We start from the raw sequence: 68,711 nt of genomic DNA, 5'->3' as shown, positions 1-68,711 counted from the left end.
TCTGGTGCTTATTCTTGTCCCAGTATTGTTTGCAGCCCACCCACGTCTTCAGCCTGCCTCCAGTCTTACCTGCTCCAAGTAGACAGATGGGGCAGTTGTGGGGAGCATGTAGTGCCCAGGAGAAGAAAAAGTGTCCTCAATACTGCCTTCTTACCAAAGAGGCAGTATAGGTAAAAATTCACATTACAGAAGCGTGTCATGTAGGAAGTGATGGTCCCCATGTCTCCACCTGCTGGGGAAATGCTAACACCTGATAGGTGTTGAGCAGTCATCGTATTGGGCTCTGTTTGAAGGCCTTTATGTGGATAAATTCATTTAATCCTCACAGCAGCCTTGGACCTTTGCTCCATTGTTATCTCTAACCTGCGGAGGAAAACCGAGGTGGAGAAAGGGGAAGTGATTTGCCCAAGGTCACACAGCAAGTGGCGGAGCTGAGGTTGAAATGCATTTGGTTCCCGAGGCCACCTTCACTCCTGCTCCCATTATTCTGCCTCTGTTGGCTCTTTGGCACAGTTCCTTCTCTGCACATGACATTTAACGTATACCTCGTGCCCTCCCGTGGAAGACACTGTTCCCCGTAAGATCCACTGTTGATCACATAACCACTTTTCTGAAAAGGATGCTGCAGATGAAGTTTATACGTGGTTTGTGAGATGCACGGCAATCTCAGTATTGTCAGCCTGTGAAAAAATAAGCATATCAGAATTGAGGCGATGTGGTGCATACACGTTTGTGCTTCAGAAAGGGATCAGGTCGATGTCCTCTTGTGCCATGAGCACACTGAACGCTGACAGGCAGTGTCAGCATGTCATGTTGAGGTTGGTTCTTGTGCATGGCATGCCTGCATCATGTTCTGTTTGGTGGGTGGACCTTCACCGAGGGTTGGGTGCTTTGCTGGGCTCTTCCCACACATGAGCCTGCAATGGAGGCACTGCTGTCATCCCCGTTGCATTGCAGAGAAAACTGAGACTTGGGGAGGCTATAAAGTTGACGGGCAGGGACGTGAATCCAGGTGTGCCTTAACTCCACAGGCCACTTGGGCCCGTGTGGTCCCAGCCCAGCTCCATACTTCCTGATCAGGTGATGGGGCAAGTTATTTCACCCCTGTGACTTAGTTTCTTCATAAAAATGGAGATGATAATAAGAGTGCCTTGGGAATTCCCTGGCAGTCCAGTGGTTAGGACTCTGCGCTTTCACTGCCTGGGGCCTTGGTTCAATCCCTGGTCGGGGAACCAAGATCCTGCAATCTGTGTGGCGCAGCCAAAAAAAAAAGAAAAAGAAAAAGTTTAAATATAATTATAGAAGGAGATTAAAAAAAAAAACAACTCTCAGCTAAAGAGTGCCTGCCGCATAGGGTTTCTGTGAGAGTTGAGTTCTCCTGTACAAAGCTCTTAGGTATGCCTGGCGTGTGCCAGGTGCTGCATAGGCATTGACACTTTCATACTGGCATCATATTAACCGTTGTGACAATACCAGACCCTTGTTGTGGGCATTTAAGTTGCTTCCTGTGTTTCACTATTCCAGCAACGGTATTCTCAGAACAGTGGTTCTCACCAAGGGAATGGCTTTGCCCCCAAGGGACATTTGGTCATGGCGGAAGACATTTTTGATGGTCAGAACTCCGAGGGAGGTTGAGCTGTTGGTTTTAGCAAGTAGAGACCAGGAATGCTGCTAAAACCTTTTACAGTTGGCAGAACAGCCCCATGACCAGAATTATCTAAATGTCACTAGTACCGAGGTTGAGCAACCCTGCCCGAGAACCTGTGTGCACCTGCATAAGCGTTTTCTGCAAGGGAAATTGCTCCAAGGACATGTGCGTTTTCCACGTTATCAGTTTTGCTAAAGTGCCCGCACAAAACGCGGGTCCAGTTCACAGAGCTGCAGGTGGCGAATGAGGGAGTCGTTTCGCTTGCCCTGTGCGCCTTTCCTCCCACATTCCCACGGGCAGATGCTGCCTGTCGAACCACAGGTTCCTATTGTCTTTGAATTTCTCTCCTGAGCAAGTCCCCCTGGGACTTGTAGATGCTGTGCAGATTACAGAGCAGGTGACAGAGGCTCCTGGAGGGTCAGGGTGTCAGGACGGAGCCCCACCCCATTGTCTGCAGCCCCAGGAGATGCAGAGCCTCTGTCTCCCCCTCCTGCCTCCTTATCCCATCTGTGCTGTCTGGCATGGAAAGCAGGTCAGGGAGAGGGGGCGAGTGAAAAAGGACTTGACAAGGGGCAAGGAAAGGAATTTAACTTACTTCGAACGTGCTCTGGGCACAGAGCTTCACTCTTACCCACGTTCATTCCACAGATAGTTATTAAGTGCCCGCTGTGGACCTAGCACCGCGCAAGGTTCTGAGGACCTGAACGTGAGGATCGGGTTCTGCAGTGCCGAGCAGGCCAGAGCCCCTGCCCTTACCTTGCTGGCATCACAGTGCAGAGAGGTCGAGAGTCAGCTTGTAAACAAGTAAATACGCACAGTCGCACTGGTGATGATGAGCGCTTTACTTTCATAAAGGATAACGGGAGGTCCTCTTGACCACGGAGGGTATGGAGGCTTCGCGAAGAAAGAGACATGTGAGCTGAGGCTGAAGAACGTGGGGCGGGGCCCCACGGATACTTGGAGAAGACACTTCTGACTGAGGGGGCAGCATGTGCAAGGGCCCCAAGGTAGGGGGGTCCAGGTGTGTTAGAGGCACCGGTGCCATGGAGGGTTCGGAGAGGTGAAGCGGGGGATGTTGCAGAATAGGGTCCTGGGCTCCTGAAAGGACTTTGGCTTCTTTTACTCTGGGTGAGATGGGGACTTGGGAGGGTTTGAGCAGAGGAGGGGGTTTCCTCTGACTCAGGTGGTCACAGGGTCCCAGATTGTAGGAGGGGCGAGGACAGGAGCACTAGAGCTCGCTCATCTAGGCCACACAATCCCTCTAGTGGCAGGAACCACAGTGACCTCAATTTTACAGATGAGAAAAGAGGTTTGGAAGGACCCTTTCCAGGACCCAGTCCCTTCCCAAGGCTGCCAGCTAGGACGAGGCAGTCACCTGAGGGCCTGTCTCCCCGCGGCCCTGTGTCATCCTGTAAATCACCTCTAATGGACGTGATCCAGCAAGGTGAGATGAAGCTTCTGAGGGAGCTACAGTTTGGAAACCATTGAGAAATAAGACCTCCGAGGCAGACAGAAATAAAAAGTCCTAAAATTAGGGACTTCCCTGTCGGTCTAGTGGTGAAGACTCTGTGCTTCCGATGCAGGGGGGACAGGTTCGATCCATGGTTGGGGAACTAAGATCCCGCATGCTGCGCGGCACGGCCAAAATAAAAGTCTTAAAATTAAAAAAAAAAATTTACTAGAGTGTTTAAGACATACACTAGAATGAGTCAGTGATATCCATGTACTTAGCAGATGTTTAAAACATCAAACTGTGCCCTTGACCCTAGGGACCCGTCTCCAGTTACCTCTCCTTTCCCTGCTCAGAGCTGACCACTGTGGATGGTGATTTTCATTCCCTTTCAGCTTTCTTCTGTGTTAAACATACTCACCAACCCTCCAGCCCTGCCCCTCCGGGGTGCACGTCCCTCCTCCGGCCGGATCATTGTACAGATGGGAGCACTAAGGCCAATGAGGGTGTCGCTTGCAGCCGCACAGCCAAGAAGCAGCAAAGCCTGGGGCTGAAATCCAGAGCCTGCGGACCCCAGATTCCTCTTCCTTATTCATTGGTGACTGACCTTGAGGTGAAAATCCAGGCAAGCCAGCCTTGGGATTGGGGGGAGCCCCAGAAGCCAGGAGGCCCGATTTTAGCTCCCCTATATGTCCTGGGCTCCCAAACCCAGGTTCTTTTTTATTGTGACTTCATCATAAAATACAGAAAAATATGTTCAACGTATTTTATACAGTACAGTATAACAAATAACTGTAAAGCTGTGATTCTCTGTAATCACAGTAGAACATTGTCAGCTCCCAGAAACCTCCCTCCTCTGTTACTCCCAAATGTAACAACTCTCCTGACTTTTGGATATTTGCTTCCTTGATCTTCTGCACAGTTTTACAAGTGAGAAACAAATGGTGTCATGTTGCCTGTTCTGAACTTGCTGTCCATGGACTCATACTTGATGTGTCATTTGGCGTCTGGCTTCTTTCACTCCGTATAAAGTTGTTCCGCTTCATCCCTGTTGTAGGTATCAGTAGTTCGGTCCCTGTGTGGTGGTGTGCTCTATGAATTTATCTTAGTTTGTTTATCCATTCTCCTGTGGGTGGATACCTGGTCTGTTTCTAGTTTTGAGGTTACTGTGAATGTTGCTGCTGTGAACATTCTAGTACGTGTCATTTGGTAAACAAAGGCACTCATTTCTGTTAGAGGGCTGTGGAATTGCTGGGTCATGGGGTATTTTTTAATTGAGTTTTAATTGTTATTGCCAGACAATTTTCCATAGTGGTTGAACCATCTTATACTCCCAGCAGTACCGATTCCTTTACATTTTTTTTTTTTTTTTTTTTTTTTTGTGGTACGCGGGCCTCTCACTGTTGTGGCCTCTCCCGTTGCGGAGCACAGGCTCCGGATGCGCAGGCTCAGCAGCCATGGCTCACGGGCCCAGCCGCTCCGCGGCATATGGGATCCTCCCAGACCGGGGCACGAACCCGTATCCCCTGCATCGGCAGGCGGACTCTCAACCACTGCGCCACCAGGGAGGCCCTCCTTTACATTTTTGACAACGCTTGGAGTTGTCAGTTTTTAAAATTTTAGCCATCCTGGTGGGTGGTTTCAATTTGCATTTCCCCATAACTAATGAAATTGTGTGCGTTCCTTCATTGTGTGAGTGTCCTCTCCTTTGAGGTGCCCTTGCTCTTTTCACCTTGCCTCCCAGGTGGCTCACCTCTAACTGACAGCTGTAGCTCCTGCCCAGACCCTCAGCGATTGAAGCCCAGACACCCTACGGAGCAGTGGGTGGGGTGGGGCCATGCAGACACTCCCCTGCTGTGCTGATGCCTGGCTTCCAGAGGCAGGTCTGGGTGTCCTCCATCGGGAGCTCCCCAGGGAGCAGGCCATCTTCTTGGCTGCGGTGATGGTGTTTCGTCACTGCAGGACTGCGTCACAGATACCTCAGCAGAGGTGCCACCCTCAGTGGGAGGATGGGCAGGATCCAGGCAGGATGCAGGGGACCTTTCAGTTCCTCTCCCGTCCTCGCCCGAGCTGCTGCTTGCTGGCTTTTTAGTCGCTGAAGTGAGAATGTAAAAAGTGGCTCTGGTGTGCTGAGCAGCAGCCAGGGCCTCCACCACTCCTCAGCTGGGAGACCCAAGGTAAACAATTCCCTCTCTCAGCCTCTGCCCTGCCCTGGGCATGGTCATGGCCCTCTGGTGGGGTGGTTGGGAGTGATCAGGAGAGGTTCTGGAGGAGCGCCCTCACGCTCAAGGCCACCCAGCTGGCATTGGCTCCTGGACTCTGCAACCCTGACCACTCGCGGCCACACCCGGCTGCCTTCACCTCTCTCTGATCTTGGCAGCCACATGTTTGGGTGTTCACTGGGGGCCAGGCAGTGGGCCGAACCTCTGCACACAGTGGGTGCTTTCATGCTGCTGACAGCCCTGGTGCTGCTGAATCACAGAGGCTCCGAGAGGTGAAGTTGCTGGGCTGGGGAGGGTGGGGAGGGGAGGGGAGAGCTGAGATTGGACACGAGGCCCCTGTCCTTTACTTCCACATCCACCCTTCCTTTGGACTCTGGGTTCTCCATCCCAGCCCAATTTGGGAACCCAGCCCTATTCTGAACTGAGCTCGTACCAGGGGAAGGTGTAGTGTTGGCCCGCGTGTTGGAGAGGAATTCCCTAATTCCCTAACTCCCCACCACGCCTGCCTCCAGGCCCCAAGTGTGCTCCCTGCCCCGGCTCCTTGCCCTGTGCCAGCCACAGTCCCCAAGCTCCTTCCCAAGCTTCCTCAGGGGCTTTGCACTTGCTCTTCCCCTGCCTGAAATTTGCTCCCTCCACGTTGGCTCACCTGTCCCTCATACAGCATGGCTAACACAGCACCCATTCCCTGCCCTCCTTTCCCCTGTTCATTTTTCTTTGCTGCCACCTGACGTTGTGACCTGTGTACTGTCTGCCTCCCCCACTGGAATGTGAGCTTCCTGAAGGCAGGGCTGTGTCTTAGTGACTCTCTGTCTCTGGAACCCAGGACAGAGTCTGGAGCTTAGGACATGCTCAGAAAAAGATTAGTGGCGTGAATAGATTCTGGAATTGTTTCTGAGGCTGTGTCTGGTCCTGGGCTGGGAATCTTTTGGGGAGACTTGGGTTCGTTCATTGTGCATTCAACAGAGAGCCAGACACCCGGCTGGTGCACTGAATTAGTGTTTAGAGGTGTGGGGAGAGTTGACCAGGAGGTGCATGGAGAGGACCCAATCCAGCCTCTGAGGTCAGGAAGGCTTCCTGGAGGAGGCATTGGTTCAGCTGAGACCTTAAGGAAGAGGGGGAACTCACAGAAGGTGTTGGGGATGGAGGCCAGAGGGAAGGGCCTGAGTGCCAGAAGCCTGGCAGAGAGTGAGGGTCGGGGAGGAGGGCCTGGGGAGGTGGATAGTGGCTAGTGTGGTAATCATTGTCACGGTCATTAGCCTTTCTTGAGGGCTTTCTAGGTGCCTTTCTGCTTATGCCGGGCCTTCTTGTGGTGGAAAGGACCTTGTTCTGTGTTCTGAGCACACTGGGGAGCCATGGAAGGGTTTTGAACAGAGAGGGACAGGGTCAGATTTAGGATGGAGTACAGGGGTTGAGAGCACAGGCTGGGAAACCAGGGAGAAAGCCAGGGTGGGAGGGGAGGTGGGGAGGGGAGGCGGGGCGGGAGAGGATCAGGAAGCCGGTGGATGGGCAGAGAGGACTGCCGGTGGAGCAGGGGTGGGGAGCAGCAGAGGCCAGGGCCTGAGGGGCCTGGAATCCCAAGCTAAGGAGCCTGGCTCTTTCCTGAGGCCCGGGGGAAGCCACGGGTCAGATTTGAGGGTCCCTCTAGGTGCTGAGGGAGACAGATGGGAGGATGGGAGGCCGGGGAACAGGTGGGGTGCGTCCTCGTGGGAGAGGACAGCACTGGACCTGAGCCGCGTTGTAGCGAGGCTGGGGTGGAAACCCTGGTCCCATTAAGACTGAAGCACAGATTGGTGGATGTTTGGGAGCGAAGATCTGGCGGTCCTGGGTGTGTTCAGTCTGTGGGTGTGAGCCCCAGAGGCGCCAGCCGTACCTGCTGGGGGACGGAGCCCCTGCTGGACCCTGTCTTTGCAGCTCAGAGTCCAGAACGTGATTTCTCCCCCGCTGTTTACTTCCCTGTCACTGTCCATCTTGTCTTCCTCTGGCTTCCTCCCACTTACCTCCCTTCCCTCTGCCTGGGGCCCGGGCAGCCTGCCACCATCACATGCCAGGCAGTAATGTGTCCAACCCACCAGCTCCCCTGGGGCACGAGAGAAAGCTGATGCCCACGGTGTCCCCAGAGCCAGCTGCCACTTCTCTGGGGGCCACCGTAGCTCCTGACCTGCTGTCCGCAAATAACCCCAGGCCAGGAAAGGCGAAAGGCGCCTTGAGCTCCATGGCCCCTGTCCAGGCCTGTGGCTCCAGGTAGGGGCCCAGCTGGTGGCTGCCTTCCCCCCTTTCTCCCCTCTGCCCCGGGAACCTGAGACGAAGCAGCGGCCTCGGCGTCTGTCAGTCTGTTGGCTCCTGGTCCCTGAGGACGGAAGCAGAGGTCTCTGGGAGGGGACCAGGGCCTCGGTCAAGCCCCCAGGACTGGCTCCTGGGCCCCAGATAAGTGTACACGCAGTAGGTTCCTTTCTTGTTGAAGATCCGGAGCACTGAGGGCTTTCTTTCCTCTGTCATCTGGTGGGGACAAGGAGGGAACTGAGGCTGAGGGAGTGATATGAGGTGGCCTGGTGCTGGGGTTGGGGGGGTACTCGGTTTGCTAAAGGTGGCAGGTTGGTGGCTCCTTGGTTTGGAAAGGAGAGAGTGAGTGAGTGAGAGAGAGGGAGGGAGTGTGTGTGTGTCTGTGTGTCTGTGTGTGTCTGTGTGTGTGTGTCTGTGTGTGTGTGTTTGGGGCTGGCAGGCAGATACTGGTGGCTTTGAGCACTCCCTCAGGTGCCCAGGGCTGTCTGATTCAGCCCAGGTGACCTCAGCGCTGGGGCATGGGAGTGACGCAGGGGGCGGAGCCTCAGCTCCTCGCCTGCCTCCTGCCCCGCCCCGCCCAGCCAGGAGTGACGGTGGGTGGAGGGGCTGCCTGTGCTGAGCACGGGTGTCCTGAGTGTCCGGGCACAGGCCAGGGAGCTCTGCTCCTTCCAGAGTGGGCTCTGAGGGCAAGCTCGTGTCCTTTCCCCCAAAGACTGGGCTCCCTGGGGACATGGCCACCTCTTCCCCCTCAGCCTGGGCCCCAGGGCAGGTCTCGCCCCACCCGCCCTGGCTCCACCCTGTCAGAGCAGCCCGAGGGGCCTCAGAGGCGGGCTGTCCCGAGGGAAGGCGCTGAGGCCCAATCCCCCTCCCACTCTGACAGGCTCCTCTCTTGTCTTGCAGGCTGTGCTCTGTCCACCGCACCTCCTGCATGTCCTGCTGCCCTGAGCTGTCCCGAGCTAGGTGACAGCCTGTCACGCTGCCACCATGAACGAGGTGTCTGTCATCAAAGAAGGCTGGCTCCACAAGCGCGGTAAGGGGCTGCTTTAGCCCACGGGATTGCATGTCTCCCCTTTCCGCCCTGGCTCTCCTGGCAGCTGTGCCCTGAGAGGCAGAGGTACAGGGTCTTTACCACCTGAGGAGCCAGCATTCCAAGCCCTGCCTGCCTCCCTCCCTGCCCCTGGCCAGTAGCTCCTTACCAGCCCATTTCATGGGATCTTTGAAAGTAGTCTGGACAGAGGGACTGTGGCTGGGCCTGGGCCTGAGCCTCCAGGCCTAGCTGGACCTCCTGCATGAGCCTCCAGGCCAGGCCTCAAGTTCTGCCTCTGCATTAGTTGATCCTGTTTGTAGCCCCATTTTATAGATGAAGAAACTGAGGCTCAGAGAGGGTCAGTCACTTAACTGAAGTAACACAGTGAGGTGATATTCGGCATTTATTCATTCAGCAAATACTCACGGAGTGTGTGGTATGCCGGGCTGGCCACCCCAGGCTCTGGGGACACTGTGGTGCCCTCATGGAGTTTGCGATCCATTGGGGGGTGGGGACAAACAATAAACAGATGAACAGACATGATGTCAGGTGGTGGTAAGTGCTGCTGTGAAAAATAGGAGCTGTGAGGGGGAACGGGCTGGAGAAAGATGGGGTTCAGTGGAAGCGGCTCTGAGGAGGGGACAGTGAACAGAGGCCTGGAGGAGGTGAGGGAGCGAGCCACACGGATAGACAGGCAAGGCTGTTGCAGGGAACGAGACAGCAAGGACAAAGGTGGGACTGTGCCTGGACCGGAGAGTTGACCAGTGTGGCTGGCGCAGAGCGAGCGAGGGCGAGCCGGAGGAGGTGGGCAGAGCGGCGATGCAGCATCAGACTCCACGGAAAGGGCTTTAACTCTCCAGGCGTTCAGAAGCCCAGGATGTTGTGAGCTGGCGCGTGACCCGGTCTGCTTGTGCTGGTGGGCAGCTGAGAAATGCAGCCCCTGCCCCAGAACCAGCGCACTTAACGCCCGCGCTGCCGTGTGCAGGGGCAGCTAGGAAGAGGCACGTGCTGAGAGTCAGCTTGTCCAGGAGCAAAGGAGGCAGACTGTCCTGGCTTCCGCGGACTTTCCCCTGCGGAGGGGGACGCCAGGCCTCGGGGTAGCCACTCTGTGCGCTTTCGTTCACTCAGCAGACATGTGTTGAGCAGCTCCCGTGTTCCAGGCACTGTTCTAGGCGCTGGAGACACAGCAGTAAACCAGATGAGCCAGAAGTCCCCATCCTTTTGTTGATGTCTTACTTTGGCGGGGAGAGCCCATGGCACCTGAGTAGACAGGTGTGTGCAGTGGGTGGTGAGTGCCACGGAGGAAAGCCAAGCAATGTGAGGAGGAGGAGGGGTGTGAGGGGGAGCTGTCCCAAACGGGGTGGTCAGCAAGGGCCTCACTGAGAAGGGGGGGTTTGAATAAAGATCTGAAGGGACGCGAGGGAGTGAGCCCCACAGTTAACTGGGGCAAGGGCGAAGGGGACAGCCCATGAGTCTACAGAGGGGGGTAGGCCAGGCATGTTTAAAGGGGGCGAGGAGGCTGGTGGGGCTGGCCCTGCAGAAACTGGGAGAGGTGCCCGCCCATCCTGCCCTGTCCCAGCCCGCAGACGTGGAGCAGTGATGAGGGACGGAGGTGGCTCCCCAGGCCAGGCCTCCCCCATCACACTGAGCAGGGGAGAATCCTTTCCTGCTGCCCTTTCCAGGCAGGGTGGTACTGAAGACACCTTGGCCTACCCGCCCAGATTGGGCCCTGAGTTTGGGGCTGTTGATGGAGCTTTCTGAACCTTGGCAGGTGTCAACCCTGGCTCTGCCACTTCCTCTCAGTGTGACTGGGTAAGCTATGTCATCTCTCTGAGCCTTGGTTTCACATCTGTAAAATGGGTCAACAACCCAGGCCTCTGAGATTGTCAGCTTCATGAGGGCAGGGATTTTATCTGGCTTGTTCACTGAGATGTCCCCAGTGCCCTAGAAAAGTGCTTGGCATGCAATAGGCACTCGGTAACTGTTGAATGAACGTTTGGGATTGTGTGTGTGGATAGTGCGAGCGTGTTAGGGTGTGCCAGGGTCTCAGGCTCCTCAGTTTCCGTGGCCCGTGGCTCGCTAGGCTGGGTTGGCGGAGCCCTGATGGTGGCCCGAGAACTGTGGCCGGGGCAGGGCTTTGTCTCTGGCATTAATGCTGATGGCATTAAGTGGATCTCAGCCCCTCCTAGACCTTCAGTGTCTCCACTTACCTGCACGGACCCAGACAAGCTGCTGAGATGACCACCTGCCTTGGGTTTGTACCATAGCTACACACATGAGTGCGTGTCACTCCTGGGTCTCTCCAGTGCCTGTCATTCTGAGCAGCAACTGGTAGAGGTGGGTAAGGCAAAGTGGGCCCTGCAGCTGTTTGGACAGCCCCGCTACCCCACCCCACCCCACCCCTGGTGGTTGAAATAACAGCAGCTCCGGCTTACTGTGTGCCCACTCTGCCGGGCCTGGGGCTCTGCTCCAGGCAGACCCAGTTTTGTTGCATTTCCATTACTGCCCCGTCAGGTGCGCACCATCTCGCAGACTAGGAAGCTGAAGCTTGGCAGGAAGACTGACTTGCCTGAGGTCTCAGCAAGGAGGTGGTGGTGCTGAGGTTCAGGCTCCAACTCCTGAGACAGCTCCTGGCTCACATGCCGCCTCTTGCTCAGCAAGGTCCACTCAAGGAATGGGTCCCTTATGCCATGTGCGGGTGTCCTTTCTGACACAGCCTCAGCATACTCTCTGCCAGGCCCCACCAGGCCAGGCCCCGTCTGCCAGTTTAGAGGCAGACAGCATAGTGGTCAAGAACATGGACTCTGGACAGAGCAAACCTGGGTTCCAATCCCAGCTCTCCCGGCCAACAACTGTGAGCCTCAGGCAAGTAATGAAACCTCTTTGTGCCTCAGTTTCCTCATTTGTAAAATGGGATTGTTGTGAGGATATTTTTCCTTCTGGGTTTCTTTTTTTTTCTTAGCTTGTTATCGATATATAAAGCACCACAGGTAAGTGCCTGGATTATAAGCTTACCCCCAAACCTGTGTCCAGGTCAAGAAATAGAGTCAGTCAGTCCCCAGAAGCCCCTGTGCCTCTCCCAAGCAGTAATCACTCTCCCAACCTCCAGTAGAGTAGATGAATTTTTCTAGTTTTGTTTTTCTTTCTAAAATTGAGGTAAAATTTACATAACACTGAATTAACTGTTTTAAAGTGCACAATTCAGTGGCCTTTATAGTACATTCACAGTGTTGTGTAACCACTACCAAACATTTTCATCTGCCTGAAAGGAAGCCCTGTACTTGTTAAGTAGTCAGTTCTCATTCCCCCTCCTCCCAGCCCCTGGCAGCCACCAATTTGTTTTCCGTTTTTATGGATTTACTTATTTTGGACATTTCATATAAATGAATCATACAATATGGGGCCACAAAAGTCTGGTTTCTTTCACTTAGCATAACTTTTTTTTTTTTAATAAATTTATTTATTTTTTTTATTTTTGGCCGTATTGGGTCTTCACTGCTGCGCACGGGCTTTCTCGATTTGTGGCGAGCGGGGGCTGCTCTTCATTGTGGTGCGCGGTCTTCTCATTGCGGTGGCTTCTCTTGTTGTGGAGCACGGGCTCTAGGCGCGTGGGCTTCAGTAGTTGCGGCACGCGAGCTCAGTAGTTGTGTTGTGGCTCACGGGCTCTAGAGCACAGGCTCAGTAGTTGTGGCGCAAGGGCTTAGTTGCTCCGCGCGTGTGAGATCTTCCCAGACCAGGGCTCGAACCCGTGTCCCCTGCATTGGCAGGAAGATTCTCAACTACTCCGCCACCAGGGAAGCCCCCAGCATAATGTTTTTGAGGTTCATCCATGCTGTAGCACGTATCAGTACTTCATTCCTTTTTTTTTTTCTTTTTAAATTTATTTATTTATTTTTGGCTGCGTTGGGTCTTTGTTGCTGCGCGCAGGCTTTCTCTAGTTGTGGCGAGCAGGGGCTACTGTTCGTTGCAGTGCGTGGGCTTCTCGTTGCGGTGGCTTCTCTTGTTGGGGAGCACGGGCTCTAGGTGTGTGGGCTTCAGTAGTGTGGCACGCGGGCTCAGTAGTTGTGGCTTGCAGGCTCTAGAGCGCAGGCTCAGTAGTCGTTGCACATGGGCTTAGTTGCTCCATGGCATGTGGGATCTTCCTGGACCAGGGCTCGAACCATTGGCAGGCGGATTCTTTTTTTTTTTTTTTTTTTTTTTTGCGTTACGCGGGCCTCTCACTGCTGTGGCCTCTCCCATTACGGAGCACAGGCTCCGGACGCACAGGCTCAGCGGTCATGGCTCACGGGCCCAGCTGCTCCGCAGCACGTGGGATCTTCCCAGACCGGGGCACGAACCCGTGTCCCCTGCATCGGCAGGTGGACTCTCAACCACTGCGCCACCAGGGAAGCCCTGGAATTGTTTTCTCAATTTCCTTTTTGGATTATTCATTGCTAGTGTATAGAAACAGTTTGTTTTTTTTTTTTGTTTTGTTTTTTTGCGTACATGGGCCTCTCACTGTTGTGGCCTCTCCCGTTGCGGAGCACAGGCTCCGGACGCTCAGGCTCAGCGGCCATGGCTCGTGGGCCCAGCCGCTCCGCAGCACGTGGGATCCTCCCGGACCAGGGCACGAGCCCGCGTCCCCTGCATCGGCAGGCGGACTCTCAACCACTGCGCCACCAGGGAAGCCCAGAAACAGTTTGTTTTTGTGTGTTGCTCTTGCTGAATTTGTTAGCTCTAGTAATTGTTTTGTGGATTATTTGTGGTTTTCTGTATATAAGATCATGTTATCTGCAAATGAGATACTTTTACTTATTCCTTTTCAAGTTGGATACTTTTTATCTTTATCTTTTTCTCTGGTTAGCACTTCCATTACAGTGTTTCATAGCAGTGGTGAAAGTAGACATCTTTGTCTTGTTCCTGATCTTAGGGGAAAGTTTTCATCCTTTCATCATTGAGTATGTTGTTAACTTGTGGGTTTTTCATAGATGTCCTTTATCCTGTGGAAGAAATTCCCTTCTCTTCCTAGCTTACTTTTATTTGAAAGAGTGTTGGATTTTGTCCAATGCCTTTTCTGTGTCAATCTGGATGACCTTGTGTTTTTTACCCTTCATGATATATACTGCATTGATTGATTTTCATGTATTTGAACCACCCTGGCAGTCCTGGGATAAAACCCACTTGGTCATGGTATATAGTCCTTTTATTGTGCTGTTGAATTTGGGGTTTTGCTAGTTTCTGAACCTTACATACATGGAATCATTCAGTATCTACATTTGAAAGAATTTAACAAGTTAAAACCTGTAAGATACTTAGGACAGTGCTTGGCAGGCACACAGTACCACTGTATAGTACTATCTGATCATCATCATTGATTAATGGATATCCTTATAAGAGGAAACAAAGACATAGAGAAGTGAGGTGACTTATTGGAGCCCACCCTGCCATCCTGCCTCTCCATGTGCTATGTGAGTGAAGGGCCTGACACACTCTTTGCTTGCCCAGTGGACTGATGATAAAGAGTATTTACTGATTTATTGGTGTGCTGGTCCCTAGCTAGGCTGGGTGCTTTATGTTTGCTTTATATTTGAAATCTCATTTTTTTTTTTTTAGCAACTTGAGATATAATTCACATACCATACAATTCAGCCATTTAAAGTGTACAGTTCAGTGGCTTTTAGGGTATTTAGAGTTCTGCATCCATCACCACAATCGATTTCAGAACATTCTCACTACCCTAAAAAGGACTCCCCCTTGGCCATCACCCTACAGTCTCCCCCCAGACTCGCCCCCTCCTCAGCCATAGGCAACCACTAATCAACTTTTCATCTCTGTAAGTTTCCCTATTCTGGACATTTTATGTAAATGAAATCATATAATTTGTGATCCTTCGTGACAGGCTTCTTTCACTTAGCATAAGGTATGATTCATCAACCTTGTAGCATGTATTAATACTTCATTTCCTTTTTTTTTTTCTTTTGGCCTCATTGCACGACATGAGGGATCTTAGTTCCCCAATCAGGGATCGAACCCGTGCTCCCTGCACTGGAAGTGTGGAGTCCTAACCACTGGACCACCAGGGAATTCCCAATATTTCATTTCTTTTTATGACTAATTTTAATATTCCATCATACGGATATGTCATGTTTTGTTTATCCATTCATTAGTTGATGAACTTTTGAGTTTCCACTCTTTGTTTTAAGATTTATTATTTATTTATTTTATTTTTTTTGGCTGTGTCGGGTCTTAGCTGCAACTGCAGCACACTGGATCTTCGTTGAGGCATATGGGATCTTTTGTTGCAGCATACGGGCTCTTGCGATGCGGTGCTGGGCTTCTCTCTAGTTGTGGCGTGCGGGTTTTCTCTTCTCTAGTTGTGGTGCACGGGCTCCAGGGCGCATGGGCTCTGTAGTTTGCGACACGCAGGCTCTCTAGTTGAGACGCTCGAGCTCAGTAGTTGTGGCACGTGGGCTTAGTTGTCCCGCGGCATGTGGGATCTTAGTTCCCCAACCAGGGATCGAACCCGCGTCCCCTGCATTATAAGGTGGATTCTTTACCACTGGACCACCAGGGAAGTCCCTCCACCCTTTACTATAATGAATAATGTTGCTGTGGACATTTATGTTTTTTGTGTGGATATATGTTTCACCATCTTATTTTAGTCCTTAGCAGCCCTCCGAGGAGTGGGTCCTTATAGTGTGCACCTGTGTGTATGTGTGTACAGGGTGCCTGGATATTCATGGTTAGAAAAAATGGAAGGGGTCAAGGAGCATTTGGAGGGCACAGCAACAGTTATACCCCGCCTGGCACAGTGTTTTGACATTTGATCCACCTGCACAGCTGTACTGGTGAATACCCGCCCATGGGATTTGGCCTTACAGGGCCACAGGGCATGTGTGTTTGGAAGCCTGGGCCTCCCCTGGGACTGGGCCACGCGCTGGCAAGGATGGCTCGCTGCTGGACACACGCTGAGGCAGCTGGTGCCCTGAGGCACTGCAGCAGGCGCCTTCCTGCCAGGCATGACCTCTGGATCACTGGGCCCAGCCCAGTTCCCAGCCTGCATTAGCAGGGGCCATCTCGAGGGTTTCTCCAGGAGAAGCACCCTCCTGCCCACCCTCTTGTCCATCCTTCTCCCAATGTGGTGCCCCTTGTGAGGCGCTGCCACACTGGGCTGGCTGCCCTGACCGCTGTCCCTCCCACCCTGCCTTCGTACAGGTGAATACATCAAGACCTGGCGGCCCCGGTACTTCCTGCTGAAGAGCGACGGCTCCTTCATTGGATATAAGGAGCGGCCCGAGGCCCCTGACCAGACCCTGCCCCCCTTAAACAACTTCTCTGTCGCAGGTGCGTCTCGGGCTCAGAGAACGGCTGGCAGGTATTGGGGACACGTGGGCTTGATCATTCTTGGGCCGTGGGCCTGTCTGGAGCCTGTTTGCCCTCAGATCTGTTTCCCACCCTTTCCCTGCTCCACCTCTGTGTTACTGGGCCTGGGCGGCGTACCGGTCAGCAGTGGAGAGCGGGAAGAAGAGAGAAGCTGGGGCGTTTTCTGGCCTCTGTCCCCTCTGTGCTACCCGAAGTGGTGCCTTCTTGCCAGACCCTGACCAGTGAAAGCTTGGCCGGTGCAGAGCCCTTGCCTGGGCCTCACAGAACCTGCCCTCAGCCCGCTGCCACCACCTTCCTTCCCCGCTGACCTGATTGGTCACCACATCCTTGTCCCACCTCCTTAGAACATTTCAAAGACACTCACCTCCACCGCCACCTCATAGCCCAGACCACTGTCCCCTCCCCACTAGCTCCCTGCTCTAGCCTCTTCCCCAGCCTCACCTCTCAAGGCCACCCCACCTGCTTGCTCTGCAATCCAGCCCCACGCCCCTCCCTGTCCTGCTTAAAGCCTTGTCCTGGTGGCTTTCCTGTGTGCTGGTGACCCCCACGTGGCTGTTCCCAGCCCTGGCTTCCCTCCTGAACTCTCCCTACCTGTGCCAAGGAGCTTCCTGCATGTTTCTCCCTGGGATGCCCACTGTGGGATGCCCAGCATATCCCAAACTGGCCTTTGAGTCTCCTCTCCCTCCCCAACCTTCTCCTACTCCCCATCTCCTTCTCTTGGAGGGCCCTGTTGCCCCCTCATCCTCAGGCCAGAGGCCAGGGCGTCGTCCCAGGTGCCTCTCTGTACCTCCTCTGTGGCCCATCTACCTGCCTTTCCCTCCCCTCCCCTGCCCCACTCTGGTGTAGCCCCAGCCTCCTGGGCTCCCGGCCTCCATTCTCTCTCACCCTCTACATGGCAGCTAGAGGGATCTGTCTAAATCTGTTCATGTCCCTTCCCTATTTAAAGCCTTCCGGGCTTCCCTGGTGGCGCAGTGGTTGAGAGTCCGCCTGCCGATGCAGGGGACACGGGTTCGTGCCCCGGTCCGGGAAGATCCCACATGCCGCGGAGCGGCTGGGCCCGTGAGCCATGGCCGCTGAGCCTGTGCGTCCGGAGCCTGTGCTCCACAACGGGAGAGGCCACAGCAGTGAGAGGCCCGCGTACCGCAAAAAAAAAAAAATAAAAAAAAAAAAAATAAAGCCTTCCATGGCTGCCTGCTGCCCTCAAGACAAAGTCCAGATTCCTCGCCATGCCCCCTGAGCCCCGCAGGCTGGCCTCTGCTCACCTCTCCAGCCTCTCACTTCTCCCCGCCTCACATGGAATTTGCTCTTCCCTAAGTAAGCTGGGCCCTTTCTCACCTCTAGGCTTCTGTATACGACGCACCCTTCTGCCTTCAGAGCTCAATGCAGAGATGCCCCTTCCTCAGGGAAAGCGTCCTGAGCCCCTGGACTGGGTTGACTGCCTCTTGGGCTCCCCACCCTGGTCACAGCCCTGACCACTGAGCCATCACTGGAAGGGCTGTCTCCCCTCCACATATGCACACTGGACCTTGAGCCCTGCGGGTCAAGGCCAGGGCTGTCTCGGTCACTAAAGTGTCATGGGGCTTGGCACACAGGAGGTGGCTTGGGGAATGTGGGGTGCAGACTGGCAGGGCTGTCCCTTTACCCTCCCTGCTCACATCCTTCTTCTGCAGAATGCCAGCTGATGAAGACCGAGAGACCGCGGCCCAACACCTTCGTCATACGCTGCCTGCAGTGGACCACAGTCATCGAGAGGACCTTCCATGTAGACTCTCCGGATGAGAGGCAAGTCTGGGCCTCTGTGTGGCGGTCCTTTGAGAGGGGCCAGGCTCTGTGTGAGGAGAAGGGGCGCAGATGGACAGATTGCCCTGAGCCCCTCCTTGGGAGTTTCTCATCTCAGCCCTTTTGCCAGCTAGGACGTGCAGGGCTTCTCAGCCCACAGACTCCCGCCCACACCACCCCGTGTCCTCAGACTGGGGGCTGCATTGGAATCGCGGGGGGGCTTGTTAACAGTGAGGCGCTCTGGGCCACGTCGGGGCCTCTGATTGTCTGGAGATCTGCAGAGGGCCAGGGAGCTGCATTTTTAATGAGCGTCTCCATTGATTTTGAGGCAGGTGGTCTAGAGACTCCGTTTTTTAAAGGATCAGTTGAATAATCAGAAGACATACAGATTCACCTAGTTGAGAAATCAAACGGCAGAAGGAGGTGTCTAGTGAAAGCTTCACTCTCACTGGAGCCCCGTAATACGCCCCCATCCCCGACCCGCAAGTTAACTGCTGTTCTTCTGTATCCTGCAAGCGCTCCCTCACCGTGAACGCGGACAAGCTCACTCAGATAGGACTTCGGTGCCCCGCTCCCCTTGTTTTTTCTTTTTACACAAAAGGTGGCATTGTACCCAAACTGTTGTGAACTTGCTTTTTATTTAATGTGTGTTGGGGACTCTCTCTACTTCAGTATATATAGAGTTGCTGCTGCTGCATTTTTTTTTTAACAGCTGCACGTCTGTGTCCCCGAGTTTGTTTAGCAGTTCTTTATTCATGGTGGCTGGGGTTGTTTCAGCCTTTTGGGCTCATTAGAATAATGAGATAATTGTAATTAGATAAGCAATAATTAGATAAGCAGCACCTTGTGCTTATCTTGTTCGACATACTTGTAGTTAAATCTGTAAGATGAGTTCTTAGATGTAGGATTGCTGGGTCACAGGGGAATATGCATTTGTAATTTTGAGAAATGCTTCTTTTAGGCCATGTCTAAGAGTGTCCTCACAGCCTTGTGTTTTCAAACGCTTGGATTTTTACCAAATGTTTGGTGAGTTTGAGCGTCCTTCCATGTGTTCAGGGGCCATGTGAGTTTCCCTTTCTGAACTGTCTGTTCATTTACTTTGTATCATATCATATTCATATCCACTTCATATCATATTCATTCCTGAAAGCTCTTTATAAGAGAGCTTAGATCTTTGTAATGAGTGGCAAATATTTTTCCCTCACTTTGTCCCTTTGGCCTTCACTTTGAGAAATATTCCTTTAGCTTGTCTGTGGGGTGAGGATTCAGCTGATCCTCTGGAGAAACCTGAAACAGTGCCGTCCAAGAGAAGTTTCTGCCATGATAGAAATGTTCAACAGCTGTGGTGTCCAAGCGGGTAGCCACTACTCACATGTGCCTGTTGAGCATTTGAAATGTGAAATGTGGCTAATGAGACTGAAAATGGAATTTTGTATTTTATTTAATTATCTTAAAATTTTAAATAGCCCCATATGGCTAGTGGCTACCTTTATGGAGAGTGCATTTCTAGAGCATACACAAAACGGTATCATAAGATATATTACTGTAATCTATACTGTAATTGTCATTGCAAAGCTTCCCAATATTAAAACTATATCTGCCCCACCATGGGGAACAGGATGACCATCTCAGGCCAGCTGAGGTGTTACTCAGATGAAAACTGGGCGCAGAAACATGGACTGCCAATAAAAGCAAATTGAGACCAGTAGGTGCATAAGGTCTAGGTGTTGGGCTGAGTTTTGAGGAATGGGTAGGAGTTGGCCATGGAGATAGGAAGAAGAAGGTGGCTTCAGGAAAAGGGACCAGCATGTGAAAAGGCCTGGAGGCAAGGCAGCTTGTCATTCCAGGGACAAGAGGGTTAAGCATCACTAAAGAATCAAGGGCCAGGGGTCTTGGAAGAGGGGAAGTGGAGGCCTTGAAGCTGGCAAGCTCAGCTGGCGCCTGGACTCCAGATGGAGGTCCCCACAGGGCTTGGCAAGCAGTGAATCAATTGGGGTTTGTCACAGGGTTGCTAAAAGATTCAGGGGGATGATAAACAGGAAGCCCTTGACTCAGCAGTACCTGGCACACACTTCGCAAGCCTGGAGAAGGAGCAGTGGGGAGCTGGCAAAACGTTTTAGTAGGCAAGAGACCTGCTGTAGTTTCCATTATAGGAAGATACCATGCTCTTTGGCATGGGGAAGAATCCCTTTACTAAGGCTGTGTCGGCTAGAGAGCCCCCAGCTTCCTCCTCCTCTTCGTACCTGCCCCTGCCACTGGAAAGAAATCTGATAGGATTGCTCTGAGACCAAACCCCAGGTTGCTGACCTTAACCCCAGGGAAGGTGTGAGCCAGAAACCCAGAAGAGGGAGGCTGCTCTGCTCATGGCTGTCCTCACTGCCCTGCCCAGGCCTGAGCCCTGGGGAGGGGTGGGGGGCGGGGTGAGGACCGACAGGGGCCACGCTGGTGACTGGTGGTTGCCTGGATGCTGCAGCGGCCTGCTCACTTCCTCCCCCAGTCGATTCCCCCACTCCCTGCCCCAACTTGTTGTTTCAGGTGGACAGAACAGTTGAAAGAACAGTATCGTAACTGAGCAGCTAGATACCCTGCACCTAGGTTCAGCAATTCAACATCTGCCATGTTTGCCTCATCTGGCTGTGTTTTTTTGTTGTTGTTGTTGTTTTGTTTTTGCGGTACGCGGGCCTCTCACTGTTGTGGCCTCTCCTGTTGCGGAGCACAGGCTCCGGACGCGCAGGCTCAGCGGCCATGGCTCACGGGCCCAGCCGCTCCGCGGCATGTGGGATCCTCCCGGACCGGGGCACGAACCCGTGTCCCCTGCATCGGCAGGTGGACTCTCAACCACTGCGCCACCTGGGAAGCCCCCGTGGCTGTGTTTTATGCTGCATCTTGAACTTCTGTTCGTACTTTGTGACACGTTTCTCCTTAATACATCAGCAGGCATCTCCTAAGAATGAGGACTTTCTTCTACAGAATCCTGGTGCCCTTATCATGCCTGAGATGATCATTGATAATATGTATTTACTAACATCCACTCTAGATCTGTGCCATAGTTGAATTTCCCCAGTTGTCCTCAAAATGTTGTTTTTCAGACCAGGATTTGAAAAACCAAGGTACATGTTGTCTCTGGCCTATTTTAATCTAGTTCAGCCTTTGTCTTTCTTCCCCGACCATGACATTAATTTTTTTTTTTTTTTGACAAGCCAGACTAGTTGTCTTGTAGGATGTCCCATACTCTGGATGTGTCTTATTTTTGCTTTTTGGCACTGTTTTCTTTGTTCCTCCGTGCCTGTATTTCCTGTAAAACAGAAATAAGGTCTGAAGCACAGTTGGCAAACTATTGCCTGGCCGCCTTTTTTTTTTTATTTATTTTTGGCTGCATTGGGTCTTTGTTGCTGCGTGTGGGCTTTCTCTAGTTGTGGCGAGCGGCGGCTACTCTTCATTGCGGTGTGCGGGCTTCTCATTGCGGTGGCTTCTCTTGCTGTGGAGCATGGGCTCTAGGCGCACGGGCTTCAGTAGTTGTGGCACATGGGCTCAGGAGTTGTGGCTCGCAGGCTTTAGAGCGCAGGCTCAGTAGTTGTGGCACATGGGCTTAGTTGCTCCACGGCATGTGGGATCTTCCCGGACCAGGGCTCGAACCCGTGTCCCCGGCATTGGCCGGCAGATTCTTAACCACTGTGCCACCAGGGAAGTCCCTGGCCTCCTTTTTTTTTTTTTTTTTTTTTTCCTGCGGTACGTGGGCCTCTCACCGCTGCGGCCTCTCCCACTGCAGAGCACAGGCTCCGGATGCACAGGCCCAGTGGTCATGGCTCACGGGCCCAGCCGCTCTGCGGCACGTGGGATCCCCCCGGACCGGGGCACGAACCTGTATCCCCTGCATTGGCAGGTGGACTCTCAACCACTGCGCCACCAGGGAAGCCCCCTGGCCTCCTATTTTTATAAATAAAGTTTTATTGGAACATACCACACCCGTTTATTTACCAATTATCTATGACTGCTTTTGCTGTCCTGTGGCAGAATTGAGTAGTGACCAAGCTGTGACAGGGACTGTGTGATCTTCAAGCCCTAAAATATTTATTATTTGACCCTTTCCAGGAGAAGTTTGCAGACCCTTGGTCTTGGCAGGTATATTTAATAGTGCATCACATTAGTGTGATCTTTTTAATGTAAATCTTATCTTGTAATTTCTCTGTTTAGGACTCTTGGTGGCTTTTAGTTCCACTTGGAGTAAACTCCCAAGTCGATGCTCTACAAAGTCCTACGTGATCTGGCCTCCTCTCCAGAATCATTTCCTACCACCAATTCCCTCAACTTCAGCCACCCTGGTCTCCATGGTGTTCCTTAAACATGCCAAGCACACTTCCTACCTCAGGACCTTCGCACTTGCTGTTTCCTTTGTTTAGAATCCTCTTCCCCCAGATATCATTACAGTTCTCTTTCTAACTTTGTGAGGTCTCTGCTCAGATGCCACCTTCTCAGAGTGTCCTGCTCTGCCTTCCATGACTGTTACCTTACTCTGCTTTACTTTTCTTCATAGCACCTACCCTACCTGGTGTGACATTTTCTTTTTTTCTTCTTTTTTTTTTCGGCCATGCAGTACAGCTTGCAGGATCCTAGTTCCCCAACCAGGGATCGAGCCCGTGCCCTGCAGGGGCCTGCAGTTGAAGCGTGGAGTCCTAACCACTGGACCACCAGGGAATACCTGACATTTCCTATTTATTTATTTATTTGTGCCGGGAATATAACTAGGTGTTCAGTAAGTGTTTGTTGAATGAATAAAAGAATAATTAGAACGAATGCTCTGTTGAGCCAGACCTTAACTCTAAGGTCTTTACATGTATTAACTCATTTATCCTCACAACGTTTCCAGGAGGGAGTTCCTCACCTGCTAAAGAGGCATCATGATGGTGAGGCTGAGGCACAGAGTGTCACAGAATAAAAGAAAGAAGAAGATCTGAAGGGCCTGGGTTTTCCCTACCAGGCAGGGCTGGACCTGGGTCAGCCAAGTCAGCCCATCTGAGAGTGTCTGAACAGAGGGCGACCCCAGATGCCCTCCAGCTGTGAACACCCCTCTGGTTCAGAGGAGGGCCCTTGTTAGGGAGAGAGGTTCCCACCTGCCATCAGACCAGCAGTCAGATGTTACTTCTGAGGCCGTGACGAGGACAGGCCTGTGCACTAAGGGCAGCTCGGCCGCCTCCAGTGCACCGAGCTTCCCACCAGGGTGCAGTTCGTTCTGCTCAGCAGGGTAGCCCAGGGCTGGGGCCCAGGGTCTGGAGTCAGACCAGCCACTGTGCCACTTTTGCAGTGGGGCTCAGTTCCCTGGCTGTCGTGAGGAACGGAGAGGACATGGATGTGGATGCGCCTGGCCTGGGCGCCCCATGGAATCGCACTTGTTGGTGCCTTTTTTCTCTTCCGTCTCCTGTGCCACCGGCTCCTTTTGCCCCGGTACTGCCATAGCCCCCTCTTGCTTCCTGTCTCGACTCCCAGTCCGTACCCCACACAGCAGCTGCCTACTTAAAGCCGAAATCAGATCCTGTCATCCCCCCTGATAAACCCTTCCAGGACTTCCTGTGATGTTAAGGATCAAGACATAAATCCCTCACACAGTGGCTCGTGGAGCCGGGTGTGGCCTGTTCTCCCTCCTACCCTCATCCCTTCCATTCCTCTCTCTCTGTTGGCTCCAGACATGCTGGCACCTGCTGTGCCTTCCACAGACACCCCAGGCTCCCTCCTCGGGCCCTTGGCCACGCTGGTCACTCTGCCTGTATTCTTTTCCCTCTTGGCACTTCGCAGGCCTACCTCCTTCCCTCCATTTCATTTATTTCACAGCTAAGTCCCTGTTCTTGGCACTGGGGATGTGCCACGTTCCAGGGGTGTCTTCCAGATCCCGGCTTACATGCCACCTCCTCAGAGCGGCCTTCCCTGACCACCCTCTGAGAAGGGGCTTCCTCTCCAGCCCCTGCCTTGGAGCCTTGACATACTTGTCTTCTCCCTTAGGCCTGGAGCTCCAATGGGGCTTGTTCCCTGCTGCACCCTCAGCACCCAGAATAAGGCCTGGCACATAGAAGACACTCGGGAGGGATTTGCAGCCTGGCTGGGTGAATTCTCATAACCCTTTGAGGTGTTTACTCTGTGCCTGGCACTGTCCTGAGCGCTTTGTATCGTGTGCTCCCTCACGCGACCCTCTGGTCCCCGCTCCACGTGTCAGCCCACTGAGGCACCGGAAGGTCAAGTGGCCTGCCCGGTGTTGCCTCTGGGAAGGGGCAGGACTCCCGACAGGCGGCTTTCCTTCGCCCGCTTCTGGGCTCCTCGGCACGGTGGCCCTTATTCCCTGAGCCTTCCCGCGAATTTGCCCTGCTTGATCCTCCAAGCCCTCGTGGGCCTGGTCTGGGAGGAAGCTGCAGCTCATCAGGGCGGGCAGTGTGGTGCCGGGGCCGGTGGGGAGCCCAGGCACGGGGCTCAACTCCACTGCCTCCTAGCCTCGTGACCTCCGCAGGTGACCCCCCCCTCCATGTGCCTCAGTTTCCTCATCAGAAGCACCGCCCCTCCCCCTCCAGCCCTCTTGAGGAGCATGGAATGCGGTGGTGTGCGTTATTTTTCTCTGCGTGTCCCTCGGGGCAGGAGGCTCTTTCCCCTGGGGGCTCTCCTTTGAGGGGTGGAAGGCACGTCAGCCCCGGCCCTGGGTAGGAGCTCCCCTCTGCCCCAGACACCATGTTGCAAATCCTTGGGGAGTATCCTGGACGGAGGCCCTTGCTTTTTCTCTGCAATTCTGAGTGCTGCAACCTTGCCACCTCGGTCCAGTTGGAACAGGATCGGGGGCTTGTCGGGCAGCGGGAGAGTTACCCCCGACCAGCCTCCTGCATCTCCATGGGTTCTGGCTCCAGATGGGATGGGTCCAGGTCTCACCAGTGTCTTTAGCCCCATCCTTGAGTCAAGCACTTTCTCTGGGTGCAGGCTTTGCACAGAGCAGCTCACTAGCGTCTCAGTGCCCCCAGTGTACCAAGGAGGGGGCGAGCTGGGAGGCCTGGGCTTGCCCAGGTGGCAGAGTTGCTGTTTGAGCCCCAGCTCTGAGCACCAGCTCTGCTGCCCAGAGAGGCCCCACAGAGCTGCTTCTGGTGCTCCCTCCTGTGGTGTGGAAGCTCCAGTCTCTCGTTCATTCAGGCTGCTGTTGATGGACTGCGTTCTCCCTTACAAACAAAGATGATAGCACACTACGTATCTTGGTCTGCAAGTTGCTTTTTTTTTTTTTTTTTTTTTTTTTTGCAGTACGCGGGCCTCTCACTGTTGCGGCCTCTCCCATTGCGGAGCACAGGCTCCGGATGCGCAGGCTCAGCGGCCATGGCTCCCGGGCCCAGCCGCTCCGCGGCATGTGGGATCTTCCCGGACAGGGGCACGAACCCGTGTCCCCTGCATCGGCAGGCGGACACTCAAGCACTGCGCCACCAGGGAAGCCCTGCAAGTTGCTTTTTTTATGTGACAGTCCCTCGAGGTCTGTATATGTGAGGTATATACGTATTTTTTTCTTTTTAGTATATTCAGCACGTCTTAGGAGATCGGTGATTTTATTATTTTTTTTCAGTCCACGGTCATATACCCAAAGTCAACATTTTAAAATTTCTAAGAGGACAGTTATGATCGGATAAAGCCCATCACGGGATATGCTCCCCCACCCCTATTTTTTTGAAAAACAGGAATATTAATGTAGGGATAGGGATTTGTACTGTTACTTGTTCCAAAGAGGGCATGGGTAAAACGCGTTGAGAAATGCCAACCTGAGGCAGTGGGTCAAGGAGGGAAGAGGCTCGTGCTGCTCTGCCTGGGTGTGCTCTGGGCTTGGGGCCACTCGGGGTTTGGGTTGCCAGTCATTCCCCAGATACTTACCGAGTACCCGCTGGGGTGCTGGCTCACACCATGTATGAACAGACCAAATCCCTGGCCTCGTGCGGGGATGTGGACATATGTGGCTTATGGGGCCCTCAGGCTCTGCTCAGGCTTGGGGAGGGCTGGTGTGCCAGCACCTGATATTTGTGCTCATGGTACACATGCATCTGTCTTAGGAAGCGTGATCTCATGTGAGTGAGGCCACTTGGACAGGCAGAGCTTCTAGGTGAGAACTGGGACCCATTGGCTTGGTTGCTGCTTTGCTCAGCAAGGCACGGAGCTCAGCCAGAACTGTTCACGTGGCTTTTATAGACCTAAGCAAAATCCATAGGGGGTTCAACAAGTATTGGGCTCAGCCACCTAAAATTGTGTGGTGGGTCCCAAATAATGGGGAGGTGTGGACAATTTAGTATCGTTCAGCTTCATATTTTTTTCTTTTTTGGTGTGTGGTCTTTTTTACTTTTTTCTCCTAGATGCATTTTCCCTTTCTACAGAAAGAACTTTAGCAAGTATCAAAAGAAAATTATTTCCCAGCAAGTTCTAAATCCTGAGTGACAGAACTAGTGTATTGTTCTTAAACCCGTCTGCCTTCTGCTGGGACCTGCTTCCGTGTCCGCCACCTTCTCTCCCCCGTCCCTGCCCCACCAGGATGGTCCCTGACCTGTCCTCCCAGCAGATGGGCACCTCCAGGGAGTCATGTCGGTCAGCTCTTGCTTTGTAAGATCTCCAGCTTTTTTAGCTAATGAATGCCTCCTTCTGCTCTTGATTCTCTTTTGCAGGACACTGGTCACTTGCACACGTGAGCGTGTCATTCGTTCTGAGGGGCTCGGAGGAGCGCTGTCTCTCATTCAGGGTTCAGGGTGGCGGCTTATTTTCAAGGGGCTGTGAAGAAAGGCAGTCTCCCCTCTAGTCACGTAATTGCTGCCTGGCTTCAAGTGGCCGTCAGGTCAGGCCCCTTCTGGGACACAGATTGTCTCTGTCCTTATTCTGCTATTGCCCTCTCCCACCCACCACAGCCAGAGGGTTTGTCAAATTTCAGTCTGGTCCCTCCAGCTCCACTAGGTCAGACACATCTCGACAAAATGCCGGAAGGTGTTTGGCCATTTGCTCGCCCATCGTGGGGCGTGGGGCTTGGCCTTTCCTGCCCCAAGGCACAGGCGCCCCAGGACTCTTAGCTCCCTGGACGTGTCCCCGCACAGGGAGGAGTGGATGCAGGCCATCCAAATGGTTGCCAACAGCCTCAAGCAGCGGGGCCCCGGCGAGGATCCCATGGACTACAAGTGTGGCTCCCCCAGCGACTCTTCTGCAGCCGAGGAGATGGAAGTGGCAGTCAGCAAGGCACGGGCCAAGGTGGTAAGTGCTGGGAAGGCAGGTGGCCGGCGGTTGGGGCCTGCCAGTACGTGAGCACCCGTCTCCCTCTCAACCCTGGCCCTGCCGCCCTTGATTTCCATACCGAGAGCACGGGCCCAGCCAGGACCCTTCATGACTGCCCTGTGGACTGGGTGATTTCAGGTTGTAGATGCCCCGGTGCTGCTCTGGGCCCACAGGGTGAGGGGCAGCCTCATCCCGGGGGGTTGTGAAGACCCGTCTACCCCCACATCAGAGCCCTAGGCTCGGCCTCCCAGGGCCGCGTCCCTGGGAGAGCCAAATGGTGGGAGAGCCTTGGTCTGAAGGCCACTTCAGAACAAACAGTTGCTGCCCGGAGCCTCCCTTCCCGCTCCCGCCTGAGCATTTTGGCAGCAGTGTCCTTTGATTTTTCCCTTTTCTTTGTTAAAATTTCTTCCCATGGGCCACGTGCCAGACACCGACTGTCCGACTCTCTCCCCATCCTGGGCAGACCATGAATGACTTCGACTATCTCAAGCTGCTGGGCAAGGGCACCTTTGGCAAAGTCATCCTGGTGCGCGAGAAGGCCAGCGGCCGCTACTACGCCATGAAGATTCTGCGGAAGGAGGTTATCATCGCTAAGGTGGGCCCTCCCAGGGCTGCTGCGGGCTGCCCGCTGTGGGGACCCGGCTCGGAGCCGCACTGGGCGGGCCGCTTCCCGGGTCTGCTGCTGTGTCCCCCAACCCGTGAATCCCCAGGGAAGGGGGGAGCCTGAGGCCCAGAGAGTGGGGCCCTGCCTGCTGAGTCGCCCACCCTCTGGGCACCAGGAAGGCAGGTGGGGGGAGTGCGACTGGGGCCTCACCCAGCAGGTGCTGTCAGGCCTGAAGGAAGCCCCTGTGGCGGCAGAGGGCCTGTGGGGAGGCCACAAGGGTGGGGCTTGGCTCAGGGTGTCTCAGGAGGAGGCTGGTCCAGGAATGGAGTTCTATTCCTTTTTTTCCTTATTTAAAGTTTTTAAAATAGGAAATTCCTAACGTACATAAAATTTTTTAAAGAAAAATAAATAGAATGGACTCCCATTTAGCAGTCCTCAGCTTCAACATTAACTAACATTTGGCCAGTCTTGTTTCATTACCTTTGCCCTGCTCATTTTTTGTTCTGGAGTACTTTATAAGGCATGTCCTAGACATCACAGATTTTCAGCCATACCTACTTAGATGTGTTTTTTTTTTTTTTTTTTTTTTTTTTTTGTGGTACGCGGGCCTCTCACTGCTGTGGCCTCTCCCGTTGCGGAGCACAGGCTCCGGACGCGCAGGCTCAGCGGCCATGGCTCACGGGCCCAGCCGCTCCGCGGCATGTGGGATCTTCCCGGACCAGGGCATGAACCCGTGTCCCCTGCATCGGCGGGCGGACTCTAAACCACTGCGCCACCAGGGAAGCCCTTAGATGTGTATTTTTAACAGATGATGATTTTAAAGACTATAATCACGGTACTGTGATCATATCCAACAGAATTAACAATCCCTGGTGTCATCGGCCCACGGCAGGGTTTCTCAGCCTCAGCACTGACATTTGGACCAGACCATTGTCTGCTGTGGGGCAGTCTTGTGCACTGTGGGACATGTAGCAGCACCCCTGGCCTCTACCAGGGCACCCCTCCACCCCCAAGTTGTGACAGTCAAAAATGTTCTTTGACATTACTACCGATGTTATTACATTATCCCCTGGAGACAGACTTGCCCCGTGGAGAGCCAGTGTCTGGGCACTGCAGCTCTCTGGGCTACTGCCGTGCACTCAGATACCAAACTCAAGCCCATGTTAGAGTCCTGGGAGGGGAGGGCCTGTGATGCTGTGCTGGGCCCGCCCCCTGAGTTTCTGATTCATGGGTCCGAGGAGGGGGCCCGATAATTTGCATTTTTCCAAGTTCCCAGGTGGCGCTGATGCTGCCAGTGTGGGGACTACACGTGGAGAACCACTGCTCACAGCCTAGCGTCCTGATTAGATCCAGGTCCTTCAAGAACATTTATAGATGGTGATTCCCGTGGCCTGTGGCATCACCTTAGGGGTCTCAAAATGTCTGCTCGCCCCCGCCACCAAGGATGTCAGAATTGGCCCGTGGGTTCAGGTGGTGACAGCCTGATCCTCCCGTGTGAAGTCACCATCAGCTTCTCACCCTATGGTTTTGAGAGCGAGCCACGGGGTGTGCTTGCCTGGGTGTGGTATTTCATCAAGGCTTGTGAATGGTAACATTCTGCTCCTGCCATTCTGTCTGTGCATTGACTAGGAATGGAACTGGATATCACCAAGATGTTGCTCTCCCATCTCTCAAGTTGGGCGGGGGGTTGTGGCCGACGTGGTGGTTCCCTCCAGCCCCTCACCCAGCCTCTGTCTGCAGGATGAAGTCGCCCACACGGTCACCGAGAGCCGGGTCCTCCAGAACACCAGGCACCCGTTCCTCACTGTGAGTAGCACTCTTGTCCCAGGCAGGGCCTCGCCTGCCTGTGGGGCCTCCAGGCCAGCCCCCTAGGACGGAGCTCAGGGAAAGAGCCTGACCCCTGCCACTATGAAGAACAGACTTGGTGTTGGCCAGGTGGCTGGGGCACGGTGTCTGGGGTGGCAGCTTCTTCGTAGATGGTGCCTTCATGTCAACACCTCAGCCGATTGATGATACCAGGTTATAAGATGGCCCCGGGAGAGCGTGGCTGCTGTCTTTATGGGTTAGAGGCACTTTGTCCGGCTGGTCGGAGTGGGAACGCTATTTTTTTATGTTTTAAGAGGTAATCCTAGGAGCAGATGTATTAGTATTGTGCTGCCTATCGACTTAGGCTGAGCAGACAAGACACCTCTTTGGCTGCAGTCTCCATCAAGGCCAGCAGCCATCAGTTGAATGGACCAGGTTGAAGATGGCTTACGGGTTGTTTCTCTAGCTCACTTGCTGGCCAGGTGTCCTACTGAGCCAAAGCACTTGTTCAAATGAAATCTTACGAGGTTCTTCAGCGTAGAAGACAGGGAGCAGTAGAGTTGTTGTGAGCAGGAGGTCACCTAAGGGTCCTCTTAGGAGCTCTCTGTAGGGCTCCTTAGAATGCAGTTTGAGAACTACTTGTTTGTTGGCAGATTGCTTGTCCAGCCTGTTTTGGGGGTTGGCTCCCAAGCCACTGCCAACTCCCAGCCAGCAAAGTGTGTGTGTGTGTGTGTGTGTGTGTGTGTGTGTGTGTGTGTGTACCCATTTGACTGTAACATGGGAGGAGGAGAGAGGTGTGTGTGTGTACCCATTTGACTGTAACATGGGAGGAGGAGAGATGTGAAACAGCTCTGGTTGCTCAGAACATAGTTTCTCCCCTGGCTGTGCCTCTTGGAGGCCTAGTTGAAGGCAGAAGACAGGGTTGTTGAGCACAGTAACCCTTTCCCTGCTGTCAGGGCTTGAGCTCACTCATACGCCACAAAAGGTGAGGCTGAGATCTGAAACCTGGCCGCCTGATTCCCACGGCCTGAGCCAGGGCAGGGGGTGTATGTGCAGAAACAGCAGCGCCCCTGCCTCCCAGGGCCGAGCGGAGAGCCTTCCTTCTTCCCACCTCGTATCCCAGCCGCCTTCCTTCCCCCCAGGCGCTGAAGTACGCCTTCCAGACCCACGACCGCCTGTGCTTCGTGATGGAGTACGCCAACGGTGGCGAGGTGAGCTGCGGCTGCCCCCTGGCTGCCTTTCTGGGTGTGGGGGGCAGAGGGAGACTTGCTGGGTGTCATCTTGTTCCATCCGCCCCCCTCCCCTTGAGGCAGGCATCACCGTTTCTGTTGTGCAGGAGGGGAAACAGGCTCAGAGCAGTTAAGTGACTTGTCCAAGTTCCCACAGCTAGTGAGTTGGTAGGCAGGATGCAAACTGAGGTCCAGAAAGCTGTGCAGAGGGCTGTGTGGGTGGCTGGCCAACAGCGCTACAAGGACGTTCTTAAAGGCGTGGAGAAAGCGCCTGCGGGTCAGGATCGCCCGTTCCTCTGCTGTCAGTGCGGCCTCCTGATGAGAGCGCTCGGCCACTTGCTATCGCTCACCTGTCACCCGCTCCTCACACCCTTCTCTCTCCACGTAGGTGTCACTCACTGGCTTCGTCTCTCCCATTTGGTCTCACAGCTTGTCACTTGCTCCTGAGTCGTGGTCCTCTGCTGGCTGGCTGTCGCTCCTCATTCGCCTGCCCCCTCCTGCCACCCCCCTCACTCTCCACTCAGCGCCTGGTGTCTATCCTTTGCTCTTTATCCCTTGCTCTTTTTTTCTTTCTCTTTTCTTTTCTTTTTTTTTGGCTCACATGAGTTCTTCTCTACTCACCGCCCCTCGCTTGGGCTTTCTTGCCGTCACTTGCCGGTTCGTGGGGCAGGCAGGGGTCACCTCGTCAGTGGGCTGGGTGCCGGGGCCACACACGGTCCCCTCCTCCCCTCCTCTGGTCTGGGGTCTCACCTCCCCTGCCTCCTCTGCTGGCAGCTGTTCTTCCACCTGTCCCGGGAACGCGTCTTCACGGAGGAGCGGGCCCGCTTCTATGGCGCGGAGATCGTCTCAGCCCTGGAGTACCTGCACTCGCGGGACGTGGTGTACCGTGACATCAAGGTGCGTGCGCCGTCACCTTCTGGCTGGGCAGGCCGTGCACAGGCCTTCTGCCCGTCTGCTGTGCTTCCCCTTCCATGGAGGGTCTGTCTGTCTTGTCCTTCTCGGGGCTGAGCCTCCCACCCAGGCCCAAGGTGGGTGGTTCCACAGCAGGTGGCCCTGCGTGGGGCCCTTCCAGGCTTCCTGCTGTGCAGCCAGAGGGTGTCAGTTGGTCAGGCACTTTAGAAGATGGCCCGGCCGAGCCCACCAACGCCAGACACAAGTGTCCCGTGTGAGACAGTCATTCTGCCCCTAGGAGCATGCGCAGGAACAGGTGCCTGTGTCCATCTCAACGTGGATGCACACGCTCCTAGCAGCACTGTGTACACTGACCCCAAACTGGAAGCAACCCAAGTGTCTGTTGTCGGAAAGTGGGTAAAAGACGTGGAGGTGTATCCACACAGTGGAACTCTGCATAGCAGTTCAAGAGGACAAACTACAGCCACACACGATAGCCTGGGCGAGTCTCACGGGCTAAGGCTGAGGGGAAAGCCAGAACAGATGAGGTGAATCTGTATCATTTACAGTGTATATATAGGTGGAATTTACAGAGTATATATAGGTGGAAAAAATTTTTAAAAAGCAGAGAAGTAAAGTTCTTTCTGTGTTGGAGGAGTTGGTGGCTAATAACAGGGAAGGGGCACATGGGGGCTTCTAAGGGGCTGGTGGTGGTCTTTACTGACCTGGCAGAGGTTACACAGAGGCCCACTAAAGTGCCCATTTGTGTTAAGTTTAGGAAAAAAGAGGAGAAAGAAAGATAGTGTTCCTTACGTCCAAAGTGTGACAGCCGCAGCCCGCAGTGGGGGAAGCAGTTTGGGCAGGACCTGGCTCCTGTTTCTCCCTGCCCTGCTTTTTACCAGCTCCCTGGGGGCAGGGGGCGCTGGGGAGGTGTCGGGTCTGGCCTCCCCCTGAGCCTCGGAGGGCCTAACCCTGTGCTGGGGTGTGACCTCTGGTCCCCCCTGGAGCCCCTGGCACAGCTGCCACTACCCCAAGGCCACAGCCTCCTCCAGGGAAGGGCAGGGGTGTGTGGGGTTTCAGGGGTGGCAGGAAGCCCTGAGATACATTGTGTCACTGACTCATTGGCTTTTCCTACAGCTGGAAAACCTCATGCTGGACAAAGATGGCCACATCAAGATCACTGACTTCGGCCTGTGCAAAGAGGGCATCAGTGACGGGGCCACCATGAAAACCTTCTGTGGGACCCCTGAATACCTGGCGCCCGAGGTGTCTGGGGCTGGAGGGCCCAGGGGCATGTGAGGCCAAGGGAGGAGGGGGCCCTCAGCCCTGTGTGTTTCCCCCGCCCAGACCCGCTGAGGGCAGGGCTCCAATTCCTTAGGGGGCCCTCCCAGCCCCGGGCAGGGCCGTGTCCCCCTTGGGCCCCTCTCGGCGCCTTGGCCCCGGGGGATGTGGGCCTGGCCCCTCATTGCCCCTCCTTGCTCAGGTGCTGGAGGACAACGACTACGGCCGGGCGGTGGACTGGTGGGGGCTGGGTGTGGTCATGTACGAGATGATGTGCGGCCGCCTGCCCTTCTACAACCAGGATCACGAGCGCCTCTTCGAGCTCATCCTCATGGAGGAGATCCGCTTCCCGCGCACGCTCAGCCCTGAGGCCAAGTCCCTGCTTGCTGGGCTGCTTAAGAAGGACCCCAAGCAGAGGTGAGGGCTGGCGTCTGCCCCACCCAGCCCAGTGTCACCTGCTGCCACTTCCCTCGGCCTGGAGGGGGCAGCGTTCACAGGTGCACTCGCCCGTGGGATGCTTGGTGTGTGTTGATCGTCCCCACAGCTGGCACTTAGGGAGCGCTCCCTTGGCTAGGCCTGTCCTTAGCCCTCTGGCCTCCCTGCCTTGTTTCATGGGGACACTGAGGAACAGGGTGGCCCTGTACCCAGCCTAGGGTGGCAGAGCCAGGATGTGAAGCGGCCGTCTGCCAAGCCCACCCTCTCAGCTCGCAGGATGTGGCCCTGGGCACAGGAGCTCCCTCCCTGAGCCTCAGATTCCTCCTCTGTGAGCTGGTGGTCTGTGGCGGGACAGAATCATTAAAGGTTGTTCAGGGCCTGCACGTCGCAGGTCCAGGCCTGCACCGATAGCCCGTCTCCCAGACCCCCGCTGCCCCGGGAGGCGGGTGCTGATGGCCGTCTCTGCCCAGGCTCGGCGGGGGGCCCAGCGATGCCAAGGAGGTCATGGAGCACAGGTTCTTCCTCAGTATCAACTGGCAGGACGTGGTGCAGAAGAAGGTGAGCCCACTGCCTGCCTGCTCCCCGCAGGAACCCGGCCACTCCGGGTGACCTTGGCTGAGGCCTCCACTTCTCAGGGACCTGAGCCTGGACTTGTCTTCTCCACAGCTCCTGCCACCCTTCAAACCTCAGGTCACATCTGAGGTTGACACAAGGTACTTTGACGACGAGTTCACCGCCCAGTCCATCACAATCACACCCCCGGACCGCTGTGAGTGTCTGAGGCCCCTCTCCCCGTGGGCCTGGCTGGGCGGTGGAGGGGTGGGGTCTGCTCTTGGCCCAGTTCTCCAGGAGGAAGCTCACAGGTCCCCCTCCGTGTCTGGGCATTTTACCCTGCAGTGTGTTCGCCAGGGCTTTGGCCGTTGGCCCACCGGCGGACCTGGTGAGGGTCACCAGGAGCCATTGGCCGCAGCACTCGGGGGAGAGGTCTGGGCAGGAGACACTTGAGGAGTCATCAGTGCCCATAGCTGTCTCCCAAGTTGCTCAGGTCTTTGGGGCTGGATGGGTTCAGTGATTCTGTAGCTGTTTGAGTTCTTACTCTCACCTGCCCAGTGCTGAAGACACAGCAGTGGCGAGACGGCCCTGGGCCCTGCCCTCAGGGAGCTCAGAGTCCACGTGGGGTGACAGCCCAGAGTGATCAGGCCTGTGGTATTAGAAGTACAGGGTCTGGAGAAGCTCAGAGGAAATGCCTGACTTGGCCTGTGAGTCAGGGAAGGCTTCCTGGAGAAGGAGACATGGCAGCTGAGACTTGCTCTTGGCAGAAGGAGTGGCATACGGGACTCCCAGAAATGGGAGCATTGCAGAGGTCAGAATAGATGGGGGAAGGGCCAGGGCATCAGGGCCAGAGCAGGAGGATCTTGGGGGCCACTGGAGGAGTACGGGTGTGTTGCACGGGGAGCCATGGAAGGGTCTTGGGCAGAGGAGGGAAGGGTTGCATCAGGGCTTTAGCAAGTACCCCCGCCTCGGCTGCATGTTGAGGGGAGGATTGTTGGGGGTAGGAGTGGTGCCCAGGGCAGGGGCGGGGCCACAGAGGTCTGGGCTGGACCCCGGTGTGGCCTGGGGCGGAGGAGCTGGGGGGAGCTCGGGAGGCTGAGTGAGCAGGCTGTGGGGCCGTGGGCCAGGGCTCTGGCCCGGAGTGGAGCCGTGGCTGAGAGGAACCCCCTGAGCCTCGGTCCGGTGGTCCCCGTTCTCGTTCTCGGGGACAGCGCGCCAGCTGGGGGTTGCACTGTGGTCTGGCTGCAGCCCTTCCTGGGGCTGGGTGGGGTGCCCGGGCCCCCTGCAGGCCACTTCTCCCCAATCCACCTCTACCGACCCCCACAGATGACAGCCTGGGCTTACTCGAACTGGACCAGCGGACCCACTTCCCTCAGTTCTCCTATTCGGCCAGCATCCGAGAGTGAGCAGAGTGAGCAGCGCTGCCTGCCCGCCGCCGCCACTGCCACAGGACGCACGCGCGGCTGCCATCACGACCGGGGGGCTTTTTTTTTTAAACTTCTTATTTTGCCTTTTTGTTTGTGTCCCCATCCCTCACCTCCTGACCCCCATTTCCAGTTTTTTCTTCAGCCCTCTGCCAAACTCACCTCAGCGGTCCTAGTGGCCCTGCCTACAGGATCCTGTCCTGCCCTCACCTTTGTGCCCAGACCAGGATTTGGGAGACTCTCCACTGCCTGCCCCAGGACCAGGCCTTTGGGCAGTTGGAGAGATGCCGGTTTTTAATCAACATAAAGCCCCAGTGAGGGGCGAAGCATGGAGCCGTGGGGCCTACCTGTATTTCTGGCTGGGGCGCCCACAGGCAGCCCTGCCTCTGGGTTGCTGCTTCTGTCAGAGGCTGCCTTCTGGTGGGCCGCCCGGTGGACAGCGCCCTGGTGCTGCCTTCCTTGCCCTGTCGTTAGGCTCGGAGTGGCCTGGCGTGGGGCCATGCAGCCCCCTTCTCCCATGGGGGCGGAAAAGCAATAATGTCCAGGGATTGGGGGTGCGGGAGTCGGCGAGGGCCTTTGGAAGCCGCATGTAGGATTGGGGGTTCAGGGCTCCCTCGTGGGGAGGGGGCCTGCTCTACCCTGTGGGGAACCGGGAGGGGGCCCAGGGGATGGGCGCTGCCTCCTGGCCCTGTCTTCCCCCGTCCCCTAAGCTGCTCTCCTGACCCTGGGGATGAGGCAGGAGGAGCATCCCGGGGCTGGCTTCCCCACCCACCAGCCCTGTGCCTTACCTCCTGCTGGAGCCCGGGCCTGGCCCCGCCCCTTCTGAGGATGGGGGCCGGGATGTCCCCCTTCTCTCTGCCTGGGGTGGAGGGGCGCCAGCCTCGGCTGTTACACATCTCGCACCGAGACAGTATTGGGCCCGGTGGACTTGGGTCGAAGAGGGGGTGGGGCTGGGTGTCTGGTACGAACCGAGGTAGGGGCCTCTGAGAAGGGAGGCTCCGGGCCACCTCACTCCTTCCCCCTCTCCGGGCCCCGCGTTCTGCAGCCTTAAGGTGAACGTGTCAGTGCTGTGGGCACTCAACGTGCGTGCCTCAGGCTGTGTGTGTGTGTGTGTGTGTGTGCCTGTGCATCTGGGATGCAGATGCACGTGGGGTGTGTGTGTGCAAGGGCAAGCGAGTCCCGGCCTCGAATGTGCGTGGTGTGTGTGGGCTCGGGCCCCGCCCCTGGCTCAAGCGTTTCAACCTGAGGGGGAGGGGTGCTAGCCTAGCAGGGGAGCCACACCTGAGGTCCACTCGTTGCCCTGTCCCCCCTGCCCCGTTCCCCCCAGCATCTCTGGGGTTTGGGATTTAGTTTCTGTGGTTTTGATCACCCCAGCCCACCTTCTGTACGTAGGTCACAGAGAGACATTCTGGGGTCGGGTGGGGGGTTGGTTTGGGTGGGTGGGTTCTGACTTTTCCTGTCTGTGTGTGTATGTCGTTAACCTGACAGTTCTCCCTCCTCCCACCGGCCTGTCCCCATCCCTCGTGTTTGTACGGTACAAGCAATAAAGACACTCATTTCAGCCTGGGGCCCATCCCCCGGGCCTTTCCTTGCTTCCGGAGTCTGGCCCCGGGCATCAGCTGCCTCCTGCTCCTGTCCTTCTGGTCCCAGGGCCTGTTGAGCCACGAGGAGGGGGTGAGGTGTGCTCAAGCTCAGGGTGGAGGGTGGGGGCCGTTGGGCGGAAGCTGCCGAAGAGTTTGGGGAAGGCGCCTGGGTGGGGGGTACAGTGGACAGAGACCATTGCAGTCCCTCGGAAGCTGCTTGGGAAAAATGAGGTGGGGTGGAGAGACGGGGGTGGAAGGGGTGCGAGGTGTCGCTGGGCCCTGGAGTGGGCATGGGAGGGAGAGGACTCATTTCATGTGGCCCTTGAGCCCTGGAAGGGGGCACTGCCTGCTCACCCCATCTTACCTATGGCCCCCAATTCTGATACAGAACCCTTGGTGGGTCAATGGGATGTGTGGTGGTGGTCGGCTGGGAGCACCTCAGGTTGGGTTACAGCCTTCACAGCTCTGGGACCCCGCTGGCACCTGTCCCTTTAACCCTGGAGTTACCATACTTGAGTCACTCCTCTCAGACCCCAGGGCCAGGGCTGCCCCTGAGGAGCCCTGGCACAGGTGAATTTAATGTCAGATTTTGCCCGAAGGTGTAGGCCTTCACACACACACAGGCTTTGAGATTGTACATGGGGGTAGAGGAAAAGTCAGATGCCACAACCAAGACTCAAGGGATTTTTTTTGTTTTCTAACTTCATATGGACTTTATTATGAATTGAGTTACAAAAGTATGTCCTGGTGGTCATATGATAAACGTCAGAGAGGCTTATAAAGAAAAGCCTTTTAAAAGTAACTATACTCCAATAAAAATTAATTGAAAAGAAAAGCCTTTTACTCTTCCCTCTTGTCCAGCCCCTGGAGGTGACCGGTGCTAGAGTTTCTTGTCACACCACGCTGTCACTCAGACCTTCGTGTGGGTCCACCCCCGTATCTACCTCAGCCAGTTAGTGGTTGTCTTAACAGTCCACGGAGGCCTCCCACGGGTTCCGCAGCTGCTGCCCTCAGTTGAATGTATATCCGTAGGTGTAGTGGTGCTGCTTATTTCCGTAGGAGAACTTTTCCCAAATAGGGAGTTTTAGAGGGGAGTGTTTTAATAAATTTTACCAATTAGGAAAACTAAATTTTGAATAGATTCTGACACATGCATTTAGACGGTTTCACAAGTTTTGTGAAAGGAGGAGGAGGAAACTCAAAACCGCCCCCAGGCCTTGAGCAGGTCATTCTGGTCCTCATGTTACCCCTGTGCCAGTGGACACAGTGCCGTGAAAGGCTGTCCCTCTGTCTGCATAACTTTCCTCCCAGCTGAGGTCGTCAAGCTGCTGGGCTCTATACTGCTGCATCTTACCCCTTCCCCCCTCCTGCCTGCATATGTACATCAGTAGGCTTGCTGGGTCGTTGGTAGAAACGAGATCCTCCTCTCTGAGCCACTTTTCTGCATGTGGGGGACTCCTCGTGGACACTTGTCATGCCTCCAGCCGCTTCACGAGCTTGCTCTGCTTTCTCGGGTTGGATGTGCCTCAACTGATTCAGCTGCCCCCTGTCGACAAGAATTTACTTGGTTTCCAGTTTGTTTGCTGCTACCAGCAGTACTGTAATAAACCTTTGACAGTGTAACAATCCATCTTATCGCGCTTGTGCTTTTTAAATTTTTGTGACCTACATTCTAGAGTTGCTGTATTTTAATACATGCCAGATAGCTTTCCCCAAAAATGTAGCGATTCACATATTTTTAACTTTAATTTTGAAATAATTGCAGACTCGTTGAAAACTTTCTAACTTTAAAAATAGTACCACAGTGATTCTAGGACTGGAGCAGAAAATGTACAAGATGAACCCGAGCATCTTGTGCCCGAAAATAAGGACCAACTAGAACCAAACCATACCCTCACTGACGGGGCATTGAAGGGACACAGGAGCCAATGGGAAAGAGCCCCAAGTGGCCACAGCTGAAAGCAATTTAAGCAACAATAAATAGCATAGTATTGGGTTATACCCAAGGGGTAAAATAAATGAGTCTGTGCTGATACAAATGACAAATGGTGAGAACAGACATATCTGTACAGAATTCCAGATAATATCTGTAAATAGTCTGCCTTCAAAGAGGGGAAACGTGGCCCCCACTCCTTTGGTATGGACTGCAAAGTGACTTGCTTCCGAAGAGTACAGTATGGAAAGGGGGGAAGGCAACTGTTTAGTGGAGAAAGTGGAGCTGCGTCAGGCAGGTGGTCAAGGTCAACGTCAAGTGGTGAATCATGTCGGCAATGTGTACCTCCTATAGGAGGCGATTAGATGATACTTGACCTCTGGGGTCTTCCTGAAACATACACACTCAGTCTAATAAAGAGAAAACACGCGTCAGGAAAATTCCAGCTGAGGGATGTTCTGCACGAGACCCGACCACTGGTTCTCAGAACTGTCAAGGTTGTTCAAAACAAGGAGAGCCTGAAAAGCTGTCACAGCCAAGAGAAGCCTTAGGAAGCATGAAGACTAAACGTAATGTGGTGTCCTGAATGGGGTCCTGGGACAGAGAAGACATGAGGTAAAAAGTCAGGAAATCTGAATAGTGCGTGGACTTGAATAATACTGTGTCCCTATTGGTTCAGTAAATTGTGACAAGAAGACCACACTAAAGTGTTAAAAGGGGAAACTGGCTCTGGGTATATGGGAACTCTGTCCTCTCTTTGCAACTTTCCATAAATCTCCAAAATTTATTTTTTAAAAGTACGAAAATTTTTCATCTACCCTTTACGCAGGTTCTCCGTGATATCCTACACTGACTTTATCCCCCCCCCCCGATATTTATGTATCTGTCCCAAAACAAGAACATTCTCTTACATAATCACGGTCCGATTATCAAGGTCAGGAAGTTAACATTTATACAATGCTTTTCTCTTGGACCTTGATCAGATTTTACTAATAGTCACATTAATGTCCCCGAATACAAAAGGAAAGTCCTGGCTAATGACTCAGTCCAGGCTCACACGTTGCATTCAGTTGTCTGGTTTGAAGCTTACGGGGCAGTTATTTTGCAGAATGCTCCTCAATCAGAGTTTGTTGCCTGATGTTTCCTTGCGGTTATATGTAAGCTGTTTTTGAAAGGAATTCTCTGAAATGAGATGCCCCTCTCAGTGCATCCTATCAGGAGGCACATGAGGTGATCTGTCCTATTCCTGGTGATGACTTTGATTCCTTGGTTAAGGTGGCATCTGTCAGATTTCTCCTCTGTAAAGTTACTACTTTCCCTTTGTAGTTATTTCGTACGGGCATGTCTCATTTTATTGTGTTTTGCTTTATTGCACTTGGCAGATACTGGGTGTTTTACAAATTGAAGGTTTGTGGCAACCCTGTATTGTCAGATGATGGTTAGCGTGTTTTTTGTTTTTCTTTTGTGTGTGTGATTTTTTTCAATAAAGCATTTTAAAATTAAGGTATGCACATTGTTTCTTTAGACATAATACAATTGCACACTTAATAGGCTACAGTATAGTGTACACAACTTTTATATGCACTGGGAAACCAAAAAAATTTGTGTGACTCACTTTATTGTGATATTTGCTTTACTGAGGTGGTCTGGAACCAAACCTGCACTGTCTCTGAGGTCTGCCTGTACTGTGTAGAGATACTCTGAGCATATAAATATCCAGGTTCTCATCAGGGGTTCAGGCAAAGGCAACAGCAAGTGCAAAGGTCCTGAGGCAGGCAGGTGTCTGATGTGTTTGGGGAACATAAAGAAGACAGGGTATTTCAAAAAGACTGAGGAATGGGGAGAGTAGAAGGAAATGAGTTTAGAGAGGTAACAATGTGCCCAAAGGACCTTGTGCTGAAGGTAAGGAGTTTGTTTTAAGTATGACAGAAAGCCAGTGGTCTTGGATCTCACACTGTTCTCTCTGCTCACTTTTCCAGCCTCACTGACCTCTCAGTGCCTGAAAATAGCAAGCTCTCGTACCTCAGGACCTTTGCTCATGCTGTTCACTCCACCTGGAATATTCTCCCCTCTCTTTGTGTTTCTGGCTCCTCCTCTTACAGGTTTCAGTTTCAACATCACCTCCTCAAAGAGGCCCTTCCAGATCATTTAAAAATTACATCCAGCCTGTTCATTCATTCAACGTTTGAGTACCGACTATGTGCCAAGCCCTGTTCTAGGCACTGAGAATACAGCAATGAAAAACAAACAAAAACTAGATAAGCCCTACCCTCATGGGGTTCACATTCTAGTCAGGAGGGAGACAATAAATAAAGCAGTAAGTGCTAAGAAGAGAATAAGTGCCCAGAAAGAATGGGAACAGGAAATGCTTAGGATGGCACTTTTTATGGAGAAGGTAACATCTGAGTAAACACTTTTCAGGAAATGAAGGATCTCTGATGGAAGGGGTTCCACGCAGAGGGAATAGCCAGTGCAAAGGCCTTGAGGTAGGACTGTGCCTGGTGTGGGTGAGGATGAGCCAGGAGGCCAGTGTGATGGGAGAGGAATGAGTGAGGGGGATAGGAGATGAGCTCGAAGGTGTGTTTGGGATGGGAAGGTAATACAGGGCCACTTGGACTTTCAACTTGAGGGATATGGGAGCCACATGTTCTGAAGAGAGGCAGAGTGTGATCTGACTTATTAGGTGTCACAGGGTCATTTCCAGCTGCATGTGGGTAGCAGACTGTAGAGGATGGGTACAGGGAGAGCAGTAAAGAGGCCGCTGCACTAGTCCAGACCGATCGCCGGTGACTTGTGCGGGTCACCTCCACAGTAGGCTGTGGGCTTGGTAAAGGCAGCGACCACAGGTGGTTTGCTCATCCCTGAATACTCACTACAGGGGACAGAGGCCCTCTATTAATATTTGTTATGTGATTTTTTTTTTTTTTTTTTTTTTTTTGCGGTACGCGGGCCTCTCACTGTTGTGGCCTCTCCCGTTGCGGAGCACAGGCTCCGGACGCGCAGGCTCAGCGGCCATGGTTCACGGGCCCAGCCGCTCTGCGGCATGTGGGATCTTCCCGGACCGGGGCACGAACCCGCGTCCCCTGCATCGGCAGGCGTACTCCCAACCACTGGGCCACCAGGGAAGGCCTGTTATGTGATTTTATAGCTCCCATGCCTTGAGCTTTTACTGTATTAATCCCTGTGCTGGACACTTAAACCATCTTACAAAGTCCTCAGGATAACTCTGTCGGCTAAGTTTTCAAATCCTTACTTTATAGCTCAGGAGAGTGAGGCTCAGAGGGCCTGCGTCTGGTCATAAGTAAGTAGCAGGAAGAGGATTTGATCCAGCTGTCTGACCTAGAAGGTTTGGAGGGTGCAGAGCCAGCCCGCGTAGCATTCGCCATTGCCTGTGCGCCTGCCCAGGTGAGGCGTGCTCAGCGCGCATGCGCCCAGGCGCATTTAAAGCGCCCACCGCGGGTCCTCAGTTCCAGCGGGAAGAGGCGGGAGCTCGGCTTGGCCCTTGACTCCAGCCTGAAGGATGCTGGTGAGATACAGGAGCCAGGTTCCCACCTCCTGGCATGGGCCTTTCTCCAGGCCCTGACCCCACCCCCTCTCCCTTGCAGAGTCCAACTGCCCCCCTCGATCCCGAGCCTCGGAGCACCCCAGTCCGCGACGGCGTCCCCGCGGGCAGGAGGGTCTCCCGAGGATGCCCGGAGAGGCCCCCCGGGCCGTGCGCGCCGCCGGGGCTGGAGGAGGCTCTGAGCGCGCTGGGGCTGGAGGGAGAACGTGAGTACGCCGGGGATATCTTCGCCGAAGTCATGGTGAGTGGGACTGGGGCGGGACACTCGTGGACCAGCGGGCTTTGGGCAACTCTGGCGCCGCCCACATCCTTGGAGGGCAGCAGAGGCTGTCGGGTTAGAGGAAGCCAAAGCTGACTCGCTCGCACAACGCCCACTCAGCAAGCATTCCCTAACTCCCACCTCGCCAGCCTCTCACCTCGCTAGCCTCTCACCTCGCTTCCCACCCGACTTTGCAGCTTTTACACCACTGCCACCCACAACTTGGCTTTTTTTCTCGCACTGTTGCCTGTGTGGTTTCCACTGCCGGGAATGCCCTTTCCCATCTTCCCCAGGCTGTCTGCAGCCCCTCCTTTGCTATTGCATAACCTCTCGTACTTGCCCCTCACATTTACTCACTTACCAACTATTTAGCGAGTTATAACAAATGTTTCTGAGCATGTTCTAGGCACTGGGGATGCTGTGATGGACAACATGAGATAGTCTGTCCTCACTGTGGGGAGGCAAACAAATGCGGGCGATAATTTCAGAAGGGCTACAAAAACCAAACACAGGCCACGGTGGTCCACAGTTACCTGTCTGAGACAGGCACTGCCAGAAGAAATACTGAAGGGATGTGTTTATTTAACAAACATCTTGTGAGCATCTCTCCTGGGTCAGGGTCTCTGTTAGGAACCAAGACACAGCTGTGATCTGAACAGAAACCCCTGCCCTCGTGATGCCAGCAGTCTAGTGGGGCAAAAAGACAAAACATTCAAGGAGACACAGGGTATATCTCCAGACTGAAATACTATGAAGAAAATAAAGCAATGAGATAAAGATGATGGGGTGCAAGGAAAAGTATAGAAAAAGTCAGGGAAATTTTAGCTGAGACTGGAATGACCGAGAAGTCAGCAATGCAAGGAGTGGGGAATGACCATTTCAGCTGGAGGGAATGGCCAGTACATAAGTGCAAAGGTCTTGAGGTAGGAATGAGCTTAGCATAGTCTAGGGCCAAAAGAATGCTGGAGTAGTGGAGTGTGGGTTGTGAGGGGAGAGAGGGAAGAGGTGATGTTGGAGCAGGGCCTGAGAGAGTCTGAGAGCAATTGGGATTTTCTCCTAAGGGTACTGAAAGCCAAGGAAGGGTTTTAAGCAGGGGAGTTCCTTGGTCAGATTTATACTTTAGAAAGACCCTCTGGGTGCTCTGAGGAGGATGGGTTGAGGCTTGGTAACTAAGATTGGAGTCTGGGAACCCAGGAGGAGATGCTCAGGAAGTCCTGTGGCCATGGGGGCTAGACTGGAGAGATGGAAAGTGAGGCGTCCAGGGTTCTAGATGGGGACACGGAGGAGGATATTCGGAGGGGACATCGGAGGCCAGTTTGTGTGTGGCACTCGTGACATCCAACTGGTGCGAGGAGATTGCTGCACCCAGGGCTGGAGCCCGGGAGAGAAGCTGAGGCACAGGTGAGGAGAGTGAGGCCGTTCCTGCCCGACCCCAGGTGTGCCGCGCGCTGCCCCGGAGGGCCCTGCCCCGCACCGTGACCCCGGAGATGCGCGCGCTAGTGGTGGACTGGCTAGTGCAGGTTCACGTACGTAATGGGGAGGGAGAAAGGGCTGGGCCTGCGTAGCATCCTAGAACCGTGGTGATTACCTGCGCCTCTCCCCAGGAGTACCTGGGCCTGGCGGGGGACACGCTTTACCTGGCCGTGCACCTGCTCGATTCCTACCTAGGCGCGGGCCGAGTGCGCCTACACCGCCTGCAGCTGCTGGGCGTGGCCTGCCTGTTCGTGGCGTGCAAAATGGAAGAGTGTGTGCTTCCAGAGGTACTCCCGGGGCGGGGCTTGGGAGGGTGGAGCCCTTCCTCACCGCATCACAGATTAAACGCCTACTGTGTGCCAAGCGAGCACTTTACCTACTCTTGGAATCCCAGCATGTCTGTCTGTGGTAGAGGCCACCAGTGTGTCCCTTTAACAGAGAAAGAGACTGAGGCCCAGAGAGAGGAGGACTTTTGCCCAAAGGCAAGCATTTGGGACTTGAACTCAGTCTTGAATAGTTATAGTAGTTACAGTCCTTCCTGAGTAGTTATAGTTAACATGCATAAACTCAGTGCCTTATCAGAACTGCCTGGTGAAGAAGTAAGGAGTAACATCTCCGTTTTATGGATGAAGAAACTGAATCTCAGAGAGCTTCAGTGGATGTCCATGTCACACAGAGAGTAAATGGTAGGGTTTGAGCTCGGGAACGCAAGTCTATCTGACTCTGAAGCCTCTGCTTCCCACGATTTCCAGACAACAAATCAATGGCCCCATTTTACAGACCAGGAAACTGAGGTCCAGAACAGGGACTGAACCGATCCCAGGAGCTCAAGGGCAGGGAGTAACGAGCCGGGGTTCAAGATTCCTCCACCTCTTTCCCCCCAATTCCCAGCCCGCCTCCCTCTGCCTCCTGGGCGATGGCTCCTTCTCGCGGGCCGAGCTTCTGTGCGCGGAGCGCCGCATCCTGAGCCGCTTGGATTTCCGGCTGCACCACCCGGGCCCGCTGCTTTGCCTCGGGCTGCTTGCTGCGCTGGCCCGGAGCGGCCCCCAGGTGCGCGGGGCAGGGGCGTGACCTGCGTGGCTAGGGGCGTGGCCTGCGCGGGAAGGGGCGTGACTTGATTGCTCCCCGCCACAATGGCAGGTGTTGCTACTTGCCACTTACTTCCTGGAGCTATCTCTGCTGGAGGCCGAGGCAGCAGGATGGGAGCCGGGTCGCCGTGCCGCTGCAGCGCTGAGCCTGGCACACCGGGTGCTCCACGGGGCGGGTTCCGGGCCCGAGCCGGCGCTTTACAGGTATGGCCGCGGCGGAGGGTCTCTGTGGCTTCAGGGCCTACCTTCTTGGTCGCCGTCTTTACCGTCTCAGAGAATGTGAGACAGGTGTGTGTGCGGGGGGCTGGGGCCTGGGGTGGGGCTAGACTTGGTTTGCTGGGTGCGAGAGAGAACGGGGTGTCTGCCTCGTCTGGGGGGTCCCATTTGCTTTTCTCTGGGGGTGTCTGAGAGACTGAGGTGTTTGTTCAGTTGGGGGGGCCCTTAACCTTGCCCCAGGGTGAAAAATAGGATCTCCTCAGGCCCAGAAGATGCTCTAACTGCGTTCCCAGGGTTGAGAACGAGGTCTGCCAGCCTCGAGTCCCTTAGCTCCCTTCCTGGCCACGAATTGGTGTCCCTTTAGCTGCTGGAGTCCCTCATCTCCTTGTTAACCATGCCACCGCGGGGCAGGGTGAATCATCTTTTCCTCCAGCCCGTGCCCTAGGGTAGAGCTTGATGTCTGTCTGCCCATCCTCAGCCCCAGTCCTTCCCTCTCCGCGGGTCCTGGCTCTCCCATAGCCGCGCTCTGAGGGAAGAATAGGGGGTGTGCCCCTCCTCGGCGCCCTCCAGTCACTCTAGATGATGGACCGCGTGTCCGACCTCGAGAGAACTCCTGAGAAGTCCTCGGGGACCCAAGCCAGCTTGTCTTCTCAGCCTCGAGCCCCAAGCTCCGAGGACAGGTCATCTCCTATTCCCCGCTACCCCTGACTCATCTCTGTTTCTCCGTATCTCCGCCGCAGCCGAGCGGAGCTGGGCCCGGTCGAGCCGTGCATGGTCCGCGCCGCGCTCCGAGGCCCTGCGCCCGGCCTCGCCGCCATCTTCCTCAAGTACGCGCGGCCCCAACGCCAGGGCACCAGCCTCGCCGCCGCCCGCCTGCTTCGCCACCCCCCGGGCGGGCCTCCCTGAGCCCCGAGACCCCAGCAAAAAAAGACTCTCTTTGTGCGTCTGTATTCCACTTCAATAAAAGAGTTTTTTTATTCCGAGCGCTCTCTATCCTCAGTGGTCGAATTCTGGCCCCTCTCTCGCTTTTGATTGGTCACTTCCCGGGCCTCTCACCCACCTGATTGGATGTTCTCACCAAGTCCCTTAACGGCTGCTGGGAGACGCGATGAGAATTCTGGACTCCGCCGCCAGGGGGCAGTGGCGGGCTTCCGCAAGCGCCGCTGAGCGGGACAAAACGGGGATCCCTAACGCAAACGCTTGCAGGAGTTAGATAGGGATGCTGAGAGGAAAATCTCAATGCAAGCGAAGGAAACTCGGTCTTCGGGTTGGGGAGAAACTAGAAACTACCTTGATGTTGCCAGATTTTCAGATTTTGTTCACGAAGAAAGCTGAAAATCTGTGATTCCATAAATATCTCTGCTCTTCTAATGCTGGCAACTAATTCAATATTTTTAACGGTTGCACAAATCTAACACATCACATATACTGGCCTGTGAGGGTCATCAGTTTGTGATAGTATGGGCTTTTGATAGCAAGAGCTTGTTAAATGGGATCTGATTTACTTAACCTCTGAAGTGCCACAGTGTCGGTAGGTATAATATAGTACCGACCTCTTGGTGGTGTGATGAGGACGTGAGTTAACATAAACCTAAAGCTTTAGGACCGTGTCTGACACTTAGTAGGTGTTGCGAATGTGCTAGCATTGCATCCTAGCAGGATTGTGAGGTACAGTTGTCCCCTGTTTCTACCGAGCCCCTAGCACCTAGCCATTTGGTAGGTGCTCAGAAAATAATTGTTATGAATCAGTGGGTTTCCAAGTTTTTAATTAAAACAAAAACATGCCCGAGGTGCAAAAAGGTGACCAATGCTGTTCTGGAATCCAATCTCGGGAATATTAGACTCTTAACCAAGGCTGGGTTTGGAGGTGCAGAGAGGAGGAAGTTTTCACCACTGAGGTGTTCAAGTTTGGAGGATCGGGGATCAGGGAGAGACTCAGCAAAGTACAGTAAAATATAGGAGCAGATGCTGCAGATGGGATGAAAGGTGTCATGTTCAGGTTTGGGCCTGTTGGGTGGGAAGTGCCATGGGACTTCCGGGGGAAGGATGTGCAGTGGGAGGGGGAGGGGACAGTGGAAATACAGGTTTGGTGCTTGGGAATGAGACTCCAGCTAGGGTCTTGGGTGTGTGTGTGTGGGGGGGGGGCGGTAATGGTGCTAATACATAATTACTCATTTATTCAACAACTATATGTGGATGCCGACTCAGAGTCAGGCACTTATGATCACATATCTCACAGTCTTATGGACGATAAGAAACACTGGCTGTTATTTGCCCATTACTGTACCAGGCCCTGTGCTTTACCTGCATAATATAATTCAGTTCCTACAGCTACTCTGAAGTAAGCTCACTTGTTACCTCCCTGTTACACAAAAGGAAGGTGGAGGAAGACCAAGAAGCTTGGCCAAGGTCCCAGCACTGAGTAAGAGGCTAAGGAGTGTTGAAGGACAATCATTCACCCTCAGTTTTTCTCTCGAAAGCCTCTCATGTATTTCCTTCTCTACACTCGTTTATTATTGTGATCCTCACTCTGGGCTGTCACTTGACTGCTTTCCCACTGGTTTTCCTACCCAGACAGTGAGCTCGATAAGGGCAAGAAGCAGATCTCTCTTGTTCATCGAGTTCTCCCCTCCTCCAGGAAGTCTTCACTCACCACCTCAGCCTCTGCTGGGTACCTCCTCTGGGCCGTCAGAGCCTGTTGTGCTTCCCGCGTCCCAGCCCCGACCCCCCTGCCTGTACTTCCCAGGCTAGCCCACTCTGGGCTGCCACTGTCTGGTCATTGGTCTGTCTCCCCACTTCCCTAGGGACCCAGTGAGGGTAGAATCTGAGGCTCTCTCAGTCCCTGCTATGTCCCAGCATCACCCAGCCCCAGAGTTGGGCACAGAAAGATATCAGTGAATATTTGTTTGTTGCATAGATAAATGAATGGGTTCCAAAGTTGCTATCATAGTCCCATGTTACTGATGAGGATACAGAGTTCCAGGTAATTCAGGTGATTTATCTAAGTCATACAACTAATGAGAAAATTAGCAGGTATTTGAATCTGGGCAGCTTGACTCCATAGCCTGTGTTCTTATCCAATATGCCAAATGCCTAGCGGTCTGAAAACCAGCCTTCCACGAGGTTGTTATCTTCCTGCTCTTTCTCCCAGACTTGTTCTTTCCTTCTAGAAAGGTTTAGGAGCTTTGGGCATGGGAGAGGAGAGCAAGCAGGAGGGTTGGGAGGGTAAGGGGAGTGGGAAGAAGGGATTTGAAGGAGAGAGTGGGGAAGTCTTGAGGGGTTTCTCTAGACCCATAGGGGGCAGCCGGAGTCGGCTACCGGAGGTGCGGGGGCGGAGAAAGAATGGGGACCAGCCCCGCGGGGGGGCGATGCGGTAGCTGCAGCGGCGGCCGCAGGAGTTTCCCACAATGCAGCGCGGCGCGCTGTCCCCGGTGCTGATGCTCAGCGCTGCCCCGGAGCCTCCGCCGTGCCCGCCTCCCGCCCTTTCCCCGCCGGGCCCCAGCCCCCGCCATGGGTCGGCTCGGTCCAGTCCTGCCCCAGAGTCGTCGGGGGGCCTGGGTGCGGCTCTCGACAGCAGCTTGCGGGCCGCCGTGGCGTTTAAGGCGGAGGGTCAGCGCTGCTACCGAGAGAAGAAGTTCCGGGAAGCCATCGGCAAGTATCATCGGGCACTGCTGCAACTGAAGGCGGCGCAGGGGGCCCGCCCTGGAGGCCTGCCCGCCCCCGCCCCCGCCCCCGCCCCCGGGCCCGCCACCAGCCAAGGGCCAGCCCGCCTCAGCGAGGAGCAGCGGCGCCTGGTTGAGAACACGGAGGTGGAATGTTATGACTCTCTCACTGGTACGGGGCCGTCGGGGAGCGCAGAGGGTGCATATGTGAGAGGGGTGGGACGTAAGAGGCACTAGTCAAGACTTGGGGGGGGGGCGCTGGAGGCTTCAAGGGGCTAGGGCTGGGGTCTGTGATGGGAGACCTCAGAACTTGATCAGGAAGAGGGGTTGGGAGTCTAGGGGACCACAGGGAATGGAAGGAGCTGGGATGCAGGAAATGGGCTTTGGGCTGCGACCTGCGAACCTCAGGTGAGAAAAACCTACCTTGGATGAGCCATTCAAGGACCCATCCCTCACCTCTGAGATCACCCTTAGTACTCTCCCCTACAGACACCTCCCAGCTAAGCACCTGTGAGCCCCTGTCTGTGTTTTTCGCGCCCTCTAGCGGCGGTGCAGATTGATTCTGCCTTGATTGGTCAGAAGCTTGGCGGCCCCCGGTGGCCTGAGCAATCCCTTAGGCCGGGTTCAGCCGTGGGAAAGGGAAGGCGTCCTCCGCAGCCTGAAGGCCAGGCTCCTCGCGGTCAGGTGAGGCCTGGGGTGTCGACAGGCTCTGCGAGTGTCGGTCGTGGTGCCCCCGCAGCCTGCCTGCTGCAGTCGGAGCTGGTGAACTACGAGCGGGTGCGCGAGTACTGTCTCAAGGTGCTGGAGAAGCAGCAGGGCAACTTCAAGGCGACCTACCGCGCCGGTATTGCCTTCTACCACCTGGGCGACTATGCACGCGCTTTGCGCTACCTGCAGGAGGCCCGCAGCCGAGAACCCACAGGTGAGGGGGCGGGGAGGGAGCAGGGAAAGGGGCTAGAGAGGAGGAAACAAGGGCAGGAGGATCAGGGCAGAGCTGCTTCCATGAATGCTGTACCCCTCACCCCACGTCCGGCCTCCACCCACCTACTCCTTGCACACCCACGCCTCCACTCACCTGCCGTTCGTTCGCGCCCACTCACCCCTCGTTCCTCTGGCGTTCACCCAACCACCTCTCATCTGTTCCGTCCTAAGCCCGTCCTGCTGCTTCCCATTCACCTACTCAGCCACTTCCCTGGCCACTCACAACCCCCTCCCCCATCGCCATTTCCCCCTCCCCCTGAATTAATTCACCTACTCACTCACTAACCTGTTCACACACTCACCTATTCATTCACCTGTTTCCTGGCAGTGCCAGGAGATTGGCGGGGGGGGAGGTGTTGACAGTGCTGGAGGCTTGTTCCTTGCCCTGTGGGAGGTCATAGGGTGTGTGTGCGGTGGGGTGTCGGCAGACACAATACTCAGTTCTGTATTAGTAGCCACTGAAGAGGGAGCACAGCAGGTGCATGACACGGTGTGGGAGGAGGGGCAATGTGAGTTTTCCTGCTGAGCAGTTTGGAGGGAACAGGCTTCTTACAGATGTCACTGGAGGGTAAGAAGTGTGACAGGAGTCTCTGAGAAGAGGCATGCCTGGCAGAGGGCACAGCAGATGCAGAAGTGTGGACGTGTGACACGCCCTGCTCTGCTTGCTCAGTTGGAGCTTTTGGAGAAGGGCTCTGGCTCTACCAGCCATGGGGGTGGCGCCGAAGGCCGGGGACCATGAAGTGTGGGCCAAGGTGGTGCAGATGTCACCTGCTGCCCCAGGACACGCAGATAATGCCCTGCCCACCTCCCCTGCAGACACCAACGTCCTGCGCTACATCCAGCTGACTCAGCTGAAGATGAACCGTTGCAGCCTCCGGCGGGAAGACAGTGGGGCTGGGGCTGCGTCCCGGGGTGTCACTGGCTGAGGCCAACCTGGGGGGACTGTCCCTACCCCCACTGCCCCCCACCTCACCATGTAACTTCCCCGACTCATGTGTTTGCTGGTAAAGTACTTGTCGCTGGTGACCATAACCTCTCCGTGTGGTATTCTTGCAGGGGCCCGGGTGGTACATGGGCCTGGACTTCAACCCCTGGACCTTGGAGATCCAGAGAGGCCTGGGAGCATGGGTGGGGGCGTGTCCCACTGGGGATGATCTAGGATCAGGGCCCAGCACAGGGAAAGACACACAGCCAAGCCTGGTAGGGGGCAGGGGTTACCTTTAATGCTGCATTTTGTGCCGAATCCCCCATGATGCCCTGTCCCTGAGTATCCCTGCCCACCCTCCCCACCACCGCAGGGCAGGCACAGGGCCCCCCCGCCGGGGTACAAAGGAATAAATTAATTGCCCTCCCTCCCCCCCTTCCCCAATAAATAGAGTGAGTATCCTGCCCAGGGCCTCCCCTGCCTTGTGGCACGGTGGGCTGGGGCGGGGCCTGGGGCGCTACATTCATGGCTGCCCAGGCGGGCGGTGGTGGGCAGGCCTCAGCAGGAGCCGTGGGCCCCGCACAGGGGCACTGTGCTGTCCTGGCTCTGCCCCTCCATATCCATGTCAAGCAGCGTGGGCTGCATGCTGGGGGGCCCGGGGCTGTCCGGAGTGTCCGGCCTGCTGGGAGGAGAGATGCTGAGTGTCTGGCCAAAGGAGACCAGTTTCCAGGGGTCCAGGCGGGGACGGCTGGCGGCTGGCCGGGGTCGTGGGGCGAAGGTCAGGGTGGTGGGACGGCCAGGGAACTCGGGGGGCCGACGGCGGGTGGGAAACAGCCCCTGGGGGTCGGGCAGGCGGGGGAAGTCCAGAGGATCTCGAGGGCCTGGTAAGAGAGGATCAGATGAGGTGAGTGGCGTGGGCCAGAGGGCGGTGTTTAAAAGCCAGGAGCATTTCCATGAAAACTGGAATTTGACTTCTCTTGAAAAATCTGATTTTGTTGGGCCCACTTTCCAGCAGGGTTTGGACCTTTACCTAGCCACCCCCCGCCCCAATTGCTCCCTCATCTGGGTGCAACTCTGGGCGCAGTCCTTTATCTCTCAGAGCCCATTTCCTTGCTGCTACTCTAGACAAAGCCCTCATCCCTCGCACCTCTCTGACACTGGGCCAGGTTCACAAAGACCCACAGAGACTCCTCAGGCATGTTGCTGTCTGTGAATGGGGATGACAGCACCTTGCTACATAGGTGAGGATTAAATAAAATGATAACAGTAATTGTAGAACAAGTAGCACAGTGCCTGATAGGAAGCCCTGAGCTCCTATCTGTTCTAATCATCTTTGTGAGTTAGTAAACTATATAGAACAGGGCATAGCACGTGGGTGTTAGCTCTAGTAATTGTTGCCATTAATGGCCCCTGTAGGCATTAGAGTTTGCTACCTCTACTTCATCCTGCGTCTCAATTACCCAGGGACTCACAATGCCTCACAAAGCACTGGGGGCCATGGGGACACAGACCCTTCCTCCCCGTGCTAAGCAGGGGAGGATGCCTTAGCATCCAGGGCGACGTCGCTGGGCTGGGACATAGGTCTTTGGCAGGGACACGGGAGATGGGCCTTTTTCTGCGCCGTGGGCGCGTGGAGCCTCACTCACCAGGGCCGGGGCCAGTGGGCTCGGGCACCCCCCGCTGCCCCAGCGCCCCGTCTGACGGCGTCCTCCGGTGCCCGCGGCTCACAGCGCGCGCGGCCGTGACGTGGGTGGGCGTGAGTGACTGGCGGGGGTCCTTCTTGAAGCTCTCCAGCTCCAGGTCCACCAGGGGGTTGGTGCTGGGCGCGGGCGCGGGTGGGGAGGGCGGCGGGGAGGGCGCGGCCGGCGCGGCCTCGTCGCTGTCGGAGCGCAGCAGCGAACGCGTGGAGTTGCAGTCGGACACGGACGACAGCGACACGAGGGTGGCCGAGGGCACCAGGCCCGGGCCGGGGGCCGAGTCATCGCGGCGGCTCGGGGAGCGCCCGGGTGGGCTGAGGCCCCGCGGGAAGCGGCCGCCGCGGGGGAAGAAGAGGCCATCGAGCCAGCTCCGCGGCTCCTCGCCGTTGGCCGAGCGCACCTCGGCCACGTCGGCGCCCAGGCCCACGGCACCCAGCAGCGTGGCGCAGCCCAGCAGCGCGAGCTCGCAGCGCCGCCGGGAGCCGTGCCCGGGCCGGGCGGGCGGCGTCGGCTCCCACGGCGCCCGCGCCCCGGGGGAGGGCTGGCTGGGCAGCGGCACCGTGAGGTAGGGCGGGGTGGTGTAGGGCGAGGGGGGCACGCTGCTGCCTCCGTCTGCCTCCGTGAGCTCCTCTGCAACCGGGAGAGGGCCATCACTGGACTCGACTCACTTAACTCTAGGAGCCTGGCCCCTCGGCCCACCCGCCTCGGATCTGGAGGCAAGGGGTTGCCCCAGTGAAATGACCCCGCCAACAAGAGCACCAAGGCCCACTAAGCGTGGTTCTCGGCTATTTCTCCCCTCAAACCCCCTCCTCCTGGGAACGATCCCCACACCCCAGGGACCGGCTGCTCCCATTCCAGGTATGTCCTACCCTCTGGCCCAGTGAAATCCGGCTCCCTCCTTGCAGCCCTGGGGAATGGTGACCCCTTGGTCTTGGGTTACGGTCCCCTTTGCCAGGGAATATTCCTTCCCCCTCCCTTTTAAAGGCGCCCTCACCCTCTTACCCATCTCATTGAGGCTAGCAAAGCCTGGGGTGATGGGAGTGTGTTTGGGGGATTTGCCCAGGTTGGGGGCACTTGATGACCACTGTTTGCTTCCTTCTCCCAGGGCCTTCAGCCTGCAGGGGTCACCAAAGATGGGGGCGGTTATAGGCCTCCTGGCTGCCAAGGGCCTGGGGAAGAGGCACAGGGTGTGGGATGGGCTCCAGGTAGCCAATACCTCTCCTCTCCTCCAGCCCGCTCCTTCTGCAGCGTGGAGCTGGGCCCCCAGGTCCGGCCCTTCTTCTTGCCCCCAACCAGTTCTTCCTTCTTTGGGGGTCCACTGTTGCGGCCCCACGTCCCACTGCCACCACTGCTGCTGCCACTGCTGCTACCTCCACCACCATCCACAGGAGTCACTGGGCCGAGAGAAGCCACTTGGTTAGTGGGTCTTAGTCTATCCCCGCTGAGCTCCCAGCCTTACTCTTCTCCCCCTCCACCTGGAAGCCCAAGGGAGCTTGGACTCTAACTCCAATCACGACCCTTCCCTGCTCTACATCCTTCCATAGCTCCCCACTGCTGTCAGGACGACGTCCCAGCTTCCTCCGTTTCATCACCCGTCACTTCTCACAGCCTAACCCTTCAGCCATCCATTCATTCCCAAAGGTTTACTAGCACCTGCTATGTGCCAAGCCCTGTGGCAGGTGCTGAGAAGACAGCAGTGGTCAAAGCAGACAAAAGTCCCTGCCCTGGGGCCTTCCATGGTGGTCCAGTGGCTAAGACTCCACACTCCCACTGCAGGGGGCCTGGGTTCAATCCCTTGTCAGGGAACTAGAGCCCACATGCTGCAACTAAAGATCCCACACGGGGCAACGAAGGTCCTGCATACCACAACTAAGACCTGGTGCAGTCAAATAAATAAATAAATATTAAAAAAAAAAAAAGTCCCTGCCCTGAGGAGTTGACGTTTTAGTGGGTGAAGACAGATGATCAACAAGAGTCACACTAGGTACATCATCTGGGGGCTAGAAGGTGATAAGTGCTGTGGGAAATATAAAGCAGGTAAGGGGTTTGGGGAGTTAGGGAAGGTCTCATGTGTGAGAAGGAGAAATCTGAGCAAAGACTTGAAGGAGGTGAGGGAGTGAGTCAAGTTGATACAAGGGAGAGAGCCTTTCAGGCAGAGGGAACAGCAGATGCTGAGGCCCTGTGGAGTGTTCTGGAGCAGACTTGTTCCCTGCGGAGCCAGTTGCTCTCTCTCCTCTGTTCCTATCACACGTTGAACGTACCCCGATACTAGTACTGACTCACTGTGTGGTCATTACTTGTCTTTGCATCCCCCCAGGGGAATGACCTCTGGGGCCTGGTACAAAGCAGGTGCCCAAACAGAAGTGTGTGTAGGGGGTGGTGTGTGGGGCGAGGCCAGGGGTGAATGATGGGGCAGAACAGACTGGGGAGCGGGCTGGGTACCCTTCAACTCATCAGCAAACCCTGACAGCTGTACCTCTGCCATGTAGCTGACTCACCATCTCCCCTCTTCAAGGCCCCCGCCCTGGCCCAGCCCCCTCGTCTCACTTGTCTCCCACCTTGACTCCTGCTCTCCTCCAATCCCTACTCCTCACGGTGGCCAGAGGGAAAAGGTTAATTTTACCACATCACTGCCTTGTTCACAGCCCTCCAGAGACTCCCCCGTCTCATTTAAAATAAAATCCAGATTCCTTATCCCAGCTCTTAAGGCCCAGTGTGACCCTCCCCTCTTGAACCCTTGACCATAAGCCTAGTGCTGTCTCTCCCATTCATCCTACTCCAGCCAAGTTGGCCTTCCCAGCTGATAAACACACCATGCTTGTTCCTGCCTCTGGGCCTTCATCTTTGCTGTTCCCTCTGCCAGGGACACTGTTCCTTCAGATCTCTGCATGTGTCACTCCTCCTTACCATGCAGGTCCCTGCTCAAACCTCAGCTTCTCTGACAGGCCTTCCTTGTGATTTAAAAACAGCAACTCTTGTGTTTTATTCCCTTCCCTGATTTCCTTTAGAGCGCTTATCACTACAGGAAATTATCCTGCTCGCCAACTTGTTTACTTGTTGTCTGTTTCCCCTCATGAGAATGAGGGAGGGGACCCTGCCCACCTGGTCCCCTGCTGTTGCTCTGGCTTGGTACAAGATATGTGCTCAGAGAAGTCTGTTCACTGACTGACTGGTCAGGGCCTTGGGAGATACTCACGGCGAATGGCTCTCAGCCGGGGGATGATGCTGGGGCTTGCGGGCGGGCTGACCCCATCTGATCCTTTCCGTTTGTCCAGGGTTGGAGAGGCCTGGACTGTGATCTTATGTTCAAAGCCTGTGAAAAGAAAGACTTCCCTAAGCACACAGTTCCATGGGTAGCCAAAGAGAGGTTCCCTTTGTAGAAGGATAGAAGGAATGCCACCATTCTGTATTCCTTCCTGCAGTGGTTCTCAAAGTGTGTTCCCAGACCAGCAGCATCAACGTCAAGTGGAAACCTCGTGGAAATGCAGATTCTTGGGCCCTCCCTTAATCAGGAACGGTGGGGGTGAGGTGCAGCCATCTAACTGCGGTGTAAAAGTCCCCCAGTTACCTCTGATGCACACTCGGGTCGGAGAGCTGCTGCCCTGAGTATCTAGGCCTGAGTGTCCAATATGGTGGTCATTAGCCACGCACGGCAAGTGAGTGCTTGAAATGTGGCTTGTGCAACTGAGGAACTGGAGAGTTCTACCTTTATTTAATTGTAAGTAATTTAAGTTTACCTTTCAAAACAGACACTCAGTTCAGTCATCGGAAACATTTAAGCATGTTTGGAACAACTTTGGTATGTGAATCTGCTTTCTCAACTGTACATTTTATGAAATCTAAATACAGGTCAAGATTTTTTGATGAAAATTTAGAGCCCAGATTGAGATGCACTGTAAATATAAAATACACACTGGATTTCAAAGATTGAGTGTGAAAAAAAGAAGGTAAAATACCTCATTAACAATTTTTCTTGTACTGACTACGTGTGAAACTACAACATTTTGGGTATATTTGGCTAAACAAAATATATTAAAGTTAATTTCACCTGTTTTTTTCCTCTTTTTCATATGGCTACTAGAAAATGTAAAATTACACATGTGGCTTGCGTTATATTTCTGTTGGCTGGTGCTATTCTAGGCACTGCTTTAGGGCTTGTAACATCTCTTGTAACAAAGAGAGAGAGATCGGTATGATGTGCCTTCTGATGTTACCTAGGAAGCTATATTAAAAAAAAAAAATCAAACCTGAACTTGAAACTGATTAAGCCCTGAGATCCAACTGTTAGGTTGAGCCATGTGAAACTTCTGTTTCTGTAGGTCAAAAATGGCTGAACATCAGCAATTTCACGTGGTTTAACCTAATACCAATTTATAGGAAATTCAGGGAACAGAGTGACATGTTAAAAGATACCAGGGAGATGCAAGCAGCAAAATCAGACTGTGGGAAATGCTACAGGATAAATGATGCAGCTCCTCAACAAATTATTGGCAAGGAGGAAAAAAAGGCAGATTAAAAGATATTAAACAAATAGCTGGGAGATAAAACTATAAGGAAAAGTAAGGAAGTGATTGCCCTAAAAGTCAAGACGGGGGTTACTCTCAGGGAGCGGCAGGGGGATGTGTTTGGACAGGGCGTGTGGATGCATATGGGGTGGCTGTAGGTTCTCCCTGCTTTCATGGGAGAGATTCTACTAACTCATTAAGCTGTACAGTTCTTTGGCCATTTTCTGTAGGTGTGATATATTTAGCAATAAAAAAAAAAGTTTAAAAAATAAATAAATAAAAGGAAGAGATAACCCCCGGCTTAGGGATGCTCTCAGCGGCCTCTCGGGGATGCTCAGGGGACGTGGGTGGGTACCGGAGGGCAGGCTGATGTGGCTGCTGCCTTCTCGCAGCTTGAGCAGGCGGCTGCGCTTGAAGTTGCCCCTGCGTTTGCGGACCCTGGGCTTCTCCTGGCTCAGCTGGCACATGAGCAGGTGCAGCTCCCGCTCCACGATGTCCATCTCGCGCTCGGCCAGCTCCTGCTCACGCCGCCGCAGCTGCTCCTCCTGGAACCGCTGCTCCTGCGCCGCCCGCAGCAGCTCCTCCTCGCGGCTACGGAGCTCCTGGAGAGGAGATGAGGGGCTTGGGGCTAGGAGCTTAGCTACTCTGCCCCTGGGGATGGCTCCAGGGCTGCTGGGTCTGGTTGGTGTCCTGCTCAGGGCTGTCCTGCTGTGGGGCAAATTGGTGGCACAATCCAACTTACACTTCACTAGCCAGGCTGGGTGCCAGGGCAGGGGACTGTCTTAGCTCAAAGAAAGGGGTGGCTTTTCTTTCTTCCTTCCTCTTTGATTTTTAATTTTTTAAATCTTCAATTTGGAAAACATCCACAAAAGGAGAGAAAAAGTGCACCCCATGTACCCATCACCCAACTTCAACAATTTTCTATACTTTGCAAATCTTTTTTCATGTATTACCTTCCTTCTCTCCTCTCTCCCCATTTTTGCTGTAGGATTTTAAAGCCAGTCCCAGACCTCATGCAGTGTCACTTGTAAGTAATTCAGTGCAGGGTGCCTTTTTTAAAACCAACCTTCCAACAGGAGGCTGTCTTTTCTTAATATGCAAAAAAGGCTCCCTTGGCCCTGCATGGACCCAAAGACCCCTGGGCTCAAGGGAAGGGACTCTGCCCCATCCAAGGCATCAGAACTCAGGGATCTTGCTCCATCCCTCCCACCTTTCCTCCTGCCTTCACCTTCTCCTTGGTCCGGAGGTCATCGAACATGTGTTGAATCTCCAGCTTCCAGTCTTCCTGCAGTGAGTGGAAAGACTCCAGCGGCATCTGGAACAGGGCTGACTGTTCGATGACTTCAAGTTGCTTCAAGATGCTGCCAAAATCTGGCCGCCCGTGGGGGTCTGGGTCCCAGCATTCTGGGGTGGGGGTGGAGAGGACAGCAGTGGGAGTGGAAATGTCAGTGGCCATGCTCCGGGGCATCGGCCTGCTCAGTGGAGGCAGGACTTTAAGGGTCTGTGGACAAACAGCTCCCATGGAGCCGAGGGGAAGGAATTCAAAGCCAAATTCCTGGCAATGTTTCACTTGGTGAAACTCTGGGGAGAGAAACTCAGGGACCTGTTCCCTGACTGGTGGCAGAATCGAGGATCAGGGAGGAATCCCAGGGCCAGTGGGTCCTAACAGGTTGCCCTCAAGAGCTGTAGGCCTAGCCAGAACACAGGCCTGGAGGCCATGGAGCCAACTGTGGGGGAGACTGTTCATGGTCCCATGGTTCCAGCCCCTTGTCCCTCACTCCTGGGCCCAAAGGTATGGATGGGTGTGAAAGAGTGAGGTCTGGGCCTGAGGGCCCCTGCCACCCCTAGCTGAGCCTACCCTCTCCACGGGGCCCTGGCTCACCCTCCAGTAGGCGGGCAAAGGGCTCGGGGCATGTGGAGGGAATGGGCAGAGTCAGCTTGTTCATAGCCACACCATATGCCACGGCCAAGGCGTCGATTTCACGGTAGGGGACCTCACCCGTCAGCAGCTCCCAGAGCAGTACTCCGAAGCTGCAGGTGGGGGAGAGGGAGGGGTGATGCCACAGCCCACCCTAATCCTCACCTACACCCCAGCCCTGCCTCCAGTCCCATGGTGGGCCTCCCTCCCCCCAGCAGCCAGCCCTGGCCAATGAGGCTGCAAGAACCTGATTTGACCTCTATCGGCCTGATCTGGTGGGGCTGGTTCTCTGATGTCTCTCCTTTGCTCTGCCTCTCCTCTGCCTGAAAACCTTCAGTGGGTTCCCCACGCCCACTGAGCAAACCCACCCTTCTTAGCCCTGAGCTTGATGACCCCTGCAGCCTCGCCTGTAAACACTCTCAGCCCCGTACCACCCCCAGCTTCATCTTGCAGCCACGCTGAACAGTTGAACAAACGCTGTTCTTCCTAACCTCTGGCCTTTGCACATGCTGTTCCCTTGGTCGAGAACACCCTTTCCTTTGCCTAACGGTCCTTTAAGTCACAACTCAGGTGTCCCCTCTACCAGGAAGCCTTCCTTGATTCCACAGCCTCCAAAGCTGGGTTGGAGGCCCCTTCACTATGTTTCCATAGAACTCTCTGCACTTACCACTAAAAACAAGTTAACACTATTTAATATTTATAAAACACTTACTCCAGGCCAGCACTGCTTGAGGCCTCACAACAGTCCTGTGAGGCAGAAGGCACTGGAATGACCCTCATTTTATCCAATGAGCAGGTGCAGGCAGAGAGAGGTTAAGTTGTTTGCTTAAAGTCACACTGCTCGTAAGTGATGGAGCCACACTGAGACTTAGGTCTGTCTGATGCCCACGACAGCATCCTTAATGGCTACATAATTCCAGAGCATGCATCACTGTGCTACAATCACCTGCGTGTCCATCTTCTCCAGTAAACTGTTCTCCTTCTGGATCCTGATCACTGTTTCACGCAGTGCCCAACACGTAGTAGATCCCCGTGCTCCCCCGTTCCATGCATTCATTCAACATACACTTATTAAATGTCTGCTGTGTGCCAAGCATTGTTCCAGGTACTGGAATAAGATAGACACCACCCCTGCCCTCATGCAGCTGACAGCTTCCCCTCCTCTCTCAGTGACGGCACTGGTAAATCTGAGCTGGGCAAATGCTGCCTGAAATAATTTTCCATCCTCCTTTGCATCTAAGTGTGCCCATATGGCAACGGTTCTGGCCAGTGGGATACAGAAGAGTGTGTAGTGTGCAACTAACTTCCAGGAAGTGTCCTTAAAGGGAAGGGGTCCCCTTTCCTCTTTTCTCCTTCCTTCTGGTTGGAATATAGACATAAAATCTGGAGCTCAAGCAGCCATTTTGGACCATGAAGTGGACTTGGGAATGGAGGCTTCATGGTGGAGAAGAGTAACAGTGGCTTGTAACTGGAGGGGGCCAGGCCCTCCCCTCACAACCTCTCCCACGTCTCTGGAAACCTGTGGGGATGTTTTGATTGTCACAATGACTGGGGAGTGCTACTGACATTTGGTGGCTGGGAATCATGGATACTTAACATCCTGAAAGGTACAGGACAGTACCACACAAGGAAGAATTATCCTGCCCCGTGTCAGTGACACCACAGTAAAAAACCCTAACATAGGACTCAATCCCTAATGCTGGGGGTACTATATCGTGTAAAAGTCATGGGCTTTTACATGACAGCAAAAACATCAGTCTTGTTTTTATTTTGGGTTTTCTGTTCCTTGCCACTGAAATATGGCTTCTATAAATGTTTGGGACCATAAAGGAATGCCTTATGTGAAGCAAGACTAAACTTCCCCCCAAAGGGCTGCGCTGCTCTAGTTGAGAATTCCTGTCTTATTTGTTTGCCCCAATACCATGACTTTGCGGCTTGGTCCATCTGGAGCCTCAGCCGGGGACTGATCTGGGTTTGGCTGCCCACCGCAAGTAGAAGGTTGAGTTTCTGCTGTCACCAGGTCTCGCAGGCAATGAACAGCCTCCTCATTGGCCTCCTGCCCCAACTCCTGTCCCCTACAGTCCATTAGGCGAGGGAGCCTTTGCGATGTTAAATCAGATCATGTCATTCACAAGTGCCTCTAATGGCTTTCCAGTGCACTTAGAATAAACCCGGATCTACGCCCTCACCTGCAAGGCCCTCCGGCTCTCCCTCCTCCATCATTTCCTACTACTTTCCTCCTTGCCTGCTCCGCTCCAGCCACATGTTCCTTTCTGGAACATACCATGCTCGTTCTCACCTCAGTTTCTCCTTTGTGGAAGCTGTTCCCTCTTCCTGGAAAGCCTCTTCTCCTAAACTTTGCATGATCGGCTCCTTGTCATCCAGAACTCAGCTCAAGTACCACTTCTCAGAAAAGCCTTTCCCAAAGTCATCTCCAGCCCTCAGAGTGCTTTTCAATCAACCTGCTAGCTCGTAACACTGTCTAGTACTTTTCTGGTGGATTAACTAACTACCTTTTAAAAATTATTTTTATAATTTCAACTTAAAAACAGCCTTTTTTAGCTTCTGAGGTATGTATTGTTCCCGTAGGCAGGAAATGGGTCTGTTTTTATATACTGCTGTATCCCTAGCTCCCAGTGCAGTTGGATGGATGAATGAATGAATGAATGGTTACCTTCAAAGGTCTCAATTTCCTGTTTGATGAGTGGGGGCAATGTAATGGATGGTGTGTGAGGGGTCTTTGGTGCTGACCACCTATCTTTATACTTTTGGAATTTTCAAACGTAATCCAAGTCCTCCTCAGCTGCCACTTCTGCTAGCAGAGCAGCCACCTGCTTTTGTGCTTGTCTGGGTCTGACCTTGCTGGCGGGCCCCTTTGCCAGACTCGGATCCCCACTGCGGTGGCAGATCGTCCCTCCCACTCTGCCGTTTCCCCCTTCCTCCCTCCTCCCTTCCCAGGAGGCCTCCCCTGTCCCACCGTCAGCACCTCCAGACGTCACTGCTTTTGGAGAACAGGGAGAGACGGATAACCTCCGGAGCCATCCAGGCGTAAGTCCCCGCAGCGCTCATTTTGGTGGTCTTGTGCCACTCACGGGCGAGGCCGAAGTCTGTGATTTTGAGCACCGTATCTGCGAGGTTGTGGTTCTCGATGGCCTCCAGAATAAGGACTGTGGGTAGGAAGAAAGGTGGGTCACCCCAGACCTGCTGGGCTGCAGCCCCGTGTGTCCTGCCCCCGCCTCAGCTGGAATCTCCTACTTGTTCTCTCCCTGCCGCCTGGGGTCGCCCCCCTCTGCAGCAGCTCCTTTCCTGGCCTCGAAGACCATGAACGCTTTCCTGATGGTCTAATCCCTGCCTCAGGCTCCCAGGAGGCGTTGGGGAGCTTCTCCTGAGTTCACTGGCCTCCTGACTCCAACTTGGGCTCAGGGGAGCTCAGGGAAATGTCGATGGCCACGGCCTTGAATTCCCAACCACCGCAGAAGTGGCAACTACAAACCATAAGCAGAAGGGGATGGTTTTCCTTTCCTTTTTGTCACCTGCTGTGGGTAGCTGCATTCATGGCCCCAATTCTGCTCCTTTCTGTGTCACACTCTTTGTATCTCCACATCCTTTACTCTGGACTGGCCGTATGACTTGCTTTGTCTGATAAAATGAGGCAGAAGGGACAGAATGCTAGTTCCAAGCCCAGGCCTCTCATGTCTGCTTTCCCTCTTGCCCTTCTGCCACCACTATGAGAACATGCCTCGGCTAGCCTGCTGGTCCAAGGAACATGAGAGATACTCGGGGCAAAGCCTCTCCAGCTGAGCCCCGCCTAAATCAGTTTACCCTCCATCAGGCCTGCAAATGTATGAGCAGTAATAAAGGACACTGAGTTTTAAGACACCAAGTTCGGGGAGGGTGGGAGGGTTGTTACACAGCATTATTATGACAAAAATCTGACTGATATATCCCCCAAGCATACTGAATGGTTCCAACTTACTTGCTGTCTAGGGTTATTACTAATAACAATAACAACCATGGCTAGTGTTTATTAGGAGCCTATTATATGACAGGCACTGTGCTAAGCCCTTTATACAAATTAACTAGCAAGCAACCCACTTTATTGACTAGAAAACTGAGGCTCAGAGAGATGAAGTCACTTGGCCGAGATCACACAGCTAGAAAATGGTGGGGGGAGTTCCCGGGTGGTCTAGTGGTTAGGATTCCAGGCTTTCATTGTCATGCGCTGGGTTCAATCCCGGGTTGGGGAACTGAGATCGTGCAAGGTGCGCGGTGCGGCCAAAAAAAAGAGAAAATGGTGGGGCAAAGACCCAAACTAGATCTGTCATCAGAGTCCAATCTCTTAACTGCTGTGATATTCTACTACCTTCTGTCAAACAGAAGGTAGTGTACAGTATCCTGCCTGGGTTTGGATCCCAGCTCTGCCACTTATTCGCTGCATAACCTTATTTACTTTATTTTTAACACTACAATTTCTCCTCTGTTAAATGGAGATGATAATGGCATTGACCTTCTAGGGTTGTAGTAAAGGTTTATTTCCTGAAGCAATAGTAGGCCCTCTAAAAGCATCAGCTCTCTTTATTAGTGTGTGATGTTGCCATAACTGTTCCTTATTTCTCCACCTTTATCTTTGGCCATTCCTGGCTACTTCTCCAATCATCATAACAATGAGGCAATTCTACTGTCATACCCATTTGGCAGATGAAGAGACTAAGTTTTAGAGAGCTCAGACCACTGTCCAAGGTAACACTGTTGGTAATCTTGTCCCTTCTTTAAAACCCAACTCAAATGTCACCTCCTCCTGGAAGCCTCTCGAGACTCTCTAGCATGTGACTCTACCTCCCAGAAGCTCTCCCTTCTCAAGTCACCAACTTTTCTGTTTGTGGAGTGACCCTGTGACAGAGGGAACACCCCCATGGTCTTACACTTTATTTCTGCATCTCCCAGGCTGGGCCTAAATCAATTCACTTAAAAAAATATTTATCTGATGATGCTACCCCTGCTTAAGACCCTCTAATGGCCTCTACTACATTGAATAAAATATCCAAAGCCCTCACAGTGGCCCCCAAGGTTAATGTGATCTGGCCCGTCTACTTTTATGACCTCACCTCCTTCCACCTCTGCCTCACTCCTGCTCTTCCGACCTCTTCGGTCTCCTTGCTGTTTCTCCAACAAGGCAGCTTCATCCCCACCTCAGGACCTTTGCCATGCTCAGATCTTTGTAAAGCTGGGTCCTCTGGGCTCAGGTCTCTGCTCAAACGTTGCCTTCCTGGAGCTCTGAACTAAAGAGCTCCCTCTGCCCCACCCTTAATCCGCTTTATTTCCTTCAGAGTCCTTGATACTCTCTGAAATTCTGTTATCTATTTAAATATCAACCATCTATGACTATAACTTCTACGGGGGGGGGGTCTTGCCTCATTCACATGTGTCTTGGCTTGTTCACATCTGTAATCCCAGAGCCCAGGACAGTGCCTAGTACACTTAATTCTGCTTCAGAATTATTAGTTGAATAAAACAATGAATGAATGACGTCAGATGAGGAGCTCCTCAGGGGAGGCTGAATGGGGGAAGCTGTACTGTGGAGGCCCTGTTTCCTCTGTCTCAGGCATGGAGCAGTTCCATTGCCCAAGCAGGAAGCCCTGGCCTAAGAGCCCCACCAACCTTTTGTCCAAGTGGCATTGGCTACAGAAAAACTTGGGGGAGTGGGAGCATGTCCTGATACCCCACCTGCAGGCTGTGAATCAGCAGGGGTGAGGCAGGGCTGAGAAGGGACCCCAGCCTTCAAGAGGAGCGTGTTGGCAGTCCTGCCTCCATTTACCCAGCATTTCAGGAGTCAGAGCATCAGCATCAATGGAGATGGGGACCATCAGTCTGTCTTGCTCAACTCTCTGGGGCTGGCGCAGGGCTTGGCGCACCCTGGGCACTTGGTAGCTATCTATCTGTTGAGTGTATGAATGCCAGGCCTGTCAGGTAAGGAAGACTCCGTCCCTCTATTCTAGGGGCTTGCAGTTGGTGGTGGTGAGGCCTAGCAACGAACATGAAACGGTGGGATGGGGTCAAACAAACTTCAAGACGTAGAACTGACAGGAGTCAGAAATAGATGAGATGTGAGGGCTGAGGACAAAGAGAAAACCCTCACATATCGCATGAGGGCAGGGAACATGCTGGCCCCACTCACTATTGATCTCTCTTGCTTAGTATATGATCTGGCCCAGTAAATACCAAATGAAAGAATAAATTGAACAAATAAATGCAGAAATGAAAGGGAGTGACATGAGGCAGAGGAAGGACAGGACAACCAGGAAGGTAGGATTTTTTTTCCTGCCGTATCCTAAGGGTCAGGACAGGGCCTGGTACACAACAGGTGTTCGGGAAATATCCGGAAAATGAATGAATATCCGGGGAATGATTGTGAGTGCTGTAAGGGCAGAAACCATGGCTGTTTTGGTCCCTGTTGGGCTTCTACTTGATAGGTGCTCAATTAATATTTGACATCATGAGAAGCTCCTTGAACTAGATGTAGGTTCTGGGGAACCTTGCTTTCCATCTGGCCCCAGACCTCATTCAACCAACCAATCAACTTTTGAAAGTCTATGACAGGCCAGACAGCTTGGATGCTTTTACGTAAGCCTTATCCCTTTTCCTCCTCCCTCATCTTTCCCAGTGTGTCTTGGCCAGCTGGGGCAGAGGCCTAGGAGGACACCAGGAAGTGGTTCTCAACTGAGGGCTAGTCTGCCCTCCAGAGGACATTCGGAAATGTCTGGGGACATTTTTGGTTGTCATAAGTGGGGGATGGGGGGTGGAGAATGCTAATGGCATCTAGTGGGTAGAGGCCAAGGATGCTACTAAGTAACCTGCATCACACAGGACAGCCCCCTGCAATCATCCGGCCCCAAATGTCAATAGTGCTGAGACTCAGAAACCCCGACTCCAGGCCAGGTTCTATCTGTCTCTGCCTGGTGGACCCTGGCAGCGTGGCTGGACAGTAAGTGCCATGAGGGCAGGCACTGTACCTGTCCTATTTACAGCCTGTCACAGTGTTCATTGATACATATTTATTGGGCTACTGTGACTGTAGCCTAGGAGGCAGGTACTCCTTCAACCTTTCTGGGCCTTTTTCCTCTCTTAATGGGGCAAGGACTGCCTCACCTGGCCCTGAAGGTATACTGCTGCCCCTTCCTGCCCCAGGCAGCGTCTTCTGGTGTCCCCATCCCGCCACCTAGGCTTGTCCTCACAAGGTTCTACGGAAGCAAGTTTTTTGGGGAGGACACCACTTACTGTTGATGGACTTGAGGTCCCGGTGGATGATGGGCACAGGGGCATCATTGTGTAGGTAGTTCATGCCCCGGGCCACCTGCACAGCCCAGTTGACCAGCACGTGAGGGGGCACCCGGCGCCCTGCCAGCACCCTGCTCAGTGCGCCCCCTCTGGCATACTCCATCACCAGGCAGAGGTGTGGGGGGCTGAGGCAGGCTCCCCTGAGGGCAATGATGTTGGGGTGCTGCAGGGCTCCGAAGAGCCGGGCCTCCTGGCGCACCTGCTCTGCTGTCACTGCCGGGTCCCGTTCAGGGTCCAGCCGGGCGGCCTTGACCGCCACCTCCTCGCCATGCCACAGGGCCCGATAGACCTTGCCAAAGCCCCCTACACCGATGATCTCCTCCAGCTGCAGCTCGTGGAAGGGGATCTCCTGGGGCAGCTGGAGGTCCGCGGGCGCGGCGGGGGTGCCGGGGGCCACGTAGTTGCTGGGGAAGACGCCCACACGGCCGCTGGGTAGCTGCCCGGTCCACCAGCCCTCGTCGCCCGACACGGCACAGTCCTGGGAAAGCACCTGGACGCGGTCGCCCCTCCGCAGGGTCAGCTCCTCGTCGCCCGCCGCCTCGTAGTCGAACACTGCGGTCCAGACGGGCCCCGCGGGGGTCGTGCCCCACTCCTTGGCCGCCCCCAACTCCTCCTCCTCCATGGGGGTGGGGCCAGGGGCTGCGGGAGGCCGCTTCACACAGGCTGCCCGCGGGATGCAGAGGGCGGGCCCCGGCGGCCAGGATGGGGGGCAGTCCCTGCGGGTTCTAGGGGGCTCCTGGGGGCCATGGCTGGGGGGCCCTCCGCAGGAGCAAGAAAACGCCTCTTTAAAAAGGCAGGGTTGTCCCCTCTGATTCAGCTGTCCAGGCAGGGTGGGGTGGGGGAAGGGCGGCGGGTTCACCTCTCCCCCCTAAACGTCAGGGCGCTAAGAAGGCCTGGCCGCGCGGCTGCCGAATTCCTGCCGGGGTCCGCCGGTGGGGGACGAGGGTGAGGGAAGCAGGCAGCCCCCTTCCCCGCGCCTCTCACCCCGCGCAGCTCCACCGGCGGCCCCCGGCTCCGCATCCCGGGCCACGATCGCCGGGCGGGGCGGGGCTGGCGGAGCCCCCCCCGGGACGGGGTGGCGCGCCCCTCGGCCTCCTCACGCGCGGGGCGGCCGGGCGGCCCCCATCCTCAGCATCGGGCTCCCGGTCGGCCCCAGCCCCTGCCCCCGCCCGCGCCGCTTCCCGGGGCCGCAGGCAGTGCCTGAGTGACGTACTCGCTGCCGCCGCGCCGCGGTGCCGCCTGGGAGTTGTAGTCTCCGGCAGCGCGACTTCCTGGTCGGTCCTCAGTCCCCCAGCCTCCAGAGCCCGGCTGCGGGCCTCGGGCCGAAGTGAGGAGTGCGCGTGGGCGAAGGAATTCTCCCGGGGAGATAAGCCTGGCCTCAGACCCTCCCTGGGACACCGTGGGCCGGACGCCTGGAGGAAGAGAGGAGGAGAGGGCCGAGCGCTCCTCACAGACCCTGCGGGGGCCGCGGCCCAAGGTGGGGTTGACGGTGACTGACGCGCTTCGCAAAGCGAAAAGTAGCAGCTGCGTGAATGGTGGTTACTGCCCGGAGCCTCTAACGCAGGCCAGGACAAGGTCCCCGCAGCTGGACTGCCCCTCGGGGCCCCGACCCGAGGTGCACACCGGGAAGTGTAGTCCGTTCGCGAACCGGCGCTGTGGGGCAGCCCCCCAACCGCGGGCAAGGGAGAGCTGCTTGGTGGCTCCAGCAAGCTGGGGTCAGGCTGATGGTGAGGCCTCTGGGGGAAGACAGGGCTGGGAGGATGTTTGTAGTGTCCCTGGGAAAATCACAGCCACATCTGCTTTCCCCACTAGCCCTGGGTTCGTCTGCCTCTGCAGTCAGAACTCGAGAATCCCCGCCTTCCATAATGGGAATTTCAATTTTCTGGGGCTTAACGGGCATCTTATGCTGAGTGCTTTGCATACATGGTAGCATTAAATCCTCGCAAAGCCCCTAGTTTACAGATGACGCATAGAGAAATAAAGTCACTTGTCCAAGGTCACAACTATAAATGGCAAAGCAACAATCAAAGGCATGTATTTCTCTCTCTCTCTCTCTCTCTCTCTCTCTCTCTCTCTCTCTCTCTCTCTCTCTCTCTTTCTTTTTTCTTTCGCCGCATCGTGTGGCAGGTCTTAGTTCCCCAACCAGGGATAGAACCGGTGTCCCCTGCAGTGGAAGCTCGGAATCTTAACCACTCGACCGCCAGGAAAGCCCCTCAAAAGCATACTTTAAAATTAAAAACAACCACCACCACGACAATCATGATTTTTAAAAACACTGCCTTCCCATTTAAAGAGTGAAGAAACTGAGTCCTGCTGAGGTTCGATGACTTGC

At 54.6% G+C, this 68,711-nt stretch overlaps 4 protein-coding genes across 6 annotated transcripts; 3 read left to right on the top strand and 1 right to left on the bottom strand.

Annotated features, from left to right (window-relative positions):
- Nucleotides 1–8,584: 8,584 nt before the first annotated feature.
- AKT2 (AKT serine/threonine kinase 2) lies at nucleotides 8,585–35,458 on the top strand (the record flags this gene model as incomplete). Of its 3 annotated transcripts, none has more annotated exons than XM_079723531.1 (13): nucleotides 8,585–8,630; nucleotides 15,822–15,950; nucleotides 17,660–17,775; nucleotides 26,850–26,999; nucleotides 27,484–27,615; nucleotides 29,365–29,430; nucleotides 30,573–30,641; nucleotides 31,434–31,556; nucleotides 32,688–32,816; nucleotides 33,034–33,248; nucleotides 33,737–33,824; nucleotides 33,933–34,035; nucleotides 35,145–35,458. In XM_079723531.1, the coding sequence occupies 13 exons, from the start codon at nucleotides 8,585–8,587 to the stop codon at nucleotides 35,222–35,224; spliced, it is 1,446 nt and encodes a 481-aa protein (XP_079579657.1). In that variant the 3' UTR covers nucleotides 35,225–35,458. The 3 variants fall into 3 exon arrangements, with proteins under 3 accessions (XP_079579657.1, XP_079579656.1, XP_079579658.1); XM_079723530.1 differs by having other exon boundaries at nucleotides 17,660–17,787; nucleotides 26,862–26,999; XM_079723532.1 differs by lacking the exon at nucleotides 32,688–32,816 and having other exon boundaries at nucleotides 17,660–17,787; nucleotides 26,862–26,999.
- Nucleotides 35,459–40,633: 5,175 nt separating this feature from the next.
- On the top strand, nucleotides 40,634–46,304 carry CCNP (cyclin P; the record flags this gene model as incomplete). The annotated part of the gene is made up of 7 exons (XM_079724088.1): nucleotides 40,634–40,660; nucleotides 42,364–42,561; nucleotides 44,016–44,105; nucleotides 44,184–44,339; nucleotides 44,944–45,102; nucleotides 45,193–45,344; nucleotides 46,097–46,304. The coding sequence occupies 7 exons, from the start codon at nucleotides 40,634–40,636 to the stop codon at nucleotides 46,260–46,262; spliced, it is 948 nt and encodes a 315-aa protein (XP_079580214.1). The 3' UTR covers nucleotides 46,263–46,304.
- A 2,459-nt stretch (nucleotides 46,305–48,763) lies between these two features.
- Nucleotides 48,764–50,925, top strand: TTC9B (tetratricopeptide repeat domain 9B; the record flags this gene model as incomplete). Its single annotated transcript, XM_079722924.1, has 3 exons — nucleotides 48,764–49,190; nucleotides 49,758–49,940; nucleotides 50,816–50,925. 3 exons carry the CDS (start codon nucleotides 48,764–48,766, stop codon nucleotides 50,923–50,925), a joined length of 720 nt encoding a protein of 239 aa, XP_079579050.1.
- Nucleotides 50,926–51,379: 454 nt separating this feature from the next.
- On the bottom strand, nucleotides 51,380–67,001 carry MAP3K10 (mitogen-activated protein kinase kinase kinase 10; the record flags this gene model as incomplete). Its single annotated transcript, XM_079724313.1, has 10 exons — nucleotides 51,380–51,805; nucleotides 52,571–53,251; nucleotides 53,624–53,736; nucleotides 53,838–54,015; nucleotides 55,818–55,934; nucleotides 57,482–57,728; nucleotides 58,355–58,530; nucleotides 59,009–59,157; nucleotides 62,031–62,211; nucleotides 66,320–67,001. 10 exons carry the CDS (start codon nucleotides 66,999–67,001, stop codon nucleotides 51,483–51,485), a joined length of 2,847 nt encoding a protein of 948 aa, XP_079580439.1. The 3' UTR covers nucleotides 51,380–51,482.
- Nucleotides 67,002–68,711: the final 1,710 nt, after the last annotated feature.

This window comes from Hyperoodon ampullatus (genome assembly GCF_949752795.1).
Source record: "Hyperoodon ampullatus genome assembly, chromosome: 18".
NCBI lineage: Eukaryota > Metazoa > Chordata > Mammalia > Artiodactyla > Ziphiidae > Hyperoodon > Hyperoodon ampullatus.
Note: the sequence above shows the minus strand (reverse complement) of the source record. Positions and strands in the feature narration are given on the sequence as shown.